This window comes from Bufo gargarizans, unplaced genomic scaffold, assembly GCF_014858855.1.
Source record: "Bufo gargarizans isolate SCDJY-AF-19 unplaced genomic scaffold, ASM1485885v1 fragScaff_scaffold_322_pilon, whole genome shotgun sequence".
Lineage (NCBI taxonomy): Eukaryota > Metazoa > Chordata > Amphibia > Anura > Bufonidae > Bufo > Bufo gargarizans.
Window position 1 is genome coordinate 56,153 of NW_025334093.1, and position 55,559 is coordinate 111,711.

At 44.7% G+C, this 55,559-nt stretch overlaps 2 protein-coding genes across 2 annotated transcripts; both read left to right on the forward strand.

Moving 5' to 3' along the window:
• The first annotated feature begins 3,049 nt into the window (after nt 1–3,049).
• Nucleotides 3,050–9,212, forward strand: LOC122922405 (cilia- and flagella-associated protein 45-like). The gene is made up of 12 exons (XM_044273003.1): nt 3,050–3,179; nt 3,612–3,731; nt 4,090–4,223; nt 4,346–4,490; nt 4,577–4,747; nt 4,968–5,146; nt 5,454–5,583; nt 5,863–6,009; nt 6,098–6,211; nt 8,307–8,500; nt 8,580–8,804; nt 9,054–9,212. The coding sequence occupies exons 1-12, from the start codon at nt 3,177–3,179 to the stop codon at nt 9,127–9,129; spliced, it is 1,638 nt and encodes a 545-aa protein (XP_044128938.1). The 5' UTR covers nt 3,050–3,176; the 3' UTR covers nt 9,130–9,212.
• Nucleotides 9,213–19,311: 10,099 nt separating this feature from the next.
• Nucleotides 19,312–37,131, forward strand: LOC122922403 (coxsackievirus and adenovirus receptor homolog). The gene is made up of 7 exons (XM_044273001.1): nt 19,312–19,431; nt 31,060–31,229; nt 31,327–31,531; nt 32,367–32,525; nt 33,033–33,155; nt 34,309–34,444; nt 36,027–37,131. The coding sequence occupies exons 1-7, from the start codon at nt 19,383–19,385 to the stop codon at nt 36,340–36,342; spliced, it is 1,158 nt and encodes a 385-aa protein (XP_044128936.1). The 5' UTR covers nt 19,312–19,382; the 3' UTR covers nt 36,343–37,131.
• Nucleotides 37,132–55,559: the final 18,428 nt, after the last annotated feature.

A 55,559-nucleotide genomic window follows, 5' to 3' on the forward strand; every position in this document is an offset into this window, starting at 1 on the left:
CCGGGGGCCACTATTCACACCATGGGGCCTTACATGCAAACCGTCCCCATGGCAGGACTGCGTATTGCTGGCCATTACATTACCATGCATGTCAGGGGCACCAGGGTACAGTATATATTCTGTTACACATCTGATAATCCGGAATCTAATAGTCCGCCACTTTGCGTGTAGTCATTGGTCTTGGCTCTTCAATCTTCGACATTTTCTACGCCCACGGCCTGCACCCCGCAGCCTGTAAGTCAGTCTTCCGTCAATGAGTACACGCCCACGACATCATTAATATTTTGTGAATCTGCATTTTGCCTCCTCATCATTCTCGACTGATAAATATTTAGGGTCTTCAATGTCCTCATAGAACGTACACAATGAAAAGGGGTGCAATAAGTGGTGAGATCTGAAGATGAGCCCCCTGATTGTAAGACGCTGCCGAATATGGTGGACGGATCTCCTAGCACCCCGACTTGGTATCTCCGTTGATGGATGCTCCTAGTGCTTCCTGAGGGCTCCAAGCACTCCACTTGACACTGTAAGCACTGCCGATCCCACGAACCGCAGCAGCTTGGTTGGGATCTCGCCGTCTTCTACCCACCCTCGACCTACGACAAGGCTTCCAGGTTCCACTGGGTGAACCTCTCTTCCTTCAGAGAGCGATGAAGGAACAAGCTCTTAAAAGAGCTCAGGGATTATAGCCAGGGGAGTGTACAGCGTATAGCATTCCCCACACACATGAGACGAGGCTCTATGTTGAGGGTAAAACAGGAACTCTTTAATGGGGCTACATGTCGGCCTTTTATGCAGGTCTTCTACCAAGGGACACTCCCCTGAGGACCTTGTGGAAGACTGAGTTTTTACATTAGCCAATCACATGAATTTGCAGTATGGAAACACTCCCAGCAATTGTACACAACCCTTCCCCCTCGGCCTGTGATACAATTAACAAACACAATGGGCCAACTTAATCACTCACAGGCAGAAAACACATTTTTCCCCAAAACACAGAAAATACCCCAAAGCCCCACATATCCCCATAAATTATACATCCTTGGATAGCTCTGATCTGGGCGAACAACATACCCAGAAATCACCCAGATCCGAGCAGGGCTTCCTGAATTCCATGGAAGTCACGTTTGACATGGCTTTCCTGACCAAAACAGTTCCACAGCTATAGGCTGTGCGGCCGGTCTGTCTTCACCTTCAAAGCTTTAGTATATGGGCCATAATCCTGAGGCAAAAGGCTGGCAAACAGGCCCCTCCAAAACCCAGTGGCGAGGTTATTTCCGCCACAACTACCATAGCGGCAGACCATGCGACTGCTATAGGGCCCAGTCTTAGTTGGGATCATCCCCTCATTTACTGGAGCTGAAAACTTGGTCCGGACTCTACCCTCTAAAGGGACAACTTTTAGCAAATGAGGCAGTGGAAAAATAGCCAAAGGGTTTGAGCAGAAACCCTTCTGTCCTGTGTGTGGGGCCTGTTTGATCCTTGCTATGTGGCCCTTACTTCTCTATGTACGCCCATTGGTGGCGCTGCATAGAGATATCAGAGAATAGGACGCATTATAGCTGTATATAAGACTGGCACATAAAGGGAATATTGCGTGGCAGTAATGTAGACAGCACCTCACTAGCACCGTTATAAATGTGGGTGATACTGACATCTAGTGGCCGATGTGAAAACTGCACTACAACAGAACAGCCCAGAATTAACCCTATCTAACTGTCTGACATTAGTGACGTGGTAATGTCTGCAGACCCCAACTCTCATGTTTATTGATGCGCCCCTTACTGCACTATTTTTACTGTTTGCAATCCAAATTAGCTTCTAGGAGTGGGGGGGGGGGGGATGGTGCTGCAGCTCCTAGAGCATCCCTTCTCCACCTCAAGTCACGCCCTGCCCTCCTTGATTGACAGGTCCAGGCAGCGTTCGTCTCCTCCTGGCGGCAGGATAAATCTGGCGCCTGCGCAGTTCCGTTTACCCAGCACACAGGGCCGGCAGGAGGCGACAAACACTGCCTGGACCTGTCAATCAAGGCCGGCAGGAGGCGACGAACGCTCAATCAAGGACGGCAGGGCGTGACTTGAGGTGGGATCGCTAATGTCAGCCAGTTTAGGGTTAATTCTGGTGACAGAAACCCTTTAAAGACGTGACCTCGTACAGGTGACGACCTCCAGGACCCGCCCCCATCTCACATATGGGGCCCCGTCGCGGGGGCTACGCTTTATCTACGTTCATTTCCAACAGTCGGGCGTTCTGTGATAGGAGCAGGTCCCAGATGGGGGTGGTAGTCCTCCACGACTCCTCGGCACTCACCTGGGGTGGTGATCGCTATAGCGACGCCGTACCCGACTACTTCACGAGACCACCGATTGGCTGCAGTGATCACACAGAGTGTCGGTGACATCATCGCTGCAGCCATGGAAACCAAGACCGCCGTGACCAATAGAGAGTCTCAGGCTGCACAATTTTGGGGTGTCCCGGAAAACATTGTTAAAAGGGTACGCCTTACCCCCCAATGCACAGGTGAGGGGCACCCCAAAATTGTGCAGCCTGAGACTCTCCATTGGTCACGGCGGTCTTGGTTTCCATGGCTGCAGCGATGATGTCACCGACACTCTGCATGATCGCTGCTGCCAATCGTGAGGCAGAGGATAGAATTGTCTTAGAGGGCTTGTTCAGTTTCTTTCTAAAAGTAGACAGCCCCTTTAAGACGCATGCGCTTTCAGACGCAATTATTGCCCCCAAATTGAGCCGCCCCATTATAAGCGGGAAAACAAGGCGAGCTTAGACGTGGTGAGGGGGCTGGAGGGCGGCCATTCTCCTGGAGGGGCCTGCCAGCTGTCCCCCATTCAAAAGAAAGGGAATGATTTTCAGTCATGGAAAATAATTTCTGTCACAAAACCCGCAGCGTGTGAACAGACGGTGTACACAGTACCTGTGCTGAGCAATGCAGGCTGTGCGGGGGCGGGGCCTCACAGGGGGCGGGACACACGTATAACCGTCACAGCCTCACCTCAGACAGCCAGACTCGGAGCCAACTCTCCCGCGCAGACGCCTATTGACGTCACTTCCGGAGGATTCCCTGCTGTCATGGTGACCGCACCTAGCCCCGGAAGAAGCCGTTCCCTTGACAACCGGTCAACATCAAGCGAAGTAGACGGGAGCCGGCGAGCACAAACATGGTGAGAGGAGAGAGAGAGAGCGCTTACATACAATATTACTGAGGGAGATAGATATGAGAGAGAAGATAGGAGATAGATAGATATGAGAGAGAGATATGAACAATAGATATATGTGATAAATCGATGATAGATATGAGAGAGAGATAGATATTATAGATAGATATTAGATAGATATGTGATCTATAGATAAATTAATAGATAGATAATATAGATGGATATAAGATAGATATGTGATAAATGGATAGATAGATAATAAATAGATATGAGACAGATAGATATGTGATCTATAGATAGATATGAGATAGATAGATAGAACATGGATATGTGATGTATAGACAGATGTCCAGTTATCAGCAGCCATGATCCGGATGCACAGGTGACTGTGGCCCCTCGGGCCCCCCCCCCACTTCTCACACATGTTGTCTTCTGCAGCCGGACAGTGTGGTGGGGTCGATCAGCTCCGGCTCTAACGGCTCCCAGCGATCCAAGGCCCGGAAGTACCGCACCAGGGCCCTGAGCTCAGAGGTGGACGAGAGTCTGTTTGGAGTGAAGGTCGGTACTGGAGCGTTGTCAGATGGACCTCCTGTTGTCAGTCTGGGGGTCCGGGAGGTGCTGTAGTCTCGTTCATTTCCACCATTATTCTATGTTTGTCTCCACTACAGCCGGGCTCTCTGGGTAGTCACCCGATGTCTAGGTAACCGACCAAGCATATGGGAGATCTCCTGTCATATAATACAGTATAATCATTTATCAGGAAGCTTTATAAATGAATCCAAGTCTGGGGGAACTGTCTGTGGTGGAGTCATGGAGATGCCCTTTAAGTGTAGCCCTGGGACGCTATATATTGATAACATTCTTATAAAATCTCAAGGAAATCCGTGTAATGTTCATGATTTGTTTCCTAAAAAAGCAACAGCCGAAAAATGATGCTCCGATTGTACAGAAAGCCGAAAGTGGACGGCGTAACGCTGTGTCTGCGCCTACGCGGGGTCGCAAGCCCGAGACCATCCGGATCATCACCAGCGACCTGATCCGAGACCTTATGTAAGTGCAGGTCCAGCCGGTAAATGTAGTGTGTGGGCAGACGACTGGCGATGCCGGACTGAAGAGGCTGATGCAGGTGCTCATCCATAGTCTTACCTGTGTGCCACATTGCTTATTGGCAGCGTGCCCTCCGAGGACCCCTCCGGCCTGTCCCTAATCATGTCCTACCAGGATTTCACTCGCATCAAGAAGAGAGCGCGGGTCCTGACCAAGGAGGAACGGGAGAAGGCAATGCAGGCTGTGAAAGACGAGAAAGAGGCGGCCATTGTAAGACCCATATTCTGGAGTAATCATGTATGACTATGGGGGGCAGCGCTCACACTGACGGGGGTCGCCCATTGTCTGTCCTGCAGGAAGCAGCTAATGAGCGTAAGAACTTCATGAAACAGAAGGAGATGCTTCGTCAGAAGAACGAAAAGCTGAGCGACCTGGAGGAGGAGGCCCAGCAGAGGGCGCAGTACCTCCTCCAGAGGGCCAACACCATGCGCATGGAGCAGGAGGATGAAATTAAGAAACTGAACGAGGTGGGTTCAGACACTGGATGTCTATGGGGAAGGGGGGGTTGTGGCTTTACTTCCCCCCATAAAGGGGACTTTATACTGCCGATGACCACCAGGCTGCGTGAGAATCGATCCCAGCATACCCTACCTGGGGGTGTTATCACTGGAGGTTTCAGGACCTCATGTGATGTCCTGTCATTCACCATTACCCTATTTTCCTGTCTCCCGCTGTTGCCACCAACAGATGATATTGAGCACTAAATGCCACGCCATCCGTGACGCCCAAATCCTAGAAAAAGATCTGATCTCCAAGGAGCTGTTGACTGAGGAGAAGAGGTTGGACCAGATGATGGAGGTGGAACGGCAGCAAGCCATCAAGATGCAGGAGGAGATGGAGGAGCAGCGGAAACTGGAAAAGATTAGGTATCCTCCACACACATCCAGAGCTGCATTCAAAATGCTGCTGGTTTCTAGTTGAGACACTAAGACCACTCATCTCATCATAAGCCTATCCTGGTTCAGAGTGATCTCTATGGTGCATTGTGGGAGAGGTGTCTAGTATTGAAAGCAGTGGACATCTCCCATAACGCACACGTCAGTATGCAGCTATGGTAAGACATGATGTCCCTCAGAAGCAGACATGTAAAGTGAAGCTCCTCGCCCTAGTAGACTAGTCCTAAAAGTCTCTCAGCGACTTCACTTTCGCAAAATTGTGACTTTCTGTCTTCAGAGGAAAACTCCACATCATAAAACAGATGGGGGAAAACGAGCAGTCGAGGATCCTGGACGAGGAGCAGAAGGATCAAGAGGCTCAGCAGATACTTCAGTTTCTAGAGGAGCTTCAGATGGAAGATTACAAGGTGAGACAGGGACAGGTGGGCTGTGGTGTGGAATCATGGCTGGTGCCAGCACCCAGCAGATGCGGGCACACGCCAGGGCTGGGCTTTACATGGGGAGGAAGCAGGGAAAGCTGGATGACAACTGCAATGGGAGATGCAATGGTGACCATGTTGGTTGTCAGTCTATTTGACCTCCAAAAGTAAAAGTTTGGTAAGGACTGGAGGAGAAATCGACAGTCAGTCCATAGGCGGGTCACAGCCTGTTTCTCATCTCCGTTTTGGCGTTTTTCTTTCCACCAGGACATGGAAAGGAAAAAGCAAGAACAGCTGGAAATCCAGGCAGAGATCAAACGCATCAACGCTGAGAACGAGCGGAAGAAGATAGAGCGGAAGGAGCAGGAGCGGCTGGCAGACCTGCGCGTGCTGGAATACACCAAGCAGAAGCTGGTAATGGGGATGATGGGGGTACTTCTTCTCAGTGAGATCAGCCCAGCCGTGGAAGCAGGTCATCAGCGTGTCTTCATTGCTTACACAGGCTCGAGAGGCCGAGTACGAGGCCGAGCAGGAAAAAATTAAGAAGGAGAAAGAAAAGGAAGTCGCTCGCCTCAGAGCCCTGCAGGAAAGAGCCCGGGATCACCGCTCAGAGCAGGTACCCGCCATAATTCACCTCAGGGGTCAGGTTAATAATACACATTTATAGCGGATCTGGTCGTGAGATATCCCTATGAAGATATGTGCTGCCGTCTCTTCACCAACCTGTCCTTGGTGGATCACGTGGCACCTATGGGACCCATAAACCCGAGCTAACCGCTACGAGTCCTGACTAGGGTTGTCACGATTCCAGAATTGAGATTCGATTTCGATACCGTAAAACAGTATTGCGATACTCTATACCATTCCTATCCTATTCTTTGGGGGGACAAGGCAACAAAAAATGGCGAATCGTGCGGTTTAGATTTTTTTTTTTCTGTTACGGCATTCACTGCATAGGAGATATTGTTTAATATTTTAAAAGTTTGCACTTTTTCAGGCGTGGCAATATGTAATATGTTTATCGTTTATAAATTTTATATGGAAAATTGGGAAAGTGGTTGATTTATACTTAATATTTTGGTGGGGGTTTTTTAAACTTTTTATTTTTTTAAACTTTTTATTTTTTTAAACTTTTTATTCGCCCCCTTAGGGCTAGAATCCTTGTCCTATCCCCCCCTGATAGAGATCTATTACAGTGAATAGGATCTTACACTCTCCCTGCTGCCCTGGGCTTTGTGCACACAGCTTACCATGGAGGGCTTCAGTAGCGCCCTGGCTGCCATGGTAACCGATCAGAGCCCCGCGATTGCACTGCTGGGGCTCTGATCGGAACTGCTACTGCCACCAATGAAGGGGGGGACCCTGTGGCCACTGCATCCAATGAATATAATACTGGGGGGGTTGGGGGGGCACTGTGCCACCAATAAAGATAAATATCTTTTAATACAAATATAGGCTGAGGGTGCTGGCGGCAGAATCACATAGCCGGCACCAGACCTCTATGACAGGGGTTAACTGCAACGGATCGCAGCACCTGTCATAGAGGCTATGTGAGTCTGCCACCAGAACCCACCGCCTTTATTTGAATTAATGGGTTAGGGTACTTTCACACTTGCGTTGTTGGATTCCGGCAGGCATTTCCATCAATCCGGATGCAGAGCCATCTGACAAATGCATTGCAATACCGGATCCGTCTCTCCGGTTGTCATCCAGAAAATCGGATCCGGTATTTATATTTTTCAAATTTTTAAAGGTCTGCGCATGTGCAGACCGCAAAACCGGATCAGTTTTTCCAGAACACTTGGGGCCGGATCCGGCATTAATGCATTTCAATGGAAAATAATGCTGATCGGGCATTCCGGAATTTTGGACAGAGAAAATACCGCACCATGCTGTGGTATTTTCTCAGTCCAAAAACCGTACAGTGACTGAACTGAAGACATGCTGATGCATCCTGAACGGATCGCTCTCCATTCAGAATGCATTAGGATAAAACTGATCAGTTTTTTCCGGTATTGAGCCCCTAGGACGGAACTCAATATCGGAAAAGTTTGAAAGTACCCTTAGTTATCTTTATTGGTGGTGCAGTGGCCACAGCCTCTCTCTCTCCTCATTGGTGGCAGTGGCAGCACAGTGGGGACGGAGGGACTCTCTCCTTCTCCCCTGTGCTGCTGAGGAGAACATGGCGCGCGCTGCTCTCTGATACTAGGCTGCTCAGTAGTGCAGCCTAGTATCGGTAAATGGCAAATCCCAGTATCAAATTTATCTGGATACAAAAGTATCGATTGGGTATCGATAATTCGATACCCGGTGCAACCCTACTCCTGACCCATCCATAGACGCCCACAGTGCGCTCAGCCAAGCCAGACACATTAGATTGTTAGTGGGTTGGCCAATAATAGACAAATATGTGAATGACGGTGACGTGCTTGGATTCGGCAGCTCACCTCAGCCAATCACTGCCCTCAGCTATGGTTGACCACAGAGGTCTTCTCATTGACAGTGGCGGGAGTACCGGACCCTCAGCGCAGACAACGGCACTGGAGAACAGGGGGAGCATATATATTTTTTGGACTTTAGGACATTAAAATAAGACAACTCCCAGCACTCCAGCAATTTGAATAGGCCCTGGCACTCCGGTTACACAGCTCCTTCTTACAGATAATGAAAGAAGCAATGTCCTTCGTAGTCTGATATGTCTTCTGTTCCAGGATGCTCTCCGGGCCAAGAGAAACCAAGAAGCCATGGAGAGAGCGTGGCGTCAGAAAGAGAAGGAAGAAGCGTTGAAGCAAACAGAGATGAATACCACCTTGAAGAAGACTCGCCTGGAGCAGGTGGCTCAGAAGGAGCACTTTTTGGCCGTGCAGGCCCAACGGGACCGTGCGGAATTTGACAGGGTTTTACGGTATGGAGAACGATTGTTACTGCTTAATGATATTTCAGTGCAGCTCCTTGATTGAATTCTCCTGAACTTCCCACCCCAGGGTCCAACGGGAGCTGATGAAGAAAGAGCACAACGAGCAGGAGGAAAAGGCCAGTCAGCTGACAAAGCACGCAGGAGAGCTGAGGCGCCAGGTGCGGGAGAATGAGCAGAAGCAAGTCCTAGAGCGTATTGATCATTTCGAGGAGGGGAAGAGGTTGGATGAAGAGGCGCGGCAGCGTAGGGCACGTCTGGATGAACTGAAGCAGAAGAAGTTAGAAGAGCTGCGGTGAGTGTGAGAGACAACGCCATAGCACAACTGATGATGACCATGCGGTAATCATCAAAGACATTGCTTTATTCCTGAAAGCCATGGCCAGTTTACATTTCTGGAGTCTGGGGAAGTAGAGGACATACCATGTGGATGCTGTAGTGGCGGCCATATTGTCAGTCACCCTGCTTTCCCAGACACAGATGTAGTTTAGAACTTCAGACGATTCCATCACTGCTCGTTTATCTTCTCCTTGTTCTCTTTCAGAATGGCCGGCCTCCCTGACAAGTACTGCTCAATGGTGGCACGGAAAGCTGATGCCCATCTCACCGCTGTCCACTAAGGAGCGGAGAGCCCCAGACTGTTCGGGATTGTGTCACGTGTTAATGGCGTGTTAGCTGTAGCTGACAAACAATATACACATTTGTCTGACGTCTCTTGTCTGTGGTTTGTCTATAGACTGTCACGCCTTATTTTACCTGCAGGGGGCACTACATACATTGCAGCTCACGAGAGTTCTCTGGAATTTTTGCTGATGTCTCAGCTCTCGCCGAATTGTGATGTGTAGATGTAAATAAGATATATAAGGGTCCTGCAGAAATCAGCAACAGGATGTGTGTCGAGTGCACTGATATTAGCCCTATACCCACCGGGCTAGAATATGCCACCAATGTCAGATAGGTACAAGTCCCTTCAGTGCCATGTCTTGCTCATGTGGAACTTGTACGTAAAAAGCCATATATAGGATGGTTCCTTAATAAATTAAAGGAATAATAATAATATAATAATCTTTATTTCTATAGCATTACCATGTTCCGCAGCGCTGTACAATCAGAGGGTTCATGTACAAAACAAAAGACATCACAAAGTTACTGGCTAATATACAACTGAAACACTAGGAGCGAGGGCCCTGCTCGCAAGAGCTTACAATCTATGAGAAAGTGGGGGTGACACATAGGGTAGTTGACTGTTCAAAATAATAGCAGTGTGTTTAAAAAAGTGAATAAAGCTCAGAATCCTTCTAATAGCTTTTATTTCCATCCACACAAATACATTGGGAACACTACACATTCTATTACAAATCAAAACATGAAGAAAAAGATATCAAATTTGTGTTTGAAGGAAAGTTAATATTAGACTGTTCAAAAAAATTAGCAGTGTTTGTCTTCTTCTTTACAAACTCAAACATTCACTATATAAACTGAGAAACGTCTGAAGGTTTTCTTTCCTCTGAATCCCGTCACTAGTATTTAGTTGTATAACCACGGTTTCTGAGAACTGCTGGACGTCTGTGCTGCTCGGAGTCACCACCTTCTGCCCCTGTGACCAGGTTCTCCAGCCCAGGAGGATCGGACGACATTCCATAGTTCTTCTCTATTTCTTGGTTTCGTCTCAGAAACTGCATTTTTTATGTCACCCCACACGTTTTGTATTGGACTAAGATCCGGGGATTGGGCCGGCCGCTCCATAACGTCAATCTTGTTGGCCTGGAACCAAGATGTTGCCCGTTTACTGGTGTGTTTGGGGTCGTTGTCTTGTTGGAACACCCATTTCAAGGGCATTTCTTCTTCAGCATAAGGCAGCCGGACCTCTTCCAGTATTCTGATGTATTCACACTGACCCATGATCCCTGGTCTGCGATAAATAGGCCCAACACGTAGTATGAGAGACATTTCCGTATCATGATGCTTGGTCCACCATGCTTCACTGTCTTCACAGTGTCCTGTGGCTGAATTCAGTGTTTGGGGGTCGTCTGACAAAATGTCTCCGGCCACTAGACCCAAAAAGAACAATCTTCCTTTCATCAGTCCACAGAATGTCTCTTTAGGCCGGTCAATGTGCTCTTCGGCAAATTGTAACCTCTTCAGCACATGTCTTTTTTTCAACAACTTTGCGGGGGCTTCTTGCAGATCGCTTGGCTTCACATAGGCGTCTTCTCATTATAACAGGACTCACAGGTGACTTTGCACCTTCTTTTATCTTCCTGGAGCTGATTGTTGGCTGGGTCCTTGCCATTTTGTCTATTCTTCTATACATTCGAATGGTAGTTTTTCGCTTTCTTCCACGTCTTTTAGGTTTTGGTTGCCATTTTAAAGCATTTGCGATCATTTTAGCTGAGCAGCCGATCATTTTCTGCACTTTATGTTTTTCCCTCTCCAATCAACTTTGTAAGGTACGCCGTTCTTCTGAACAATGTCTGGAACGACCCATTTTCCTCAGTATTTCAGGGAGAAATGCACTGTAACCAACATGTACATTTGCTGCCTTCCTTCCTTAAATAAGGGCAATAATTGCCACCTGTTTTTCAAAGAATGAATGACCTCAATCATTGAACTCCACACTGCTATTATTTTGAACATGCCCCTTTCAATTCGTGATTCAATAACACAGAATCGGCAGCATGCACAGTACAGACCAAAAGTTTGGACACGCCTTCTCATTCAAAGAGTTTTCTTTATTTTCCTGACTATGAAAGTTGTAGATTCACACCGAAGGCATCAAAACTATGAATTAACACATGTGGAATTATATACCTAACAAACAAGTGTGAAACAGCTGAAAATATGTCATATTCTAGGTTCTTCAAAGTAGCCACCTTTTGCTTTGATTACTGCTTTGCACACTCTTGGCATTCTCTTTGCAGAGACATAGCTTATTAAGCAAGAGTAGATTAGACGTTCAAGGAGTTTAGAGATGAAGGAGAGGTTAGAAATAGGTCGGTAGTTAGCAGCAGTTTTTTAGTAGTGGGGTTATAACAGAGTGTTTGAAAGAGGAAGCCTGGAGACGACTTCATCTGTTATTGGTTGGGGACTGGGAGACTGGGAGAATATTTCCTGCTGGATGTTACCAATCTTGTCTCTTAAGTAAATGGCCAGGTCATCGGCACAGAGGTCCGTGATGGGTACATGAACTTTAGGGCTTAGACGGGAATGGAAAGTGTCAAAGAGTTGTTTTAGGTTGTTTGAGAGGAGATTAGAGAGTTGAAGTACTTGGCAATGTTGAGAGCCAGAATGTAGGTTTAAAGCATAAATTTACTATGGAGGAAGTCTGCTGATATTCGTGATTTTCTCTATAAGCGTTCTGCACATCTGGAGCACCACTGGAGAAAACGTGAGACAGGTGTGTGCCAGGGTTGTCTTGTTCTGTGTCGAGAGGGTCGGAGTGATATTGGAGCTGCTTCATCCAGGGTGGTTTTGAGGGTATGGTTATAATGATTGGCCGCGAGGTCTGGACAGGAGAGGGAAGAGATTGGGGTAAGAGCTAACTGTACGGTGTCAATGAGTTGCTGGTAGTAATGGAGGATTCTGAGCAATAATTATCACATACAAATTGATTGACAGAATGAGACACAAAGGCTGATGTGCAGCGATAATGGAGCGGTTACATAGCGCATCTTCTAGGCGCATTTCGAGGACCCTTTTCTATCCTCAGTAGCTTGTAGACAATTCAGAGTTAAAAGACGACTGGTTGAGGCATCTCCAAAACGTCAGGTCTTACTGATATGCAGTGGTTAGTACCTACCGCAAGGAAGAACAACCGTGACAGGGTCATGGGAGTCCAAGGCTCATTGATACATGTGGAAGTGAAGGCAGGTCCATCTGGCCCAGTCTCACAGAAGAGCTACTCTACAGCAAAATAATAACAACATGACACACGGGAGATCTCAGCTTGTGGTGTATGGTGCTGGACTGCCGAGTCCGTGCGTGGGGAAGAGATGGCACCAGGATGCACTATGGGAATAAGACAAGCCGGTGGAGGCAGTGTAATGCTCTGGGCAGTGTTCTGCTGGAAACCTTGGTTCTGGCATCTTGTTGATGTGCAGTGGTGCCCTCTAATGGCAGTGGTCTCTTCCAGCAGGATAATGCCTCACCCACACCGAAACAACTGTTCAGGAACGAGAACCAAAGAGATCAAGATGATGACTTGTCTCCAAATTCCCAGATCTCAATCCAATCGTCATCTGTGAGATGTTCTGGAGAAACGACTCCAGTGCTTGGAGGCCACACCGAGCAAAAAAGGGTTGTACAAATGGTAGTTTTTTATTTAAAAAGAATCAAAATAGTATAAAAACTAGAGGATGTGATACTCCCTAATACTACCATTATGACGTTTCCTGGGTCTTCCCATCAGTCTCTACTTCTTGGTTCCTCTCAAAACACAGGAAAAAGGACCACTCCGCCAATCACTCGCCATATGATCCGCCTCAGACGACAACTGGCTGAGCTGTTTCTTATTTCTCGAGAGGAACCAGAAAGCATAGGGACAGGATTATGGAGTAGGGTCTGGGGTTTTGATATCCTGAGTGTATATACATTTTGATCTACTAAAGTTCTCCTGAAAACAACATAAACAGAGATTTGCTGCCCGGAGTCTCCACGATTATGTCCTGAACCAGACTTCCTCTTCCATATTTTGTAATTGTAACATGTGAGATAGTGTGCTATTATACAGGGTGAGGTCAGGCAGTGATAGACGGGAGGAAATGGGAGATTACATTGATAAACATTGAGTTTCCAGTATATCTAGTCCTATCATGTGTGATACTATCTGCTGAGCCAGCAAAAGCAGCGCGAAGGCCGACAGCCCGGCATCAGGCTGCATAGAAACCTCCACACGACCAACTATGCTGTAGATGCTATAATTTAATTACTGCTGCCTCCATGATGGATCACCTATAAATTAATTTGTTATAGAAGCAGTACCCTAATAGTCATGTACCATCGTTTCAGATAAACTGAGGTGGCATACCTCCCAACTTTTTGGACAGCCAAAGAGGAACACTTATGTTTATTATGTGAAAGGTCCACTTTTCCTGCATATTTATATACTTCAATAGCTTTTTTTTTACACAATAGAGCTAAAATGATCTGAATATAAAGATTTCTAAAATCTAAATTACATCAAATAAGGAAATAATATGCAAGGTGGGATTTAATATATAGATAGCAACCAGGGAGACACATTCTGGGTCAATATTGTAAATTTAATAATGCAAAACTATACCTTAGATCAAAAAGAGGGACATTTAAGGAGCAAAGAGGGACACTTAGGAGGTATGAGGTGGTTACTGTCCTTAAAGGGGTATTCTCATCTTCCCTTTTCATACTTACCTTCCTTGAGCGTGACGTTCACTTCCTGGATTCTTCTCCCGGCCGGGCCGCGCTTGCGCAGAAGACTGAAGATTTTCTCCCGGCCGGGCCGCGCAATGTCCTGAACGCGCGGCGTGCGTGTTCACGGCTCTGTACTATACTGGCCAGGAGAATTCATCATGGCGCATGCGCGGCAGCTTGCGCATTCAGGACATTGAGCGGCCCGGACGAGAGAGAATCTTCAGTCTTCTGCGCAAGTGCGGCCCGGCGAGATCCGACAGGAGAGGAGGCCGTAACCAGGGGAGACCAAAGACAACATCAGGTAAGAGGGGACTTATTTTCTAAAAAAAAGGGTGGGAATTAGGTAATTAAATGTATTAAGAAAAATTATCACTGTCAAATCATTAACAGATTTAACAGTGATCATCAAGATGAGAATACCCCTTTAAATCCTCTGCCACTTTTGTTATCATATACCTATCACATTCCATACCACACCATAAGGGCAAATACCCCTTGCTGTGTCAATTACATACCAGTGTGGTGTTTTAGGCTACTTTCACACTAGCGTTGTTTTAATCCGGCGTTCAATTCCGACACTGGAACTGCCCGCCGGATCCGGAAAAACGTGTGAAAACGCATTACATTTGAATCCTGATCAGGCTTTCGATCACAATGGAAAAATGCATTGGAAAAAACTGATCCGCCATTTATGGACTTTAACTTTTTTTTCACATTTTTCGGGTTTAACATGCAAAAGCCGGATCCGTTTTGACTGAACACACGGGGCCGGATCCGGCGTTAATGCAAGTCAATGGGAAAAAAGCCTGATCAGGCGTTCAGTCAAAGTGTTCAGGCTTTTTGGCCGGAGGTAAAAATACTGCATGCTACGTTTTTCTGAAAAGCCTGATCAGTCAAAAAGACTGAACTGAAGACATCCTGATGCATCCTGAAGGACTGACTCTCCATTCAGAATGCATTAGGATAAAACTGATCAGTTCTTTTCCGGATTTGAGCCCCTAGGACGGAACTCAGCGCCGGAAAAGAAAAACGCTAGTGTGAAAGTACCCTAATACTGCTCCTATGTACAGGAATATAACTACTATAATACTGCTCCTAGGTACAAGAATATAACTACTATAATACTGCTCCTAGGTACAAGAGTATAACTACTATAATACTGCTCCTATGTACAAGAATATAACTACTATAATACTGCTCCTATGTACAAGAATATAACTACTATAATACTGCTCCTATGTACAAGAATATAACTACTATAATACCGTCTCCTATGTACAATGAATATAACTACTATAATACTGCTCCTATGTACAAGAATATAACTACTATAATACTGCTCCTATGTACAAGAATATAACTACTATAATACTGCTCCTATGTACAAGAATATAACTACTATAATACTGCTCCTATGTACAAGAATATAACTACTATAATACTGCTCCTATGTACAAGAATATAACTACTATAATACTGCCTCCTATGTACAAGAATATAACTACTATAAACTGCTCCTATGTACAAGAATATAACTAATATAATACTGCTCCTATGTACAAGAATATACTACTATAATACTGCCTCCTATGTACAAGACTATAACTACTATAATACTGCTCCTATGTACAAGAACTATAACTACTATAATACTGCTCCTATGTACAAGAATATAACTACTATAATACTGCTCCTATGTACAAGAATATAACTACTATAATACTGCCTCCTATGTACAAGAATATAACTACTATAATACTGCTCCTATGTACAAGAATATAACTACTATAATACTGCCTCCTATGTACAAGAATATAACTACTATATACTGCCTCCTATGTACAAGAATATAACTACTATAATACTGCTCCTATGTACAAGAATATAACTACTATATACTGCTCCTATGTACAAGAATATAACTACTATAATACTGCTCCTATGTACAAGAATATAACTCTATAATACTGCTCCTATGTACAAGAATAATAACTACTATAATACTGCTCCTATGTACAAGAATATAACTACTATAATACTGCCTCCTATGTACAAGAATATAACTACTATAATACTGCTCCTATGTACAAGAATATAACTAATATAATACTGCTCCTATGTACAAAGAATATAACTACTATAATACTGCTCCTATGTACAAGATATAACTACTATAATACTGCTCCTATGTACAAGACTATAACTACTATAATACTGCTCCTATGTACAAGAATATAACTACTATATACTGCTCCTATGTACAAGAATATAACTACTATAATACTGCCTCCTATGTACAAGAATATAACTACTATAATACTGCTCCTATGTACAAGAATATAACTACTATAATACTGCTCCTATGTACAAGAATATAACTACTATAATACTGCTCCTATGTACAAGAATATAACTACTATAATACTGCCTTCCTATGTACAAGAATATAACTACTATAATACTGCTCCTATGTACAGGAATATAACTACTATAATACTGCTCCTATGTACAAGAATATAACTACTATAATACTGCTCCTATGTACAAGAATATAACTACTATAATACTGCTCCTATGTACAAGAATATAACTACTATAATACTGCTCCTATGTACAAGAATATAACTACTATAATACTGCTTCTATGTACAAGACTATAACGACTATAATACTGCTCCTATGTACAAGACTATAACTACTATAATACTGCTCATATGTACAAGATATAACTAATATAATACTGCTCTATGTACAAGAATATAACTACTATAATACTGCTCCTATGTACAAGAATATAACTACTATAATACTGCTCCTATGTACAAGAATATAACTACTATAATACTGCTCCTATGTACAAGAATATAACTACTATAATACTGCTCCTATGTACAAGAATATAACTACTATAATACTGCTCCTATGTACAAGAATATAACTACTATAATACTGCTCCTATGTACAAGAATATAACTATATAACTGCCTCCTATGTACAAGAATATACTACTATAATACTGCTCCTATGTACAAGAATATAACTACTATAATACTGCTCCTATGTACAAGAATATAACTACTATAATACTGCTCCTATGTACAAGAATATAACTACTATAATACTGCTCCTATGTACAAGAATATAACTACTATAATACTGCTCCTATGTACAAGAATATAACTACTATAATACTGCTCCTATGTACAAGAATATAACTACTATAATACTGCTCCTATGTACAAGAATATAACTACTATAATACTGCTCCTATGTACAAGAATATAACTACTATAATACTGCTCCTATGTACAAGAATATAACTACTATAATACTGCTCCTATGTACAAGAATATAACTACTATATGCTATATCTCCTCTACAATATGTAAGAATATAACTACTATAATACTGCTCCTATGTACAAGAATATAACTACTATAATACTGCTCCTATGTACAAGAATATAACTACTATAATACTGCTCCTATGTACAAGAATATAACCTACTATAATACTGCCTCCTATGTACAAGAATATAACTACTATAATACTGCCCTCTATGTACAGAATATAACTACTATAATACTGCCTTCCTATGTACAAGAATATAACTACTATAATACTGCCATCCTATGTACAGAATATAACTACTATAATACTGCCTCCTATGTACAAGAATATAACTACTATAATACTGCCTCCTATGTACAGAATATAACTACTATAATACTGCTCCTATGTACAAGAATATAACTACTATAATACTGCTCCTATGTACAAGAATATAACTACTATAATACTGCTCCTATGTACAAGAATATAACTACTATAATACTGCCTACTATGTACAAGAATATAACTACTATAATACTGCCTCCTATTGTACAAGAATATAACTACTATAATACTGCTCCTATGTACAAGAATATAACTACTATAATACTGCTCCTATGTACAAGATATAACTACTATAATACTGCTCCTATGTACAAGAATATAATACTATAATACTGCTTCTATGTACAAGAATATAACTACTATAATACTGCCTCCTATGTACATGAATATAACTACTATAATACTGCCTCCTATGTACAAGAATATAACTACTATAATACTGCCTCCTATGTACATGAATATAACTACTATAATACTGCCTCCTATGTACAAGAATATAACTACTGTAATACTGCTCCTATGTACAAGAATATAACTACTATAATACTGCCTCCTATGTACAAGAATATAACTACTATAATACTGCTCCTATGTACAAGAATATAGCTACTATAATACTGCTCCTATATACAAGAATATAACTACTATAATACTGCTCCTATGTACAAGAATATAACTACTACAATACTGCTCCTATGTACAAGAATATAACTACTATAATACTGCTCCTATGTACAAGAATATAACTACTATAATACTGCCTCCTATGTACAAGAATATAACTACTATAATACTGCTCCTATGTACAAGAATACGCTGTAACTAGAGTATTATAGTAGTTACACTTGTTGTGAAGGAAACTAAGAAGCCCCTCACAGCCCTGACACTTGGCTCCTATTCCTATCAGAATTCACTAGGATGAATGTTGCTAAACCTTAGCATTAGTAATATTATTACTCCACAGGTGTGACATCAGCCATGTCGTTCATCACATCATTTTGTGCTGACAACTCTTGGGTGGAGTGAGATTTATTTTTGCTTTTTCGAGAAGAGTCTTCTTACACTTTGCCTTGAGCACAAATGTGTTGCACAACCAGTCACCAAAATCTATGTAGACGAGGTTGCCCATCATCCCAGCCACACCTATTACCTAAAATATTCTATGTATAGCATGGGTTGAGCACCATGAAAGGGTGCAGCTTTCAGTAGCACAGATATTTCCTGAAGTGCCACAGAAGTAAAGGGGACCGCAATGGGGTCTGCGTAAACCCCAAAGTATAATACAGTAGTACCAGACCTTGTCTACTGCATGAGATGTTCTCTGAATACTAACAAAAATGTTTCCATTCACTAACATTAGTGATTTATCGATTTCTATAAATCATATTTCAATTTAAAGGTACATTATTGAATTGCCACATGTAGTTCCACTGTTGACCACCGTCCACGACGCATGGTTCCCTTGAAGACAATGCGATAGCGCCCCCCTAAATGGGTAACCTATGGATCTCCTGCTAGATTATTGGATAGTGGGAGTAATAGTAACCTTATATTAGGGGATTGGTATTTAGGCAGTTGTATGCCTCTTGGCAAAATACCTAAAAAACAAAGGTACAGTAAGCCATCCTCCCTGGGTGTCACCTTGCGGAGGACACTTACCTCTCGTCCCATCTCGTACAGGTGTGTCTTGTTCTCTCAGCGCCCAGGACTCGTAGCACAGGTTTTGCAGCTTTTGCTCTGTGTACAGGTCTCTTCACACGCTGTTCTTCACAGCTGCTTCAGAGGAACCTACCCTTCTGGGATCAGAATGGACGACCAGTGGGTGACCTGGTGGGTTATTCTGGGATTCATGCCAGGTAAGTGCCTATGAGTGCGTTACGTTATGTTTCCTACCTGTGTGTTATAGATTGTACGTTTGTATGTATCATATCAACCTCCGGCTGGTGCTACAACAGCCTGAGAACTTCCACTCCTTTATCTTATGTGAGAGGGAAAGGCAACGTAATATTTTATAACAAACCAGTTTAAGGGGAACTCTGTGTGCACACCCCTGATCAGGTGTCAGGGGCCTCTCCAAATCTACTCAAGGTCTGTTGACTTTAATGGATGGTGGAGGTAAGTCAATGCCACAATATTTGGACCTGGTATAGGTTACCGCTATGTGCTGGCTCTTCACTCAGCAGTATGTAATTTTGGGCATTTTTTGAAATCTGTGATGTCATCGTAGTGGGTGGAGCTTATATATTTTTATTTTGGCTCATCAGGGTCGGATAGGCCCATCAGAGTGGCAGAAGATCTTTCGGTGGGCCCAGGTCCTGACACAATAGTTGTTCTTAAATGTCCAGAAGGCAACCTTAGTTGGAGGTGACTTTGGAGCTGATCACTTACCACTAGGGTCTATTACTTACAGGTGTGTACAGATGGAGCCATCTTATCTGGTGGCCACAAGCAGAGGCGTACATAGATAAGTAAGGGCCCCTTAGCAAGGATCAAACCAGGCCCCCACACAGGACAGAAGGGTTTCTGCCGAAACCCTTTTCAATGTTCTTTGGGCCATTTTTCAGTGCTTCATTTGAGTCCTAACTCCTGACCAAGTTTTTACCCCCAGTAGAAGAGGAGAAGACTTGGTCTTTCGCATGGTCTGCCGCTATGGTAGTTACAACCCTGGCTACAAGGAACCTCAGTCTGGTACTCTGGTTCAAAGTGTCTCAGCAAATCTGCTCCATGTTTTGGAATTCTCTTCCCGTTTTGTGTACACAGCTTCTATGCAGCCCCATGTGTTTCCTGCAGGTCTACGTTACTCCATCCATCTGCCTCCTCTACTACTACCTTTACGTTATCAAGAAGGAGCCATGGAGTGGAGTAACACATGACCACAAAGGATTTGTTTATAAGCTGAAACCATGGAAACACATAATTCCATATAGGAGCTGTGTACAGCATACTGGAAGATACTGGACTACTGGACTATTTTTTATAGAGACATCTGAGAAATATCACCCACCATCCTTCATACAGGTTTATGAATTTTTTCTAACATGAATATCTTTCCTGGGGCAAAAGGAATGTGATAGGACGGGTTATAAGGGTGTATTCAGAGGAGAATGATGGTCTTGGGGAAATTTCCTAACCTGTCTTGGGTCTGTTCCATCCAAGCTTGAAGGCCAGGTGTTTTTAAAGTTTCATGATAGGTGACAGACATGGGTTAGGGAAGATCAGATACTTCAGAGATCTCCACTTAAAGGAACGCTCCAGTCTCTACAGGCCTCAACTACCTGTAACTGTAGGCACAGGAAGGAGGAGTCTGACACATTTTCTAGTGTAGGGAAAAAGGTGTCAGAGAGCCAAGAGCTGCCACAGTGTAGAGACTAGCATATGACCAACGTGAAGACAACCCATGAGCCATGAAAGATGCACATACTATCAGTCTCAGCTTTCATGTTAACTGCCCTGTAGAGGAGTCTTCTTATATAACATATGACCCCCATTATCACACACCAGACCCTCCCCTTTATACAGACCCCAGACCAAAGCCCTCAACTATACAAACCTCCATTAATACAGACCCCAGAGCAAACCCTCATCTATACAGGCCCCAGACCAGACCACTCATCCATAAGGACCCAAAGGCTAAAGCCCCCAATATATACAGACTCGAGGTGAAACACCAATCTATACAGACCCATGGCCCCCAACTATACAGATCCCAGACCAAAACCCTTAACTATACAGACCCCTATTAATACAGACCCAGAGCAAACCCCCATCTATATAGGCCCCAGACCAGACCTCTCATCCATAAAGACCCAAAGGCTAAAGCCACCTATATATACAGACCTGAGGTAAAACTCAAGTTTATACAGACCCAAAGCTTAACCCCTATCAATACAGACACAACCCCCCAACTATACAGACCCCAGACCAAAGCCCCCAACTATACAGACCCCCTTTAATACAGACCCAGAGCAAACCCCCATCTATGTAGGCCCCAGACCAGACTTCTCATCTATAAAGACCCAAAGACCCCAATATATACAGACCTGAGGTGAAACTCTAGTCTATACAGACCCAAAGCCAAACCCCTACCAATACAGACCAAAGCCCCCAACTATACAGACCCCAGAACAAAGCCCCCAAATTTACAGATCCCAGACCAAAGCCCCCAACTATACAGACCCCAGGCCAAATCGCCCAACTATACACACCACAGACTAAAGCCCCCAACTATACATACCCCTATTAATACAGACCCAAGAGCAAACCCCCATCTATATAGGCTCCAGACCAGACCTCTCATCCATAAAGACCCCAATATATACAGACCTGGGGTGAAACTCTAGTCTATACAGACCCAAAGCCAAACCCCTATCAATACAGACCAAAGCCCCCAATTATACAGCCCCCAGACCAAAGCCCCCAACTATACACACCCTAATTAATACAGACCCCAGAGCAAACCCCTCATTCATAGTCACCCCAGGTGAAACTCCCATAAATACAGACCCAAGACCAAAGCACCTATCTATACAGACCGCAGGCCAAATCTCCCAATTATATAGACCCCAGATAAGACCCTCATTTATATAGACCCTAGAATAAATTCCCCAAACATATAGACCCCGGCCACTGCTGATGGATTGCAGGGTGGTCACAACGATGGAAATGAGCAGTGTATAATGTGATGGAAAAATGAATCCAGCCAGTGAAGGAAGCAATATGGACAATCACAATACATTAGTAAGTGCCTTGTATTAGCTTTCTCTACATGATAAATGCAGTTTGCAACTGAGACAACCCCTTGAAGGCCATGTCCACCTCCTGCTCCTACGGATATAGGTCTTCACTAGAGAAAAATCTCTTACTACTTTTCGTATACAGACCTTGTGCAAACTTATGTAACTCCAGAGTGACAGACTTTGTAGCGTGACGTCACTGCGTGGTCCGCAGACTACACAAGGTTGGTTTGTGGTCCGTAGCCATGTCCGCAAAGGAACTCTATACACAAAATGCTAGTTTTTTTTTGTATAGCTGTTTAAATATAATTTTTTGATTCATTAGAGCAATTTTGGGATTTCAAACAGTCCAGGCAACCTTTACCCAGAGTGAGCATTGATGTCAGCCATTCCCATACCCAAAGGGCAGAGCCCTGGTGAGTGGTGGCGATGATCTCTGAGGCTATATCCTCTGGACTGCTGGAATTCATGAGTGGAGTGCGAATACACTTTAATTACATATAATATAAAAAAAGGAAGTATGACGGAAACCCTAGAGATTTCCGGAGAAGTTGTGTACGAGGTCCGGTAGAATTCTTTACATTTCTAAGACTTGTTCAACCAGTTCCGAGTTTCTGTTTATTGGCTAAGAGAAGCAAAGGTGAAAGTCTCTGCGAGCTCCTCTCATCCGAAGGAAAAACTATAGTCCGAGTGTAGTGCTGCTGTATATACACTGCACAGTACTACTTTCTGTCCTGTATACTGGGTGTAATCCTCAGTATATATATACACTGCACAGTACTACTTTCTGTCCTGTATACCGGGCGTAATCCTCAGTATATACAGTTGCAAGAAAAAGTATGTGAACCCTTCGGAATGATATGGATTTCTGCACATATTGGTCATAAAATGTGATCTGATCTTCATCTAAGTCACAACAATAGACAATCACAGTCGGCTTAACCTAATAACACACAAAAAATTAAACGTTACCTTGTTTTTATTGAACACGCCATGTAAACATTCACAGTGCAGGTGGAAAAGTATGTGAACCCCTAGACTAATGACATCTCCAAGAGCTAATTGGAGTGAGGTGTCAGCCATCTGGAGTCCAATCAATGAGATGAGATTAAAGGTGTCAGCCAACTGGAGTCCAATCAATGAGATGAGATTGGAGGTGTTGGTTACAGCTGCCCTGCCCTATAAAACACACACCAGTTCTGGGTTTGCTTTTCACAAGAAGCATTGCCTGATGTGAATGATGCCTCGTACAGAAGAGCTCTCAGAAGACCTACAATTAAGAATTGTTGACTTGCATAAAGCTGGAAAGTGTTATAAAAGGATCTCCAAAAGACTTGCTGTTCATCAGTCCACGGTAAGACAAATTGTCTATAAATGGAGACAGTTCAGCACTGCTGCTACTCTCCCTAGGAGCGGCCGTCCTGTAAAGATGACTGCAAGAGCACAGAGCAGACTGCTCAATGAGGTGAAGAAGAATCCTAGAGTGTCAGCTAAAGACTTACAAAAGTCTCTGGCATATGCTAACATCCCTGTGAGCGAATCTAGAATACGTAAAACACTAAACAAGAATGGATTTCATGGGAGGATACCACAGAGGAAGCCACTGCTGTCCAAAAAAAAAACATTGCTGCACGTTACAGTTTGCACAAGAGCACCTGGATGTTCCACAGCAGTACTGGCAAAATATTCTGTGGACAGATAACACCAAAGTTGAGTTGTTTGGAAGAAACACACAACACTATGTGTGGAGAAAAAGAGGCACAGCAACATCAAAACCTCATCCCAACTGTGAAGTATGGTGGTGGGGGCATCATGGTTTGGGGCTGCTTTGCTGTGTCAGGGCCTGGACAGATTGCTATCATCGAAGGAAAAATGAATTCCCAAGTTTATCAAGACATTTTGCAGGAGAACTTAAGGCCATCTGTCCACCAGCTGAAGCTCAACAGAAGATGGGTGTTGCAACAGGACAACGACCCAAAGCATAGAAGTAAATCAACAACAGAATGGCTTAAACAGAAGAAAATCCGCCTTGTGGAGCGGCCAAGTCAGAGTCCTGACCTCAACCCGATTGAGATACTGTGGCAGGACCTCAAGAAAGCGATTCCCACCAGACATCCCGAGAATATTGCTGAACTGAAACAGTTCTGTAAAGAGGAATGGTCAAGAATTACTCCTGACCGTTGTGCACGTCTGATCTGCAACTGCAGGAAACGTTTGGTGGAAGTTATTGCTGCCAAAGGAGGTTCAACCAGTTATTAAATCCAAGGGTTCACATACTTCTTCCACCTGCACTGTGAATGTTTGCACGGTGTGTTCAATGAAAACATGGTAACATTTAATTATTTGTGTGTTATTAGGTTAAGCAGACTGTGATTGTCTATTGTTGGGACTTAGATGAAGATCAGATCATATTTTATCACCAATTTGTGCAGAAATCCATATAATTCCAAAGGGTTCACATACTTTTTCTTGCAACTGTATACACACTGCACAGTACTACTTCTCTGTCCTGTATACTGGGTGTAATTCTCAGGCACACATTATTTTGATGCTCTCAGCATTATTTAATGTGGGAAAATCAGGTACTTTTCCACATAGCTGGTGGCCATAGGTACCTTCCTGTATTCAACTGCATTGCAATCTTTATGAATGTGGTGCACCTCAATGCTACAACAAGGAGGCAGTATATTGTGCTGCACTGTGGTATCTGGTTCTGCTGGGGCAGTATATTGTGCTGCACTGTGGTATCTGGTTCTGCTGGGGCGGTATATTGTGCTGCACTGTGGTATCTGGTTCTGCTGGGGCGGTATATTGTGCTGCACTGTGGTATCTGGTTCTGGTGGGGCGGTATATTGTGCTGCACTGTGGTATCTGGTTCTGCTGGGGCAGTATATTGTGCTGCACTGTGGTATCTGGTTCTGCTGGGGCGGTATATTGTGCTGCACTGTGGTATCTGGTTCTGCTGGGGCGGTATATTGTGCTGCACTGTGGTATCTGGTTCTGGTGGGGCGGTATATTGTGCTGCACTGTGGTATCTGGTTCTGGTGGGGCGGTATATTGTGCTGCACTGTGGTATCTGGTTCTGCTGGGGCGGTATATTGTGCTGCACTGTGGTATCTGGTTCTGCTGGGGCGGTATATTGTGCTGCACTGTGGTATCTGGTTCTGCAGGGGCGGTATATTGTGCTGCATTGTGGTATTGCTGGCCCCGCCTACTTCTGTTGTCCCTTACTCATTATGTAGCTCCACCCTCTATAAATTTTATTTTATTATTATTATTATTTATTTATTATGCAGAGAAAGTTTCCATGGTTACGACCATCCTGTAATCCAGCAGCTGTGGTCGTGCTTGCACACTATAGAAAAAAGCACCAGCCTATGTGAGCTCCTACAGTCCTATAGTGTGCAAGCACGACCACCGCTGCTGGATTACAGGACGGTCGTAAGCACGGAAACGAGCAGTGTATAATGTGATGCAAAGGAGGCAATATGGCGACTCACAATACATTAGTAAGTGCCTTGTAATAACTTTCTCTACATGCTAAATGCCAGTTGCTGAAGTGAGAGGACCCCTTTAGGACGGAGAGCTATGTACATATGTATACACGCAATCCAGCAGTGGTGGCCGTGCTTGCACACTATAAGAAAAAATGGCAGGCTCTCTGGTGGCCGGGTCCGGGGGAGCTCACGTAGGTGGTACTTTTTACTATAGTGTACAAGCACGGCCACCGCTGATGGACTGCAGGGTGGTCGTAAATAGTGTTGATCACGAATATACGAATTGCAAATTTTAATCGCGAATATCGGCACTTCGAGAATTCGCGAATATTTAGAATATTGCAAAATATATTCGTAATCGCGAATGCTCGATTTAAAAAAAATACCAGTTCATGCGAATTTTTATGCAAATTTTATATGAATTTTTGCAATCAAGAAAATAATGCCTGGAGATGACGAATTCGCGAATTCGCGAATTCTCGAATATATGGCGAATATATGGGAATATATGGGAAATATTGCCCCTGCCGCTCATCATGGAAACTTTCTCTGCATAATACATTTTTAGGTAACTTCTAATAATTGATCTTGTGCTGTTTTTCAGTGGCATCTGATTATACTCCGATCACATCCCAAGCTGCATTTTTAGTTCTGCTAGTTGCCTTTGGAAACAGATTGTAGTTTGTTAGGTACCAGACATGTAACCCTGGCTGTGTATCTGTTACTTGAGTTTTGGATGCAGCTTTGGAGGTGACTGGAGAATAAGTGACCTGGAAATTTACCAGGTGGATGCCCTCTTTAAGGTTGGCACACAAGTCCACCCTTCTTTATGCGGCAGCACGTGGTACAGAGGCGGTGTGTTTACACAGCAGGCGCTGAGCTGTCACCTGCTGCACACGTGTCTATGCATGAGAGGTACACGATCCTGAGGGCAATCAAAGCGACTACCAAGCCTGGTACTGCCGGGTGTGGCACAGCAGGACCTCGACATGTACCACTGCATAGCCAGGCCTGTAGCAGTCTAGGAGAGCTGGGTGACAGCCCTGTGAGTTGTCACCCATCTTTTCCAGGCATTGACAGTTCTACCTCATCGAGGGATCTGCCATTCAGGAGCCTGGAGAAGCTGAGCGGCAGCTGTGGTGACGGCAGGTGGTCATGATGTCACGGTTCGGCGTAGGACATCCCAACTATCTGAGGAGACCAGAACCTTTATACTTTCCCAGCCTGACAGAAACTGTCCCAAGGTGGTGGGTGTGCACCCCATGGTGTCCTCCTCCCTGCAGGGCGTGTGTGTGATACCGGTCGACGACATTCCTGCGCTCACGTTCGTCACACGTGAGGACACCAGTTCTACGAGATTTGACTACACACACTGAAGATGATGATTTCCACTTGTCGGTGTCCCGAGACCTTCCTGCTCTGTGATGTCATCACTGGTCATACCTGTGAACGTGTCACATAAATAATAACATGAACTCACCGCTCCCAAAACTGAACACCCGGGCGCGCCGATCCTTTAAAGGGTCACTGAGTTTTCAAAAAGCTTTTCATATATCATAGGGACATGCTAAACATGTGAATCGGTGGCGGTCTGAGAGCGGAGACCCCACTAATCTCTAGAAGGAGGAGAGAGAAGCTCTTGTATATCGCGCTCTCTACTCACTGCAGAGGACAGGCCCATAGACTTCTGTGCAGCTTGTCTCCTGTAGTGAAGATAGAGCGCTCGATAGAAGAGGACTTCTCTTTCCTTGTTCTAGCGATCAGTGGGATTCTCTGCACTCGGACCTCCACCTATCAAAACGAATGTCCCTATGTAATAGCAAAAGTTATTTGATAACTCAGTAACCCTTTAAGGACTCCCAAAATATAGATGTCATGGGGTTACTGTGGCTGGTACTGTTAAGAGGGCACTGTGGATGTCACTGTTATAGGGGCAGTGTGGATGTCACTGTTATGGGGGAGCACTGTGGATGTCACTGTTATGGGGGCACTGTAGGTGTCACTGTTATGGGGGCACTGTGGATGTCACTGTTGTGGAAGGACTTTGGATGTCACTGTTATGGGGGCACTGTGGATGTCACTGTTATGGGGCACTGTGGATGTCACTGTTATGGGGCACTGTGGATGTCACTGTTATGGGGGCACTGTGGATGTCACTGTTATGGGGGCACTGTGGATGTCACTGTTATGGGCACTGTGGATGTCACTGTTATGGGGCACTGTGGATGTCACTGTTATGGGGGCACTGTGATGTCCTGTTTGGGGGCACTGTGGATGTCACTGTTATGGGGGCACTGTGGATGTCACTGTTATGGGGGCACTGTGGATGTCACTGTTATGGGGCACTGTGGATGTCACTGTTATGGGGCACTGTGATGTCACTGTTATGGGCACTGTGGATGTCACTGTTATGGGGGCACTGTGGATGTCACTGTTATGGGGCACTGTGGATGTCACTGTTATGGGGCACTGTGGATGTCACTGTTATGGGGGCACTGTGGATGTCACTGTTATGGGGGCACTGTAGATGTCACTGTTGTGGAAGGACTTTGGATGTCACTGTTATGGGGCACTGTGGATGTCACTGTTATGGGGAGCACTGTGGATGTCACTGTTATGGGGGCACTGTGGATGTCACTGTTATGGGGCACTGTGGATGTCACTGTTATGGGGGCACTGTGGATGTCACTGTTATGGGGACTGTGGATGTCACTGTTATGGGGCACTGTGGATGTCACTGTTAGGGGGCACTGTGGATGTCACTGTTAGGGGGGACTGTGGATGTCACTGTTATGGGGCACTGTGGATGTCACTGTTATGGGGGCACTGTGGATGTCACTGTTATGGGGACTCTGTGATGTCACTGTTATGGGGGCACTGTGGATGTCACTGTTATGGGGCACTGTGGATGTCACTGTTATGGGGCACTGTGGATGTCACTGTTATGGGGCACTGTGGATGTCACTGTTATGGGGGCACTGTGGATGTCACTGTTATGGGGCACTGTGGATGTCACTGTTATGGGAGCACTGTGGATGTCACTGTTTATGGTGGCACTGTGGATGTCACTGTTATGGGGGCACTGTGGATGTCACTGTTATGGGGCACTGTGGATGTCACTGTTATGGGGGCACTGGGATGTCATGTTTATGGGGGCACTGTGGATGCACTGTTATGGGGGGCACTGTGGATGTCACTGTTATGGGAGGCACTGTGGGATTCACTGTTATGGGGCACTGTGGATGTCACTGTTATGGGGGCACTGTGGATGTCACTGTTATGGGGGCGCTGTGGATGTCACTGTTATGGGGGCACTGTGGATGTCACTGTTATGGGGGCACTGTGGATGTCACTGTTATGGAGGCACTGTGGATGTCACTGTTTATGGGGGCACTGTGGCTGTCACTGTTATGGGGGCACTGTGGATGTCACTGTTATGGGGCACTGTTGGATGTCACTGTTATGGGAGCACTGTGGATGATCACTGTTATGGGGGCACTGTGGATGTCACTGTTATGGGGGAGCACTGTGGATGTCACTGTTATGGGGCACTGGTGGATGACACTGTTATGGAGGCACTGTGGATGACACTGTTATGTGGGGCACTGTGGCTGTCACTGTTATGGGGAGCACTGTGGCTGTCACTGTTATGGGAGCACTGTGGATGTCACTGTTATGGGGGCACTGTGGATGTCACTGTTATGGGGGCACTGTGGATTGTCACTGTTATGGGGCAATGTGGATGTCACTGTTATGGGGGCACTGTGGATGTCCACTGTTATGGGGGCACTGGTGGATGACACTGTTATGGGGAGCATGGTGGATGTCACTGTATGGAGGCACTGTGGATGTCACTGTTATGGGGCCACTGTGGATGTCACTGTTATGGGGCACTGTGGCTGACACTTGCTATGGGGATCTGTGGACTGTTCACTGTTATGGGGGCACTGTGGCTGTCACTGTTATGGGAGGCACTGTGGATGTCCCTGTTATGGAGGCACTGTGGATGTCACTGTTATGGGGCACTGTGGATGTCAATGTCTATGGGGGCACTGTGGATGCTTGTCACTGTTATTGGGGCACTGTGTTAATGTCACTGTTATGGAGGCCACTGTGGTATGACACTGTTATGGGGGCACTGTGGATTGACACCCCCTGTTTATGGGGGATCTGTGGCTGTCACTGTTATGGGGCACTGTGGCTGTCCACTGTTATGAGCACTGTGATGAAACTGTTGGATCTGTGGCTGATCACTGTGGCCTGCCCTGTATGGGGAGCACTGTGGCTGTCACACTGTTATGGGAGCAATTGTGGATGTCACTGTTAGGTGGCGGCACTTGTGGATGTCACTGTTATGGGGAGCACTTGTGGATGTGCACTGTTATCGGGGAGCACTGTGGATGTCACTGTTATGGGAGCACTGTGGATGTCACTGTTATGGGGAGCACTGTGGATGTCACTGTTATGGGAGCACTGGGATGTCACTGTTTAGGGAGCACTGTGGATGCACTGTTATGGGGGCACTGTGGATGGACAATGTTATGGGCACTGGGATGTCACTGTTATGGGGAGCACTGTGGATGTCACTGTTATGGGGGAGCACTGTGGATGTCACTGTTATGGGGAGCACTGTGGATGTCACTGTTATGGGAGCGCCTGTGGATGTCACTGTTATGGGGGCGCTGTGGATGTCACTGTTATGGGAGCACTGTGGATGTCATGTTATGGAGGCACTGTGGATGTCACTGTTATGGGGCACTGTGGATGTCACTGTTATGGGGAGCACTGTGGATGTCACTGTTATGGGGGCGCTGTGGATGTCACTGTTATGGGGAGCACTGTGGATGTCACTGTTATGGTGGCACTGTGGATGTCACAGTTATGAGGGCACTGTGGATGTCACTATTATGGGGGGACTCGATGGCTCGCACTGTTCTGGGGGCACTGTGACTGATTCTGCTATAGGAGCATTACGCTGGCTGCTATCACTGATATAGGGAAATAGTGACATGTGAAAAAGTGTAAACAACTGACGAATATGCATAGGAAAAGAAATCCCCCCTAATATAAGAATTCCTGCAAATATGACATGTCTGTAGAGTTCATGGCATGATCCGTGTATTATCCGTGTACAGCGGTGGCCTCATGTTATATACACGGTATACCGCACAGCCGCTGTGTGGCGCTTTTCTTCTTTGTGGTATGATAGTCCTGATGGATTCTTGACGCTGTTTTTGCTTCTTCCATTGTACAGCACTGCTGGGTGCCCTTACCATCAAAGAATCAAGTACTGATTCCATTCTACATCCTAAGGGAGATAGTGTGAGCCTGAGCTGTACGTATGTCCTGGACCCCACCGACATTGGAGTCTTGGACATTGAATGGTCCAAGATGAACCCAGACACCACAGGATTGGATGACCTGGTGAGTATCTCTATTATCATCAACCAAACCAGAAGTTACAGTTACTTGAAGGTATCACAGCCTCAATTCTGATGCTACGTCTCTTTTTCCACAACAGATTATCACCTACATGGACAAAATCGTGGTGCCAAAAGCTCCAGCAGAACTTGTGAACCGCCTCTCTTTCAAAACTGTGGATCCCAGCCAGGGCGATGCCACCATCACAATAACTTATCTGGATGTTAAAGATTCTGGCACCTACCAGTGCAAAGTGAAGAAGAACCCTGGGGTGGCTACGAGGAAAGTTGCGTTAGTCATTCAAGGTAAAACACAGTAAAGTTTACACGATGTCTACAACAGTGGTGGATGGTCATAGTCAACGATCCTCAACTTTCAGTTTCATTGCTAGGTCTATGCAATATTTTCTAGTGTCCTAATAGAAACTCCACCTAACATTTTGGAAACTGACCTTGGTGGACCTATGCTCCAATGGTCAAGAGAACATGTCATAATGCTTCCTAAAGGACAGAAGCACAGTTACCTGTGGTTCTGGAGTAAGGACCGTCGTGGTCTTCTGTTTAGGTACAACAGCCAGGTAAACTTCATTAGCAATGTTCAAACCAAAGCTGGCCATAAACTTTGGATGTTTATCGGCAAAGCCCGACCATTTTCAAGGATCGGCCAACTCTCTCTTAATGGTGGATGTTGGGGAGGTAAATATAAGGCTGTTAGAATTTAACATGCCTGGTATTTAACCAACCAAAACAGTGGTCTATTACCAGCTTACTCCCCTCTCCAAGAGATGGTTGTCAGCCAAATGAGTGTTCCGTCGAAAGGTATCTCATGTCTATTGCCACTCTAAGGTGCATCCCCACCCAAACAATCGTTACTGTTCAATGGGGCAATGATGTTGCCTCTAACGCAAAAGCAAACAACATAGGTCAGGGCAGGCAGAGTTCATGAACTACGATTAGCCAAGCAGGCTAGGTCAAAGGCCAAGCACTACAGAAACTACAGCCCACCAGGCTGTAGGAGAGTGACAACCGTTCTTGTGAAACTGGTTGTCACAACCCTCCTCTCTGCATATCATATAACCCATGTGGTGAAATGGTTTGTCTACAATTAATAAGACGAGGACTCTTCTACCCCTGGATCTAGCGGCCCCTACGAATCCTCATTGTTTTATCGAAGGAGAACTGACCAAAGGAAGTGACGCCATCCTGAAGTGCAAATCAAGCGAGGGAACCCCGCCTCTGACTTACAAATGGGAGAAGATAGCCGGACCCCCCAACCCAGCCACCCCGGTCATAAACATGGGTAAGTGATGATGTCATGTATATACAATGAATGATATTATAGGGTATAATGTCACATGTCTGCGGGGCTCCTTAAAGGGCTCGTCCAGTTTAATGCTTCATTACTGTTTAATGTACAATTTGGAAACATTCTAAATTCTAATCTTTTTCAAGATCGTTGCATGCTGAATGTTCATTTGCATGAGCCGCTGTGATGCAGAGGAACAATAATTACAGCTACCCCAACTAGAAAACATAGGACTCGGAGTGCAAGGAGTTTAATTAACTCTCTAGCACCCTCTAGTGTCAAAGCCAGCCCTGGACGTAGGCCTGGCCTTTAAATGTGCAGGTCCAATTTATTTAGACCTATGACAAGGGGGTGACATATAAATACCATAAATGAAGATGACTCTGGTGTTCCCATCATGAATTGCTCATAATTTGTGACTTTTATTATATAACACAATTTGAATTTTGTACATAGGGATATGACTTTTCTAATATCAGATGAAATTGTGTCGCCATACAGCTCCCCCGAATGGAGATTTACTAATCAAAAACATCTCTGATGCCTACGCCGGAGCATACCAATGTACGGTGGGGAACAAAGTGGGAAGTGGAACGTGTGTGGCTCACTTATCTATAACTGCAGGTGAGAAAAACAAGATATACACAGCAGTTATATTCTTGTACGTAGGAGGCAGTATTATAGTAGTTATATTCTTGTACATAGGAGCAGTATTATAGTAGTTATATTCTTGTACATAGGAGCAGTATTATAGTAGTTATATTCTTGTACATAGGAGCAGTATTATAGTAGTTATATTCTTGTACATAGGAGCAGTATTATAGTAGTTATATTCTTGTACGTAGGAGGCAGTATTATAGTAGTTATATTCTTGTACATAGGAGCAGTATTATAGTAGTTATATTCCTGTACATAGGAGCAGTATTATAGTAGTTATATTCTTGTACGTAGGAGGCAGTATTATAGTAGTTATATTCTTGTATATAGGGGGCAGTATTATAGTAGTTATATTCTTGTACATAGGAGCAGTATTATAGTAGTTATATTCTTGTACATAGGGAGCAGTATTATAGTAGTTATATTCCTGTACATAGGAGGCAGTATTATAGTAGTTATATTCTTGTACATAGGAGGCAGTATTATAGTAGTTATATTCCTGTACATAGGAACAGTATTATAGTAGTTATATTCTTGTACATAGGAGGCAGTATTATAGTAGTTATATTCTTGTACATAGGAGGCAGTATTATAGTAGTTATATTCTTGTACATAGGAGCAGTATTATAGTAGCTATATTCTTGTACGTAGGAGCAGTATTATAGTAGTTATATTCTTGTACATAGGAGCAGTATTATAGTAGTTATATTCCTGTACATAGCAGCAGTATTATAGTAGTTATATTCTTGTACATAGGAGCAGTATTATAGTAGTTATATTCTTGTACATAGGAGGCAGTATTGTAGTAGTTATATTCTTGTACATAGAAGGCAGTATTATAGTAGTTATATTCTTGTACATAGGAGCAGTATTATAGTAGTTATATTCTTGTACATAGGAGCAGTATTATAGTAGTTATATTCTTGTACATAGGTGCAGTATTATAGTAGTAATATTCTTGTACATAGGAGGCAGTATTATAGTAGTTATATTCTTGTACATAGGAGCAGTATTATAGGGTTAGTATTTTATGTACTTGTTATAAGAGTCACTATTTCAGTTACGTTGTATTATCCTCGATTTCTTATAAGTGATTGTGGTCTCTTCTTCCTTGGATCAGGTAACCGTACTGGGATAATTGTTGGTGCAGTCATTGGTGCTTTACTTTTGCTGCTTCTTCTCCTCCTCCTCATATGGTGTCTGATCTGCCGCTGTAACAAAAAGCGCTATGAAAAAGAGATAGCCAACGATGTAAGGTAATAATCTTACAATTAACCACTAGATGGTGACATTGTACCGCTAAATGTACTGAATACTGCCTGAAGTGGTAATAACCCTTCACTGTCTTACTCCATGCAGTAAGTAGACTTTATTGGATATTATTATTATTATTATTATTCTTTATTATTAAAGCACCATTCATTCCATAGCGCTGTACATATGATAAGCGGTGCACATACATAATACAGACAATTGCACTTATCATAAACAAAATGAGTTACAAACTGGTACAGAAGGAGAGAGGGCCCTGCCCGCGAAGCTTACAATCTACATGGTATGGGAGAAGGACACAGTAGGTGCGGGTGAAGCTGGTCATGGCGGTATAGAGGCAGCAGGGTCATTGGTTGTAGGCTTGTCTGAAGAGGTGGGTTTTCAGGTTTCTTTTGAAGGATTCCTCTGTAGGTGAGAGTCTGATATGTTGGGGTAGCGAGTTCCAGAGTCTGGGGGATGCACGGGAGAAATCTTGGAGTCGATTGTGGGAAGAGGCAATAAGAGGAGAGGAGAGAAGGAGGTCTTGTGAGGATCGGAGAGTGCGTGTGGGGGGTGTATCGGGAAAGTAGCTCAGAGATGTAGGGAGGGGACAGGTTATGGACGGCCTTGTATGTATTTGTAAGTACTTTGAAGTGAATTCGTTGGGCAATGGGGAGCCAGTGAAGGGATTGGCAAAGGGGAGAGGCAGAGGAGTAATAGGGTGAGAGGGGGATTAGTCGGGCAGCAGAGTTGAGGATAGATTGGAGGGGAGAGAGAGTGCTAGATGGAAGGCACAGAGGAGAGTGTTGCAGTAGTCTAGGCGGGAGATAATGAGGGCATGTACAAGTATTTTCGCAGATTCAAAGTTAAGGAAAGCGCGGATGCGGGAGATGTTGAGTTGGAGACGGCAGGTGGTGGAAAGGGCTTGGATGTGCGGTCGGAAGGAAAGGGCGGAATCCAAGATCACTCCAAGGCAGCGAACTTTGTTGACTGGGGAGAGTGTGCAACCATTGATCATGATAGATAGGTCTGTTGGGGGGGGGTTGAACAAAATGGGGGAAAGATTATGAATTCTGTCTTATCCATGTTAAGTTTAAGAAAGCGAGAGGCGAAGAAGGATGATATAGAAGATAGACATTGTGGGATTCTAGATAGTAAGGTGGTGATGTCTGGACCAGAGAGGTAAATTTGTGTGTCGTCAGCGTAGGAGTGATACTGAAAGCTATGGGACTCTATGAGCTGTCCCAGGCCAAAAGTGTAGATAGAGAAGAGCAGGGGTCCTAGGACAGAGCCTTGCGGGACACCAACAGAGAGGGAATGAGACGAGGAGGTGGTGCGGGAGTGGGAGATGCTAAACGTCCGGTCTGTGAGGATATAATACAACAGGTAGATTTCCTAGATGACAGATTAAGGAAAATAAATTTAGGAACCAGGTTGGACCTAACCCATGTCCTGACTGCCGTTGGCTACGAGATGCATGGATTCTCTCATTGTATTCTCTGGAGTTACACATTTTCTCATGTCTAGTGAAGTAATATCATGAGAAATGCCACTTCTCTGATCGCTGTCTCTTCTTCTCATCCCTAGAGAGGACGTGGCAGCTCCTCCAAGTAACAGCAATAGCCGTGCCAGTAGTTTACGGAGTGCCGCTGGCTACCGATCACACAATATACGCTGGTCCAGTCGGCGGTCCTACAATGCAGCACCAAAAGATGAACTCTCAGCTCCATCCTTGACCAACAGTGAAGTCTCCAAGAAAATGGCCGAGAGCCCTGTTCCCTTATCTGGACCTATATTCATTGTTCCTGAACAAAGCGGAAAATATCATCCATACAATCTGCAGCGAGTAGGCGGAGTACCGGTGATGGTGCCGGCACAGTCTCGAGAAGGTTTCATCGTCTGAGAAATTTGTCCTACACATGAACATCACATGGGATCCATACATCTCAGAATGTATTCTTCTGCAACTTCTCTATTTGTATATATGTATAAAGGTCCATAGCGGAGAAGACGCCCCTAATATTCTGGTTCAGGCCATAGCACATGTTCCTGGACTTTGCCCAGCCTTCTACCCTTCCTTGCAGTAGCCTTTACCCTAGATCCACTTTTTCTGTGAATATTGTGATGCCTGAGGTAGAGTCCTATGTAAGTTCATACTGCATATAAGTAATAAGGAAATTCTCAGGCATGGCCCTCCACCTCCAAGCACATAAACAAGGCCTCAGGCATAACTTGAAACTTCTGAGCCTCAACACTTTTGCCCCTTCAAGTACCAGGGTGCAGCTGACTCCTCTGTATCCACTGATCTTTTCCAACAAGATAATGAACATTTCTATAAACTGTAAACTAAATCATGATTCATAACCTTGTGCCAATCACTATGACAATAAGATACTTTTTTACCTTGGGTGGAATTGGAGATCTCATGCATTTTGTGATTTTGGGTTCTTTTTGTTAATATAAAATGTTGTACAAAGCTCAGGAACTATTGAATTGTCATATTGAGAAAAGTGGTGGTTGGTGGATTTTACCTTATTCTGTGTGATGTCTAGTCTATGGCCTAAAGAGATCCCCAGGTCATGGCACACTAAGTGATCACATATGACTTCGCTGTTCCACACAATTGTTGTACAGTTACAAATAACACAAGACGTTCAGTCACTTAGTAAATAAATCTCATTACTTATACTGACCAAGTTACATCCTGTATTATACTCCAGAGCTGCACTCGCTATTCTGCTGGTGCAGTCACTGTGTACATACATTACTTATCCTGTACTGATCCTGAGTTACATCCTGTATTATACTCCAGAGCTGCACTCACTATTCTGCTGGTGCAGTCACTGTGTACATACATTACTTATCCTGTACTGATCCTGAGTTACATCCTGTATTATACTCCAGAGCTGCACTCACTATTCTGCTGGTGCAGTCATTGTGTACATACATTACTTATCCTGTACTGATCCCGAGTTACATCCTGTATTATACTCCAGAGCTGCACTCACTATTCTGCTGGTGCAGTCACTGTGTACATACATTACTTATCCTGTACTGATCCTGAGTTACATCCTGTATTATACTCCAGAGCTGCACTCACTATTCTGCTGGGGGAGTCACTGTGTACATACATTACTTATCCTGTACTGATCCTGAGTTATATCCTGTATTATACTCCAGAGCTGCACTCACTATTCTGCTGGTGCAGTCACTGTGTACATACATTACTTATCCTGTACTGATCCTGAGTTACATCCTGTATTATACTCCAGAGCTGCACTCACTATTCTGCTGGTGCAGTCACTGTGTACATACATTACTTATCCTGTACTGATCCTGAGTTACATCCTGTACTATACTCCAGAGCTGCGCTCACTATTCTGCTGGTGCAGTCACTGTGTACATACATTACTTATCCTGTACTGATCCTGACTTACTGTACATACCTCAGTGCAGCACAATATACTGCTACCCTCCCCTCCGTATTCAACTGTATCACCATCCTGAGGATAGCGGCACAGTTGAATTCAGGAGGACACCTGGGGGTTCTGTATATAAATAACCGATGTTTCTAGCATTCGGAGAGCATCAAATTGTTATGTGCCTGGCTGACAGCCATGAGAAGGGCTCGGGTGGTCTCCTCGGCATTGGCCCACCGGGAAATTTCCCTTGGAGGTCTAAGGCCAGTCCACCCCTGATCATAGGGGTCCCTGCAGTGACTTCAAGAAGACAGGTCCCTGGGAAAAGAAGATACTGGCTGGTCTTCTTCCTTACCTGAAGTTGTTTTTAACTTACCCAGTTACCTCTTGGACTTGGGCCAATAATTCGAGAACTACGGAAAAAAGAGTTCCACAAATTCCTTAACAGCAAAAATGGTGGAGTAAACGTGTCTCTCAACTGCAATCAGACTCAGATTGAATTCACTTCATTACCTCTACGCATTCCAAGAAAGAGGACAGTAATAGTTACTTTCATTCTTCAGAGGTGCACCACCAATGAGGCAAGGTGAGGCGATCGCCTCAGGCAGCACCCGGTAGCGGAAAGAGGGGAGCAGCGGAAGTGCCATGGGCAATGAGCGCTTTCATTGTGGAAACGCTCATCTCTACATATTCAACTGCATCTCTGTACTCAAGACAGCAATACAGTTGAATGCTGTGACAGGACACAGGAGCAATGTCTCCCTGGTCCACCGTTTCCTCTAATAGGTTTTAGTCCTAGTTCCTGTAGCCTATCAGAGGCCGGTGTCATCATTATTGTGCTGCCTGAGCCGGGTTGCATAGAGGTCTGTGCCTTGCACTGTGCAATGTGCCCCTCGGGGCCGATTGTGTCCCAGGCTTTTAGGAATGCTGAGTGGTGTTGTGTGGCCCCAATAGGTTTCGGTGTGTGTCACGGTGCTCCTACCTGGATACCATTGCTCCACAGGGTTAGGCTCCGAAGCAATAAAGGGGACAGTGATAGTTGAGGTAGAGAATAAGCCGAGTCCAGACTTTATAAAGTTCAACAGCTTTACGTGACTAACTGGCATCAGTGCAAGAAACAGTCTTTCTCTTTGTTTCAGCAGGTTTTGGCATAAACTGGCAGGCAAACTGGGACAATCTGCTTTAGCCTTCTCTGCTGTTCTAAACTCGGCTTTTGTCTGGTTACTGGACTCTGTAACGATTCTGGTAACTTTGGAGTATGGTGCCTTTGGCTGTTGACCCCCGCATAGTACTCTGTCTGTAAATCTGTAAGGACTCAGGGTGCTCTATGAGCTGCTTCCCTCTCGAGAGACTCCTAGTGCAGAAGGGGGACCTTCCCACACGTCTGCTTCTAACACTGGCTTAACAACTGACTAGACATTTCCTGCAGCTGCTCCCTAGGTAGGAAGCAGGATTAGCCCACTTCTGCCTATGGGGGGGGAGAATGGAATGATGAGTTCCATTCTATGTAAAGATCTCTCTGCCATATATCCGCTGCCACCTGCTGGTGAACCAGGCATATAACATGTAATACAACAAATAACAGTTACATAGCAGAACAATTAATGCACAGTGTAAGAGAACCTCAAATAAATACACAGATGACATTATGTTTAGCCCATTAGAGAAAGTAGCAGGTAGTAGGAATGGTAATACCACTCTGGAGTATTACAACAACATCTCTGATGCAGCCCCGGAGAGTTTTTCCTTGTTGCTTTTTCGTTTTTCACTCGATGCCTTTCTGGGGCGATAACTTTTAGTTTTCATTGATACCATTCTGGGGTGTGTAAGACTTTTTGATCACTTGCTATTTATTTTTTGTGGTAGGTGAAGTGGTGAATCGGCCATTTTGACTTTTTTTCTGTTTCGCCATTTGCTGTATGGGAAAAAATATATTTATATTTTAATAGTACGGGTATTTTCACATGTGGCAATACCCATGATGTGTTGCTTTTTAATTGTTTAAATGTTTTATAAACTTTTTTTTCTACATTATTTTATAATTCCCATAAGGAACTATAACAAGCAGTCATCAGATTGCGTCTCTCATACACTCCAATTTATTAGCATTGGAGTGTATGAGAAATACGCTGTATTCCCCCGGAGCCCGACCACAGGCAGGATCTCCATAGGAACGAATGTGCGGCAGCTTCAGTTCATTCCAGAGGACTAAAGCTGCCGTACAATGCATCCGGCTCCCCCGATCTCTACCACCTGGAAGCGCGCGCTTCCGGGTTTTTGCACATACAGCTTATACTTTGTCTCTGTGCTCCTATATACTTGGCGACCATGCTATGCCCCCTGTACTGTGCCATTGCGCTATTTGACCCATGCTGTGTGCCCATTTACTGAGCCGCCATCATACTGTGCCTCTTATGCTCTGTGCCCCTTTTGCTCTGTATCTCCATGTTCTGTGCCCTCCTGCTCTGTGGCCCTTATGCTCTCGGTCTCTGTGCCCCTATAGACCTTTTGACCATGCTATGCCCCCTGTACTGTGCCATCATGCTCTTTTCCCCCATGCCCTCATGCTCTGTGCTCTCATGCTCTGCACGGGTAAATGTACCCATGACTGGGTGCTCAGGAAAGGCGACTGTCTGGCGCCCCCTTCAGGACCGAAGGGTAATGCTCCCTGTGCAGCCACACAGGTTGTGCACCCCTAAGGCCGGCCTTGCTGCCCTGTCCTTCAAACCACACATCCAAACCCTCACCTCCACCTGCCGCTTTCAACTCAATAATATGTCTTATATTTTCTCCTTCCTCACCCCTGAGTCAACTAAAATGCTTGTAATTGTCATCATCTCCCGCCTGGACTACTGCAACATTCTCCTCTGTGGCCTCCTATCTAGCATTGTCGCTCCCCTCCAGTCTATTCTCAACTCTGTGGTCCAGTTCTACCCTTCTACCCTTGTTTCTCCTCTGCCAATCACTGGCTCCTCGTTGCCCAGTGAATTTAGTTTAAGATGCTAACCACTACATACAAGTCCATCCACAACCAGTCCCCTCCTTACATCTCTGTCCTGCTTCCCCGATTCATTCCCACAAGTAATCTCCGATCCTCACAGAACCTTCTTCTCTGTTCTCTCCTGAACTGTTCCCCATACAATCGTCTATAGGATTCCTCACGTACATCCCCTAAACTCTGGAACTCAGAATCTCCCCCCAACATCCAAACCTTCAAAGGCAACCTGAGAACCTCCTCTTCAGGTAAATAGTAATAATAATAATAAACTCGCACATTATCCCCTGCTTGTTCAGTGTCTGCAGAAAGCACTTTCTGATGATTTGCCTTCTAGGAGTACAAATGGTATCTAGCCGGACATCTGTGTTTTCATCACATGATAGCATTGCAGGAACTAGAACATCCCTTTAAGGCTACCACACAAAAAAAAAATATTATTTTTTACGTGTGGTGATGATCGCTTGAACGATCTTTGGTATGAACAGTTCTTGGCCACTGCCCAGTGATCCAACTACATCATGGACGTACTCAAACACAGATTGAAACAGATAGTACAATATGATGTAGAAGAAAAAATCTATAAAAAAACAGCAAAAATTTACGTGGATTTTATGGAAAAAGTCAAGATAAGTGATGATGCCCTGAGGAAGAGCCGTCCAGATGACCTCCATCACTGTTTTAGGAGGTCCGATACCTACTGGAAGATGTCACCTCTTGGAAGCATAAGCCCACCGTGGTGGAGCAGAGATTGGTAGCAACATAACCATCACTAGCCAGGGCTGCTATTTGGAAGACTAGACATTTTCCACAGCCGAGGGGGTCCTGCACTCACCTCTCTCTTCCAGCCAACATGGAGCACAGCAGGATCGTTCAGTTGAGGAAGGTCCTGCACTATACTGAGAGGAGGTGAAAACTCCAATTCAGCTTAACCCCTTAGTGACCACCCATATGCCTTTTTACGGAGGTCACTAAGGGGCCTTAGGCTCGGCCGCCGCTTTTCTACAGCGGCCCAGTCTAAGCGCTGCCCAGGTCCCCCCTGTTCTAACAGTCCGGACCGGCAGGACTGCCAATCCGGGCTGTTTGACACTTTACATGCCGCAGGCAATGGCACCTGCCGCATGTAAAGTGCTCCCTCTGTCTCCCATCGGCATCACGCAAATGCGATCACGGGGTGCCGATGTGTGTGAAGGCTGGCTGGGGTCTCGTTTAGGCCCCAAACCAGCCTTGAGTAATTTCCAGCAGGCTGTGCCTCTCTGGCGCAGCCTGCTGGTCAGTGTCAGAATAGCACTGACATTAAAACGCAATGCACTATAGGGATAATAAATAATAAAAAAAGTTAAAAAAAACAACACATTTATTCAATAAAAAAAATCCCATACAAAATTTACGCTTTTTTCCATTGAAATTACGCTTTTCAATGAAAAGACTTGCAAAAAATGTTTGGTATTGCCGCATCCGTAACGACGCGGACTACATAAATATTAGGCAAATTATTCCCTACGGGGAACGCCGCAAAAATAAAAAAAAAACAGAATTGATGATTTATTCTTAGTTGCCACCAAAATAACATGCGATCAAAAAGCGCCATTTGCTCCAAAATGATACCAGTGAAAAATAGAAATCGTCCCGCAAAAATCAAGCCCTCACGCAACTCCATAGAAAGAAAAATTTCATTTTTCTTCCCTATTTTCCATGAGCCATAACTTTTTAATATTTCCGGTCATAGCTGTATGAGGGCTTATTCTTTGCGGGACAAGCTGTAATTTCTAATGCCACCATTAATCATGGCATAAAATGTATTGGAAAGCAGGGAAAAATTCCAAATGGGGTGGAATTGGGAAAAAACCTGCAATCCCTCCACCGTTTTACGGGTTTTGTTCCCGCAGCGTTTCGTTTACGGCAAAACTGACTCATGCCTTTTATTATCTGGGTCAGTACGATTATGATACCCCATATGTTTAGGTTTTTATGTCTAAATAGTGTAAAAATAAAAGTAAACTTGGAGAATTTTTTTTTTTTTTTTTACATCTCCATATTCTGACCCCCATAACTTTTTTATACTTATGTCTACTGAGCTATTTAGGGGCTCAGTTTTTGGGGAACAATCTGTACTTTTTAATGATACCATTTTGGAGTGTGCTTGACTTTTTGATCACATTTTTTATAACTTTTTTTGGGTAAGAGAAGCAATGAAGAAATGGCAAATCGGCCATTTTGACCCTTTTTTCCGTTATACCATTTGCCGTATTGGAACTTTTTTTTCTATTTTAATAGTATGGGCGTTTTCGGTCGCGGTGATACCCATGATATTTATTGCTATTTAGGTATTTATTTTTTAATTATACGGTAAGGGGGGTGATTTAAACTTTTATACTTTTTTATTTTTTGTGATCATTTTGTGGCTCATATATAGGCTTATTAATAATGTTTTTATTTTATTTTTTTATTTTGTTGTTTTAGGGATTTTTTTATTGCCATTAAAAGTCAATTTTGCTAATTTCTTATCCCGACCTGCCATCTGGTGGCCAAAATAAGAATTGCAGCATGAACACTTTCAACCTCATCAGCGAGGATCAAAGTGTTCCGCGCAACCACCGATGCCCAGATTGGCCACACAGGGCATCGGTGGTGAAAGGGCCCCTGGTTTGTCTGTGTGTGAATCACCGGCCGGACAACCACTGAAGACCAATACACGTTGATAGGTTTAAAATGGCTGCTCCTTTATTTTGACATCGTAGACAATTTATAGCTTCAAACCACAAAATTAGCATATACCTCCCTTACGTTTAATCCAATCAGGTAACGAATTTATCAATTTCATCTTTATACAGCCAAAGTAAAAAAAGTCATGATGATTTCCTAGAAACAAGGTACATATGTGACGCATTTATAATTCTTAGAATTTAGATATCTAACCACCATGTTTGTCAACCTTCGCTCTGTTCAAATATTTCGCGGAATCATCTTTGTTTATTTCGTACCAACATTTATCTGATAAAACGTCCTTCACTTATCTAAATCAAAGGTGAACGTCAATATACAAGATGCTTATATATATATATAACCCGTATTGCATAAATGTAAAATATATGTCTAATGCACATGTTAGATATATGTGTAAAAGGTATATATGCATATATATGTTTCTGCAGCTATGATGTCATGCATTCAGCAATTCTCTCTTCAGGTACCTTCATCATAAATGTGGCATTCTTTTGCAAAGCATGCATATCTCTTTCTAGCCATGCGGTTTTGAGCTTCAGACAGCCACTTCCTGCCAGCTTGTGTTACTAGGCTTGGTGTTATAAGAATATAAAATATTTCCTTTAAAGAAGAACTCTGCATACATTAATACAAACATATAAGGCTGAATTAATACATGTATATGAACGTGTGTGGATACAGACATAATTTCCTTACAATCCCCTCTTTGATCATATGGAATTCCCATTCCATATGATCACTCCTTATACCACACACCATTTCTCGGTATCTTTCTCAGAGCACTTCTCTTTTTAAGGGTGACATATTCACTAAACGGTTCAGGAAAGTTTTGATCTTTCAAGTCCTCAGTCTCTAGTTCATTGGTATACTCCCTGAACATAAATTCTTCCTCATACAAGTCCTGCATAGTCTTTGGATCCTCTGGACAAAGTGGTTTAGGATAGCCTCTTAGCCATCGCTCATATCTACTCTGCAGGCTTGGGGGTATGATCAAAGTCATTTCCTTTGAAGGCATCTTGTCCGAAGGACTCATGCTTGTCCGGAGAATTCCTTGAGGACTCCTTCTGGTGTCTTCTTGAGCCGGCTGGCGTGTATCCACTGTGGACTCTGGTCAGTAAGGACAGCCGTCCGAGCAACTCTCAGAACCTCAAATGGACCTTGGTATATTGGACCAGTCTTGTGGCGGGCAGCCAGTTGTTTCACCAGAACTTTGTCTCCGGGCAAGAATGGATGAGTTGGGTCTGTGGAAAGAGGAGGAAAGGTGACAGCAACCTTATCATGATTTTCTGAGAGTATACCTACCAAATGTTTCACATACTGCTCCTGCAAGGCAAAAATGTTACTGTCAATATCTGGTTCTTCACGGGCATTAGGGGGTCTACCGAATAACACTTCATAAGGTGACAACCCTGTCTGTTTGTTTGGTGTCGTTCTTATTTGGTAGAGAATGGCGGGTAGAAATTTCAGCCAATCTTTCAATGTTCCTGAAGTAGCCTTTTTTAACCTATCCTTAATGGTTCGGTTCATTCTTTCCACGACTCCTGCACTTTGTGGGTGATAGGCTATATTGAGCTTCCACTGGAAACCCAGAATCTTCGTCAGTTCTTGTATTAGTTTGGACTGGAAAGCAGGTCCCTGATCTGAATGAATTACCCGAGGGAGTCCATACAGTGAAATCCATTGATTTATCAATGCCCTAGCTGTCACACCAGCTGTTTCTCCTGAAGTAGGTATGGCTACACACCATCCGGAGAACCTACAGACTATTACAAGGAGATATCTTATATTCCCGGGTTGCTTTGGCATGTGTGTGTAATCTATCTGCAAATCTTGCAGAGGGCCTGTAGGGGGTGGTAGATTCCCATGTCTTCCGTGTGCTTTTCCTTGAACATTATTCTGTGCACAAGTCATGCATGAGTCGACCAGATCGTCTATCAATCTTTGCAATTGGTGTGTGCAGAACAGTGACTTGTAATGTTCTGATATGTATTGTTTTCCCAAATGTCCAGGACCATGAAGATAGGATATTAGGAGTGGTGCTGACGCAGTAGGAACCCCCAATATCCGATCTTTTGTCCACATACCTGTACCTGTCATCTGCAGTCCCTGAGATTTCCAGTACTTGATGTCCTCACTGGTAGACTGCTTCTGAAGTTGATATGCTACGGACACCCAGTTTTCACTTTCAAAATCTGTCATGAATAATAACTTGCTTTCCCTTCCCGTGTCTCTCTTGGCTGCCATTTTCGCTGCTCTGTCTGCTAGGTTGTTTCCCAGAGCTTGATAATCTCCTTTTGTAGAGTGTCCCTTCACTTTTATCACACTTATAGCTTCTGGCAATTGAATTGCATGTAGCAAGTGATCTATGTATTTCTGATTCGCTACCTTCTTCCCGTCTGCTGAGATATATCCCCTATTTTTCCATATTAATGCATAATCATGCACTGTTCCAAATGCATAGCTACTGTCAGTATAAATATTCACTTTGTGTCCTGCGAATATTTCACAGGCTCTTGTGAGCGCTACCAGCTCAGCTTGCTGTGCCGAAGTTGTGACAATTGGCTCAGCTTCTATCACTTGATTTGGGAGCATGACTACTGCGTAACCTGTTTGGTACGTCCTATCATCTGGTCTTGTGCATGATCCATCCACAAAAACATCTATACTGTCAGTCTGTGGTGTGTCCTTTAAATCTTTCCTAGGTGTTGTGCATGACAAGATCACTTCATCACATCTGTGTTCAGGTATTGGGTCTACTTGTTCGTCAGAACCTTCACGCTTAAGTCTTAAAAGTGTATGCAAAAATCTTATCACTGGTGAGGTGTCTGGACATGTCTTTATCACCAGGTTTGCCGTACTGAGTAATATGGTCTCATATCCGGACAGTCTCTGAGCTGTCATGTGTTGTGTGGTCATGTTTTGAAGGAGAGACAAGACTGTATGAGTGGTGAAAAGTTCCATTACATTTCCATGGACTATCTTAGTAGCATCCTTTACTGACATAGCCGCGGCTGCTAATGCTTGGAGACAGTGAGGCATTCCAAGAACTACAGGAGGTAATTTTCTCGATAGGTATGAAACTGGCCTGTTTCTTCCCCCATGTGTCTGTGTCAAAACTGCTGCATAGGTTTCTCCTGATACTACACAGTATAATTGGAATGGCTTTTCATAATCTGCCAGGGCCAAGGCTGGGGCTTGGGTCAGGGACCGAATCAATCTCTCAAAGGCTTCTACTCTGTCCTCTGTCCACTCCACTATTTTTGGTGCTTCTGTGAGTGTAGTTTTTCTTAGGATTGAATCCCAATGGGAGCAATCAGGGATCCACTGCCTACAATACACTATTGACCCTAGAAAGGACAGCATTGTAGCTTTGTCCCCTGGCCTGCTTAGGGAGGTCACTGCCTTGACTCTAGCGGGTGAGATCTTTCTCTCTCCTGCCTCTATTATGCACCCCAGATACTCTACCTGGGTACTTGCATATTGGATTTTCTTCTTCGAGGCCAGGTGTCCTTTACTTGCCAAGTGGTCTAATAAACTCCGTGAATCTATTTCGCAGGCTTCTAACTCCGAATTGGAGAGTAAAAGGTCGTCTGTGTACTGTATTAAGGTGGATCCCCTCTTTGGTTCCCAATCTTCCAATGTAGCCTTTAACACAATGGAAAAGGCTGCTGGACTATCCCCAAAACCTTGTGGGAGACGGGTCCAAGTCACCTGACCATCATCAGCCCACTGAAAAGCAAAAAGACTTTGTGTATCCCAAGCCACTGGTATGGAAAAGAACGCATTACTGAGGTCAACTACAGTGTAGTATTTGGATCCTGCAGGAATGGCCCCAAACACAGCTGTAAGATCTGCCACCAAGGGGGGAAGTGGGATAATTGCCTTGTTTACCTTCCTCAGATCCTGTACAAATCTCCATGTGCCATTAGCCTTTTTTACAGGATTTATCGGGGTATTCCAGGGACTGACAATTTTCCTGAGAATTCCCATCTGCAAGTATTTCTCAATTTGTGGCCTTATACCCTCTAACTTCTCCTCACTCAATGGGTATTGTTTCTGGAAGGTTGGCATAACCCCCTCCTTCAAACAGGGCCGGTAGGGCTCACAGTTAATCGTTCCTACTGAGTCTTTACATTTTGCCCAAATTGGATGATTTTCCAGGGACATTGGTATGCTTAAAAAGAACCCATTCATGTCACGTCTCTTTGGGTTTGTCAGGTCACATTTCATTGAGGTTGCTGTCAGTCTTCCCTTTTTGTCAAAGACTAATGAAATCTGTAATGCTGCCATTAGATCTCTTCCTAATAGGCAAACGGGGCATTCTAGTAGGACTGCGAAGGACATGTGCGTCACTAGTTCCCCCGTAAGAGTACAAACCGGGAGCGGTGCTGTCACCTTATGTATCACTGTCGTCCCATTTATACCCATAGAACTTCCTTCGGTGCATTTATCATTAATGAAGTCTATTTTGTTTACACTTGAAGTCGTTGCTCCGGTGTCAAGCAATAAATTAACTTTAATACCATCAATTTGCAGTATTACTTGTGGTAAAACTTGCCAATCAGTTGGAACAAAATGCATAATGAAGGACGGGACTCGTTCTGGGCACCCCTAATAGTGATTGTTCCCCACCTTTAGACTCCTGTTGTATGTCCTGCTGCATTAACAATGGGAATACTCCTCCCTTTTGATTGAAAACACCAGAGGCTGAGCGTTTTGCTATGTCATCCATAAATTCTGTCACCGATTGAGTAAGCCATTCGTTATTCACTAATTTTATTAGCTGTGTTGTCTTAGGGTCCCCATTATTCATACATGTAGTCTTGAACAATTCAGGTGCATTCATCCCTGTACTACTGTAGAGATCCAACAGTCTCTTACAGAAACTATAAAAATCCTCTTTCGGCTCTTGTTTCGTATTTAGCATTGTGTGTAAGCCTGAATCTCCTTTGTATCTTTTCATCCCAGGCACCGGTTGGATAGTTATATTTCGGGTGAAGCCCCACCATTTTTTTAACCTCCTCCCAGTCCCCTTCATTGCGAGGACCTACATCGCTGATCTGCGTAATACACAGTTGCTGACTGCGGTCACAGATATTTACCCAAAATGGATCAGTTACACTAATCCCACAGGTGCCTGATACAAAATGTAACGGTGTGGGTCTGGTCTCTGGCTCACCATCCAGATCCTTTCCCACGCTGTTACCCATAATGTTTAATGCAATTGACAATAAACTCTATATATATATTTGAGCAGCAAACAGTGGGATGGAAATAGCAGCGTAGAAATAGCAGCAATTGAATAGCAGGAAGTAATTGTGTTAGTACTGTTATGAATTAAGCCAGCACAATCAGTTTTTTCACCAGTACAGTATTCTTATAACACGTGTAAAATATCTGATATGGGCAACACCATTTATGGATTTAATACCCTGCAGTAATCAATGTCACCTTCCAAGTTTTAACTGCACAGTTATGTTCTTTAAACAATTCACTCCACAGACAATCCTAGTGAGTTAGAAACCAACATCTGCATTGAGATGTATGCATTTCCCTCACTGTTTCCTTTGTATCATATGTATTCCTTTACATATATTCCTGGTACCTTGTTTCCTTGTTTCACATAAATCCAGAGTTATCCTTTAACTCATTCACATATATCCAGAGTTATCCTGTAACTCAATAAACCGTCAAATGAGACTAATTCCCACTTGAAAAATCCCTGCCAACGTCCGAAGAGACTAGTTCTACATTCGGAAAATTCCCTGCCATCAATATGATGTATGTTCCTGGAACAACATCCCCTGCCAACCACTGTGCCTATAGGAGACGCCGCTCCTATCAGGATACGCAGAACACTGAGTGCTGCCTCGTGTCTGTCCCACAGTCATATGAACACTAAACTAACCTGCCATCAACTAACCTGCCATCCAGTATACATCAGACATCCACCGTATCCAGGAGAGAAACATTCCAACCAACATAAATAGTGGCAGAAATTATTACTCACCTGGATAGTCAGTGAACCATCCTCTGCTACCAATTGAAAGGGCCCCTGGTTTGTCTGTGTGTGAATCACCGGCCGGACAACCACTGAAGACCAATACACGTTGATAGGTTTAAAATGGCTGCTCCTTTATTTTGACATCGTAGACAATTTATAGCTTCAAACCACAAAATTAGCATATACCTCCCTTACGTTTAATCCAATCAGGTAACGAATTTATCAATTTCATCTTTATACAGCCAAAGTAAAAAAAAGTCATGATGATTTCCTAGAAACAAGGTACATATGTGACGCATTTATAATTCTTAGAATTTAGATATCTAACCACCATGTTTGTCAACCTTCGCTCTGTTCAAATATTTCGCGGAATCATCTTTGTTTATTTCGTACCAACATTTATCTGATAAAACGTCCTTCACTTATCTAAATCAAAGGTGAACGTCAATATACAAGATGCTTATATATATATAACCCGTATTGCATAAATGTAAAATATATGTCTAATGCACATGTTAGATATATGTGTAAAAGGTATATATGCATATATATGTTTCTGCAGCTATGATGTCATGCATTCAGCAATTCTCTCTTCAGGTACCTTCATCATAAATGTGGCATTCTTTTGCAAAGCATGCATATCTCTTTCTAGCCATGCGGTTTTGAGCTTCAGACAGCCACTTCCTGCCAACTTGTGTTACTAGGCTTGGTGTTATAAGAATATAAAATATTTCCTTTAAAGAAGAACTCTGCATACATTAATACAAACATATAAGGCTGAATTAATACATGTATATGAACGTGTGTGGATACAGACATAATTTCCTTACAGGTGGGAAGCCCGGAAGTGTGAGCTTCCTGGTTTTTGCGCATTTAGATGCCGTGACCTCCCTTGGTCACAGCATGTGTTAAGGCTGGCCGCAGGCTAGCCTGGATTTGTGGGAGGGGCCAGTACCTGTCAAAACGTTCCACGCTGCTGGGGGGGGGGGTTTAGATTCTGTCACCTTGTCTGTCGGCTTATGGGCAGCAGGTCGTAGGGTTAACAGGTTGTTTTTGTTTTCTTTTTCCCCTCCTCTCTCCCTTTCTCTGTTGTTGTTGTGTGGTTGCAGTCGTCATGTCTCAGCCTTCAGACATTGAAGAGTTTGTGTCCTTGCCTCCGTCTCCAAGAGGGTCCGAACACGGCAGCACTCCATCCCTCAGGGCTTGGACTGTGCCTAGGTTGACGGCTGAATTGCTCAGGAGAGGGATTCCGTTTGCGGCTACTGCCAGAAAGGCGGAATTATTCAGTCTGCTCTTTCCCGCTACACCACAAGCCAGGCCGGCTGCTTCCGGCGGCAATACCACCATCTCCAATTCCTTGGTACAGATCCACGCGGTACTAAACACGCTCACTAGTTCCATCCAGGATTTACAAGCCCGGATGGAAGTAATGGAACAACGTCGCGACCCCCCCCCAGCAGTTGGGCCAGCTGGTGGCGCGGCACCTCCGGCTGTGGTCACAGGTACCGTGCCTACTCTTCGTTCAACAGCCAACCTGTCACAGGGCGGGGGAGTGCCTTCTGTGGCGCCGGTGTATTTCGTCAGGCCCAGTATTAAGAAGGACATCCTAGAGGGCAAGGATGTCAACTTGGCATCCTTGTTAATTACGTCCCACGACGTTACAGAAAATAAGTCCTTCGGCTGCAGCGAGTTGTCAGTAGTACTCAAGGCCAAAGACCCCAGGCTCAGTCGCAAGCTGACCCTGGCTGAGTTTGTCCTGGCTTTCAGCCTGTTCAGAGACGTTGTGTGTTCCGCCAGCCCCAACAGGAGAGAGGAGTTGGACATTTACCTCTACAGGGTGGTAGATTTGGCGCACAAGTACGGGGGCACAGCATTCTATGATTATCATAGGTCCTTCTCGGCCAAAGCTGCAGCCATTTGGGCCCAGTTCCAGGTAGTCACGGACTGGAGCAATATTGACATGGAGTTATTCTGTAGGCACTTCGCCAGTTTGAAGTCCCCGGTGTGCGCCACATGTCAGTCTCCTGCTCATACTACCGCCTGGTGCCCATTGGCTGACCTCACAGCTGCCCCCAGTACCTCCAGAGGCGGGATCAACCCGGGTCCCAGCCAGCAGGCTACCCAGTTTGACAAACTGGGGAGACCCATTCATTACTTAGGGAAAGCCCAGCTCTGCAACAACTTCAACTATGCTGTCTGCAATTTCAGCCAGTGCAGGCTCCTGCACATCTGTGCCACATGTTTTAGGGCACATCCGGTCACAGTCTGCACCGTGAAGCCGGCATGACTGAGCCGGGTGAATGTCGAGGTTCTAGACCAGCTGCTGCGACTTCATCCGGTGCAGTCGTTCCGCGCTTTTCTGGTGGAAGGATTTTCACGGGGGTTCCACACCGGGCTCATCGCCTTACCTCAGCAGACTCATGAATGCCCCAACCTGCAGTCGGCTTCTAGACGTCCTGACCTGGTGGATCTGCTGTTGGCAAGTGAGCTGGAGAAGGGCTTCATAATTGGTCCTTTCCAGTCCTCTCCTTTTTTCACATGGAGGGTGAGCCCGGTGGGGGTGGTACAGGGGAAATACTCCAATAAATTTCGTTTGATTTATGACTTGTCTGCTCCACATTCTTCTCACGTTCCTAGTCTCAACTCATTGATTCCGTCTGAGGAATTTTCATTGAAGTACACTTCCGTGGACCAGGCTATCCAGGTCATTCTACAGACAGGCAGGGGTGCTTGGCTGTCCAAAGCAGATGTCTCTGATGCGTTCAAACTGCTGCCCATTAGCCCATCTCTCTGGCAGTGGCATGGCATCAAATGGAGAGATGCTTACTATTTCGCCACCAAGTTGACGTTTTGGTTCCAGGAGCAGCCCCAGTCTGTTTGATAAGTTAGCGCAGGCTCTGGAATGGATTTTGTTGGAAGTACGGGCTTGCCAGAATGTCATTCACTACCTGGATGATTTTCTGTTGATAGAAGAACCCTCACGGGCGCCTGTTGACTTGCAGATTCTCTTGCAAGTTTTCAAGGAGTTAAACATTCCGGTTGCTGCCCACAAAACAGAAGGGCCTGCGCAGGTTGTCACATTCTTGGGGATCTCCCTGGATTCACGCGACATGTCGGCCAGTCTGCCACAAGACAAACTCGACAGGATCAAGTTAGGTGTCCGTTCCTTGCTCACGTCGCAGGTTTGCACCAAGAGAGAATTGCAGTCTCTGTTGGGTATGTTAAACTTCGCCATGAGGATCATTCCTCAGGGTAGATCATTTATTTCTAGATTGCTAGTCCTACTCCAACAGACCAGTGATTTGGACGCATCAGTGCATCTTAATGCCAACGCCCGAGCAGATCTGTTCATGTGGGACAGATTTCTCAGCGGGTGGAATGGCATTTCCATGTTCATTCCAAGGGCCACGTCTGATTCGCCACACGTATTTTCAGACGCAGCTGCCTCGATAGGTTTTGCGGCCATATTTGGCTCACATTGGTTCGCCGGCTCATGGCCCACGCATGTACTACAGATGCCGGGGTTTTCTCAGACGTCGGCATTGTTCGAGATCTATCCTATAGTAGCAGCTGCTATAGTTTGGGGGCATAGGTGGTCGGGTCACACGGTGGTTTTCCACACTGACAACATGGCGACTGCAGAGATCATTAACAAGGGTAGATCTAAATCGTTACTCATCATGTCTTTCATGCGTAGGTTGACCTGGATAGCCCTGGAACAGGGGTTTCATTTTCATGCCCTGTTTTTGGACGGGGTGAGCAATATTGCAGCTGATGCTTTATCTCGCTTTGATTTTTCACGCTTTTTCTTACAGAACCCAGAAGCAGACTCAGTGGGCACCCCGGTTCCGGACTGGCGGCTGCTGGTCTTGGACTAAACTCGCTGATGGTGGTCGCCAGTTCACTCATTACAAAGTCTTTGTCGATCAGTACATTGAGGTCATACCGCCGAGCGTGGGTGGTTTTCTTAGACTTCCAGTTGCTATATCCTAGGGGTGACACTGGTCAGGTCAAGTATATGGTGGCTTTCGTGTCTTATTGTCACTCGGTATTGGCTTTATCCTACAACACCATTAGGCTATATTTGGCTGGGGTGCAGCATTTTTTGGCACTTCAAGAGCCAGACAGACCCTCTATATTTTCTGCTCACCCGATCAAGGCCATCCTCAGAGGCATTCAGAAAAGCCAGGTCACGGTCAAGTCGGTCCGTCAACCGATTTCGGGGGACACGTTTCGTAGCCTGTCGGAAGTCCTCACACTGTCACCATTCGGAGTCCTTCCCAGCCTGGTGATCAAGGCAGCTATGTACTTGGCGTTTTACGGGTTTTTAAGACCAGGTGAAGTGACACAGGCCAGACAAGGGGCGGTGGCTCTCCACAAGGGAGACTTAGTAAGGATGGGCAGTAATTTTCATTTGCAGTTGCCTCACAACAAAACAAGGCAGGTAGGTCCCGGCCATGTAGTTAAGTTCTTTCAGACCACAAACGCATGGTGTCCAGTGACAGTCTTGGACAACCTCTTGCTGGCCCTTAGTCTTCACAGCCCCACCGACCCATTACTTCCATTTCCGGTTGGTCCACTGACGTCCAGCCAGTTCATCAAACATATTCGCATCCTGTTGACCAGTGTAGGTTTGAATCCGGCTCAATTCTCGGGGCATTCTTTCCGCATCGGTGCGGCATCCGCAGCGTCCAGGCATGGAGTTCCTGCGCATATCATCAAACACTTGGGGCGCTGGCGCTCGGGGTGCTTTGTGCGGTATATCCCGGAGCCACAAGCAGAGCTGGTCCAAGCATTCAGTAAGTTGGCAGAATAAGCACGTCAGGCCAATCCTTCCCTCACTGGTGGGTTTTGCCCCCTTTTTCAGGCATACCGACCTAGTGAGGCCAAGGCACACCTCAGGCCAATCAGGTAGGGGGGTGGTGGTTGGGCATCTTCCACTCGTCAGGTCCTGACCACAAGTGTTAAGGCTGGCCGCAGGCTAGCCTGGATTTGTGGGAGGGGCCAGTACCTGTCTTAAGCAGTCCGGCTCTCCCAGGCAGCACGTCTGCATTCGGACGTCCCCTGCCCACCCATTCCCATTCTTCATTCAGTCATTTCAACCATCACATTCAGGGTATGCCCCCTTTTTCAGGCATACCGACCTAGTGAGGCCAAGGCACACCTCAGGCCAATCAGGTAGGGGGGTGGTGGTTGGGCATCTTCCACTCGTCAGGTCCTGACCACAACTAAAGCATTTAATTACCGCGATTGACATTGTTGCCGGTCACGGTAATTAGCCGCAGGTCTCTGCTTATGAAACAGTAGAGATCTGCCTGCCATGACGCCCGCTGCACTTGCGAGCGGGCGCCATGTTCACACATCGCTCCAGCGCCGTACATGTACGGCATTGGTAGGGAAAAGGGTTAAAAAACGGGTTATATTGCAAATAAAACTGAAAAAATATATATATAGATTTGGTTACATTTCTCAGCTTTAATTTACATTTGAGCAAAAAACACAAGATGTTCCGCACTGTGGAAAATCTCAGAGGACGCGGTCGGAAGCCAAAAGTGACACCTGTGCTGCCAGTTAGAATCCAAGGATCACCACCAAGGCCGTCCTGGTGAATCTGGGCTCTGCTGGTGGCAATGTCTCAAGGCAGACAATCCAACGGACGCTGCAGACCAAGGAGGACGCCACTTCTCCAGATAAGGCACACAGAAGCTCGCTTGGCCTTTGCAAAAGCTCATCTGGACAGAGAAGAAGACTTCTGGTCTGTGTTATGGTCAGATGAAACAATAATTAATCTATTTGGTCACAATGTACTCCGTATGCCTTCCGTTTTCGTATTTCCGTTCCGTTCAAAGATAGAACATGTCCTATTATTGTCCACATAACGGACAAGGATAGTCCTGTTCTATTAGGAGCCGGCTGTTCCGTTCTGCAAAAAACGGAATGCACACAGATGTTATCCGTATTTTTTGTGGATCCGT

What these genes read in the sequence shown, in the direction of transcription:
- LOC122922403 (XM_044273001.1), top strand. Translation starts at nt 19,383, where the DNA reads ATGGACGACCAGTGGGTGACCTGGTGGGTTATTCTGGGATTCATGCCA. An exon ending in TATTCTGGGATTCATGCCAG is followed by an intron (nt 19,432 to 31,059) that starts GTAAGTGCCTAT and finishes TCCATTGTACAG; the next exon opens with CACTGCTGGGTGCCCTTACC. An exon ending in TCACTTATCTATAACTGCAG is followed by an intron (nt 33,156 to 34,308) that starts GTGAGAAAAACA and finishes TCCTTGGATCAG; the next exon opens with GTAACCGTACTGGGATAATT.
- LOC122922405 (XM_044273003.1), top strand. An exon ending in GACCTGATCCGAGACCTTAT is followed by an intron (nt 4,224 to 4,345) that starts GTAAGTGCAGGT and finishes GCTTATTGGCAG; the next exon opens with CGTGCCCTCCGAGGACCCCT. An exon ending in GAATTTGACAGGGTTTTACG is followed by an intron (nt 8,501 to 8,579) that starts GTATGGAGAACG and finishes TTCCCACCCCAG; the next exon opens with GGTCCAACGGGAGCTGATGA.